A 72,089-nucleotide genomic window follows, 5' to 3' on the forward strand; every position below is an offset into this window, starting at 1 on the left:
AAATATGAGACCCCATTAAAAAAATGCTACATTTGCAGTTTATTTTTCGCAGATCTGAGACAGTGATTTAAGCTAATTGACACATTTGGATGAGTCATCAAGGGAAATCCTTCTTTATAACTGCGCTCACAAAACCTGACCTGAATAATAATGTATTGCCCAATAAACTTACGATATTTTTGGTACATCCCCGTGGATTCTAGTTGCACATAAGATAGCTAATAGGAAACTCTTAGCTTCTGAGAAAATCCACAGTGATCTTTATCTCGGTTTTCGCATAATTCTCGTCGATAGTTCTCTCACGTTGATCGAAAATTATTACCGATTGGAAATGGAGGGCAAACGAGGAAACTCCGAATGTGCAGGTTAAGCATTGTTCCTGTAAGGCATTAGTCGAGCCTACTAAACATGCTTCGAGCAAACAATTCTTCCGAATGCTTGCGTTTCAACGCACGCGGACTGGCTCCTCGCGTGTTGTTCGACGGCATCATTGCTGACGGCTGATGACGAGATGACGCCGCTTCGCCGGTTGTCGGCGCGAGATGCGGGAGGATGCTGGACGTTGACGATGATCATTGCGGGTGCGGGTGACGAATGGCCGGAGCTTGTATAGGGTGCGGGAATTCCTAACCGAAACGTTAGTCTGTCGGTGATCGTCGCGCGAGTCGGATGCAAAAAAATCGGAAAGCTATCGGATGCTTAAGTGCTGCAGGTTCTGAGATTGTCTGGAAACTGGAAACATCTCAGCGTGAAACGGTTCCTTTGGATCATAAAGATTAAGCAGTTAAGATTCGGAACCGAATTATAACAGTGCGCCACGTGTGATTGCATTCCGAAGCAAGTGCTGGGCATCGTGCGAAAAAAATAGCCGAAGTGATTAATTTGCGAATAAGGAAAACATCAAGTTGTGCAAACATCAGTTACCTAATTTGAAATACGCAGAATCATGTGAAGATAGTGTTTTTTTTCGTTGAAGTAATCCACTAATTCACATGTTGGATGAATGCTGCAATGTGAAAAAAGTTAGTGCTATTGAACAATGCAAATGCTAGTGAAAATAAATTGTGTTTAGTTTCAATCGAACTTTTGTTATTAATTAAAGCTATCTCAAAGGTATGTAACACAGAAAAATAAAAATGTTCAAAAGACAGAAAATTTCAATTTAAAGGCAAATGATATATACCAGGATTAAAATTTACAGTTCCAAGTGTAATTGTAACTTGCAAATTTAAAAGCGCGTGAGAGAAAGTGAACAATGGGGACTTTTAATTATTATCGTGCAAGCTGGGCAGAATGGTCTCAGATTTTAATTATTATTTTTTGTATTTTTTTTCTTGGCACCTCCAATTTTGAAAAATTATAACTCAAAAAACAAAGCATAGCAGAAACATTTTTTTGAAACGCAACAAATTTTCCCAGCGATAAAAAAAAATGAAATTTTCCATTAAATTCTCTTCCATGAGGAATATTCATAAAGAAAGACTAGTAAAATTATGCCCGAAATTGTGGAAAATATTATCAAAAATGTTTTAAAGAGGAGAATTTTATAAGCTTAAATCTCTTCAATTAGCATGTTTTCTTTCTTGTTCCTAAGTTATGATCAATTTTATAAAATAGTTTTGTATAAAAACAATATCTTTGACAAATCATAATTCAAAATCGAAGCATTGTAGCTGAAGAAACAAAGACTGTTGGAGAAAATGCAAGCAAATTTCCTTTGAGTCTGATTTATTTGAACCTTTACTTGGATACAGTACTGTCGTCACATCTTAATTCACAAAGTTTTCAGTTCGAAAGGTTGGATCATCTCAGAAATTGATTAAAAATACTTTTGAATTTCTATATGAAATTGTACTTACATATTTAGGCCATACAATTACGTCCTCCTTCCAATTCATACAATTACGTTTATACAATTATGTAACAAAAGAAAAATTTTTTTTTTCAGTAGAATGAATACCAAAAAACGAAATACTTTCCTATTGAAAAAACAATAAAACTTTCGAAACTGGCTGTTTTCACCAATTATAGATTCATCTATAACGTTCTGCATATCATTGTGCGGTAAACAAAATGTGTACTATATTGAGGCATTTTTGAAGTCCACTCACATAAACTGATTGGCTTAATTGGCAATCAATCGCCTTTACTTCATTTAGTAATTTGAAACTAGAATCTAGTTTAATGAAACTAATTGTATTGCCAAAAATGTCCAGGAAAGTCCATGTGCACCACCTCACAAATGCCCTCCCCCCCAACCAATATTTTTTTTTTCTAAATTGATTATTAAATGTTATTCCATAGAAACATTTGGCAGATTATATTGAAAGCTAGACCAACTATTGTGGTAATCATTTCCAGGTTACCTAAATGTAAACAGCTAACAAAGACAGATTTAGAAGGAAAATGCTTCGGAAGAATAGTAAACCGTTCAAGAAAACATCCTTGTCGCATACCCTTATAACTGCAAATTAAACAACAAAAAACTGCATGTTAAATGCGAACTGGCTTGACCGCTTCCTTTTTTCCTCCGTTAAGCTTGAATTACATTTGGGATAAAGTTCAGTTCAGTCTCTTCTGTTAGTCATTATGAGTTTTATATTTATGTGCTTCATTACGGCAGGGATACATTGTGGCAAGCGCAATATTTTTTTTCATGCGCAGTCAAACCAACATTTAAAATTTCAGTTGTACATTTTTGTTATCGGTAATATTGATTTATTAAGCGAGCTCTTAATGCAGTAAATGTGCAGTAAATTAGCTGCAGGAGCTAACTACTTTCAAGCACGAACGCAATAAATTTGATCCAACTTTGTTCACCGATATATTAAGCTGGAATTTTGGTAGTTAACTACAAATATGTTGAAATTTATATATAAGGGGAGATCCCCCAGCGCCGGACACCGGACACCGGACAAGGTTTGAATCAACAATATTAAAATCAATCGAATGTATTCTGGTTATGTCGATATGGTCAATATTAGTCATATTTCAAATAGCGATTATGATTTGTTAGATGTATAATGTATCTATGGTGCAACATCAATTTCTGTATCCGGTAGCTATCCCCCGGGTCCGGACAGTGAGTTTTTTCATGTGATGGCTATTTATTCTTTGCACCTATTTTGTTGAACTTACTTCAATTCAATTGTTTTTTTTCTTGCTAAGGTATCAGAAAGCCACAGAAATATGCAGAAACAAAAATTGAGGATGTCATTTAATATGGAGGGAATTTTGAGTAGAATGTAAGTCAGAGAGTCAAATAAGCTTTACTAATACGTGTTAATATCTACAACTTGATGCAAGTGAAAAATATTACAGTTTTATATGATGTTTTACTCTTTAATTTGTTCCTATATTTGAACATGATGCAATAGTGTCCGGTACTCAGGGACACTTTTCTGAACCGTGGAAATTTTCACCAAAATTAATTTTCAAAATGCATCGTCCAAAAACGTGTTCAAATTATCAATTTTTTTTTTAAATGTTTGTATAAATATTTGCGATTATTTTTCGTCGGCCTAATCAGAGCTGCGAAATACATACACAGATTATTCTGTGTGCTACAGATTTTAAGCATAAATTTTGTTACTGACTTAGACTTTTGCAAACACAAACGAGGCCGGGCTTTAAGGCTACCTTACACCTCGGGAAAATTTTCCGCCGGATTTTTGCCCCCGTGTATTTTAAAGGGGGTCTTTAGGACCCAATTGTCCCTCCGCTTCATTGTATTGACATTGAGGAGTGACATGATCAGGAAATGCTTGCCTTCCAAGCTACCGGTTTCAATTATTCCATAATCCAAAAGAATTTACTACAGAAAAATCGGTCAATGGATGTTTTGAATATAACAGCTCCATGCATTTTTTAAGGGCAACATAAGTAGCATAAACCATTTTTGTTAACATTTCACACTTTTCTAAAGGTTTTGTTGTATTTTTTTAAATTTTCTGTCGAAAATTTTGAGTTCGTTTGATTAAAAGTTTAGAGTTCTCCAGAAAAATCAATGGAAAACGGGACAAATTGTGGATTTTTAAATTACGACGGGACAGTACAATAAGGCCAAAAAAACTGCATACAGAAGCCGATTGCTTTGATCAACAGTTTCATTTCTATTCACATTATTCACGATTTTTATCGAAAACTTCAATTTTAATCTCAAGACAATCTGCTTACTACCACATCCTACTTTTGCGGTTTTTTTTTTTCTGGAACAAAATAGAAGCTGCCAGCTGTAAGGACAGTACGGCTAATATTTCGACTTGTCATAAGCAGTACTGCTAGTTTTCGTGATCGTCACGTGAAAGCGAAAACAGTTGCATTTTCATTTTCAAGAGACCAAATGAAAATGTAGCGGGTTCTCGGTCACCTGTCACATCCCAAGCAATCATGATGAGAATGTGGCTTCGTTTTGAAATCCAAATTTCTAAATAGTGTTGATAGATCTGTGCAAATAACGATGACTAGTCGATAAAATGATTATATTGTTCCTTGTTTTCGAGTTAGAAGTAACATTATTGAAGAAGAAACAGCTTGTTTACAATAGTTTGATGAAATAAAAATCCATGAAAATTTAGCGGAATTCCTTTCATTGTTTATGTTTTCTATGAAAGCAGGAGAGAATAAAATGTAAATATAGCGTAAATATAGCGTGACTTCTCTCAATGAAAATCTCAGTACCGGTCATAAGACGAGTTCGTACAATTTCATTTAATTTCACCACTTGATTGTACCTTTGACAGGTACGTATTTTAACCTGAACAGCAATTCCGTTTTCTGTGTCTCGTACTTGACTCGACTCGAGTCAATCAAGTGGTGAAATTAAATGGAATTGTACGAACTCGTCTTATGACAAGTAAAGACACTCCACCAAAAGCTCTAAATTATTTTCTTATTATATTTAGAGTTAGGCGCTTCTTCTATTTTACCCGGCGATTCCGCAAGAGGACGTCCCATGTGCTTGTTAACGGATTATACCAGAGTAGGGACGAGCCAACCGGTCCTCTCGCAACTCCTTAGCTGCGGGTACTAATCAATCGAACTGACGAATCAATTCGTCAATTCTCAAAGTGTCAAACCGAAATATAGATTTCTATTAAAATACGCACTATTGTGAATTTATTTCCATTGTTTACAACAAATGTACGTACCTTATAAAACCCACAGCTCATATGCATTCTACAATGCCCATTCCTCCAAAATCAAACTTTACTCTCAAAGTGAAAAGCCGAAATACAGCTTTGTAAAGTAGAGGAACCAAATTTCTTATGAAAATACATACTTTTGTGAATTTAATTCCGTTTTTCGCAACAAATGTACGTGCTAAATAAAATCCAACAACTCATATACATTCTGCAATGCCCTTTCAATGAAATTCGAAATTTATTCTCAAAATGAAAAGTCAAAATACAACTTTGTAGAGTAGAGAAACCAAATTTCTATTAAAATACGTACTTTTCTGAATCCATTGTTATTGCCATTTCTATAAAATTAAGTACTTTTCTGAATTTAATTTCATTTTGCACAACAAATGTACGTGCCAAATAAAATCCAACAATCCAAATTCATTCTGCAAAGCCCATTCGACGAAATTAAAACTTTATTTTCAAAGTGAAAAGCCGAAATACAGCTTTGTAAAATAGAGAAACTAAATTACTATGAAAATAAGTGCTTTTGTGGATTTATTTCCGTTTTTCACAACAAATGTACGTGCCAAACGAAATCCAACAGCTCATATGCATTTCGAAAGACGCATTCTACGAAATTCAAACTTTATTCTCAAAGAAAAGCCAAAACTTAGCTTTGAATAGCAGACAAACCAAATTAGCTCTTTTTTAGTGGAATGTTTTCACTGTCATAAGACGAGTTTAGCACAGTTCTATTTAATTCCACCACCTCGTGATACTTTTACATATACGTATTTCGATCTCAACTGTGAGGTCGTCTTTAGTGAGGTGGTTTGTACCTGTCGGTAGATTTCTAAGCTCTCAGCCACATCAAGTTTCCACGGTGAAGAGACGTTTCTTAAAATTCTAATATTTGATGTCGTAATTGGGTGATTTTCCTTAAATATATTTGAATGAAAATGAATGACGGCTTCGGCAGGTTTTGTTCTATTATTGTCAGGGTTTTTTTTAATGACTGATTATGCTCAAATTTGGCCTTAACATTCTTTGTATATCAAAGAATATTGTGGCCAAATTCCATAAAATTTGGTCGACAAAAACCCCCCTGACAATAATGGAACAAAATTTGCCAAAGCCGTCTTTTCCCTTATGTTCTGCTACTTCTTCTTCTTCTTCTTAGCATTACATCCCCACACTGGGACAGAGCCGCCTCACAGCTTAGTGTTCATTAAGCACTTCCACAATTATTAACTGCGAGGTTTCTAAGCCAGGTTACCATTTTTGCACTCGTATATCATGAGGCTAGCACGATGATACTTTAATGCCTTTTAATGGGAAGTCGAGACAATTTCCAATTCGAAAAAAGTCCTAGACTGGCACCGGGAATCGAACCCAGCCACCCTCAGCATGGTCTTGCTTTGTAGCCGCGCGTCTTACCGCACGGCTAAGGAGGGCCCCTGTTCTGCTACCTTAGATCTAAATTCGCAATGCAATCTCTTATCATTTTCCCTTTTCGTAGGGATGAATGACCGCCTGAGTTAATATCCCTCAAAAACAAACCATCATCATCATTCCCTTTTCGCCTTGCTTACTTCCGCCATATGCTCCTTAAACCTCACATCTAATGATCTGGCCTACATAGATTTTTTCGCATTGAGAGCAACGTAACGTCACGCAGGAAAACAAATGGCGTATAGTTATTGTTCACTCGTGCACTCGTCTGCAACGGGGCACCAGGACACCTGGTCAATCTTTCTTTCTTCCCTTTCTACAACCCTTCCTCTTCCCTTTCTACAACATAATGCTTACTTCTGTCACGTACCCTCCCCCCACTATTATGGTGTTGATCAATTAGTGTTGAAACCAATCTTCAAAATTCACTAAAACAAATTTAGCAGGTTGGAACTTTGAATGTAAAAACGGATATGACATCGCTTATCTATCACGTTTTGATTGGCAGTGTTTCATGCATAAAATTTCATTAAAATATAGCCAAAATCTAAATATTTGAACATTGGCCAAACACCATATTATTAATCATTTTTGGAAGCGGTCACAATTGAATCATTTGTTTGAGGAACTGCATAAGTCCATTTTACAAAATTTCGAGAAAACGACAAAAAACTGTTTTTGAACCAATTGGCACCAATTCTTCCAATTTCTTCAATACAGATCAATAGTTTTTGGCAAAACTCAACACTGTGGGACATTTTCAGTGTGAAAACTGTAAGCAGTACTCCATAATTGCTCTTCAAAGTGCGTGCACATATGTAGTTTCTTAAACAAACGAGAAAAAAATCATACACTCCTGAACAAAATTTTTTTTCGTATTTTTTGCCAGAATACGTATTTTTGGACAAGGATTCAGAATATATAAAAATCTCATTTAGGCCAAAAATGTTACATATGCAGTTTCTCAAACAAACGGTTCAATTGTGGATCAATTTGGTACATATTATAGATCAGTATACTGATATTCTCATTTTCATCTTCATATGGTTATCCAGGCGTTTGCAAAATTTATTATTTTTGTATTGAATAGCTTTTTTTCAAAAGGGGTCGTACACTAATTACGTTCTAAGCTTACATGGGAGAAGTGGGGATTGAAAACCCCAGAAAAATTGCTTACGTAATTAGTGTACATGTCATTTAGTTGGTCATCCAAAAAAACACGTAAAGCAACATCCACGCTTTTAAGGGTGAGGGGGGGGGGGTTCTGAAAGTGTGACAACTGGTACAATTTTTATTGAAGACTAGTCGGCCCGGCAGACGTTGTCCTGCGTAGTAGGCGAAAATAAGCGTTGTGAACTGCCCATGCGAAATTCCCATACGAATCTGTGTTTTAGTTTTTTTCTATTTACTCAACTTTACTATTGATTTTTGACTGAGAAAATATCATATAAACCCGTCGGAAACTATAACTAATGTTTCTGCTGAAGAAATGAAAAAAATCCATCCAGCCGTTTTCGAGTTATGCGGATACGAACACAGACCATTTCATTTTTATATATAAGACTACCCAAGTAAAATTTTTAGTTTTATAACGCTCTTGAAGACCATTATTTACTCTACAAGAGTACCATAAAACCATTATAAAACCAAAATGTTACTGGGGTAGTCGACCCGGCAGACGTTGTCCTGCATAGTAGGCGAGAATGTGCGTTCCGAACTGCCCATGCAAAGTTCGCATAGGAATCACAATTTTAGTTTTTCACGATTTGCTCAACTTTACTCGTAATTTTCGCATTAGGAAATATCATATAAACCCGTCGGAAACTATAACGAATGTTTCTGCTGAAGAAATGAAAAAAATCCATCCAGCCGTTTTCGAGTTATGCGGATACGAACACAGACCATTTCATTTTTATATATAAGAAGATTTCATACAAAAAGCGTTACGAAGGCGGGGGAGGGGAGTGTGTTGCAAATGGTCTTTGTTCATAAAAACAGCTTGTTTTAAAGGCAAAAAAATACACAAACTGAAAGATGGATGATGGTGGATCATGCATAATATTAATTCCCGTTTGAAAGGATGTGGAAGGTAGGAGTGGTGACAGATTTTTCGCGTCGTCCACTTTCACAGTGATTTTAAAAAGCTTCTCTATCTATTCTCTAACTTCTCTAACTACATGTATTGCATCCGTTTTTTGATGTTTCCTGCAAGTTAAAGAAGATACGTTATGATGAGAGGCTAAAGCCACATAAACAGTGATAGCTGGTTTTAACTGATTCTTATTGAAATTCAATTTCGACGGATTTCCACAGATTTTCGGTCTATATTAGATCTCGGTGGTTTTAGCGGACCTGCAAATTCCCAAGAACGACACGGCAGTGTGGGAGAATTCAGTAGATCCATAATTGTGGGAATCTACTCGTTTCCGGTCACAATTATGGATCACTTTAATATCCTTCAATTTTCAACAGAATGAACCGATTTAAAAGCTTATGAATGAAGGAACCAATTATTGTGAAGCCACCAAAAAATATTGATATTTTGACAGATGCTCAACAGCAAGTTTGTACTTGCGCAAAACTATCATCGTTTTTGGGTTGAAAAGCACGATAAACGCAATAAATGTTAGAAAATAATGTTTTTATGTAACAAACACATATCCGGTGTTATATTATTGATATTAAACTAGAAATTCAATATCAAACACAAAAGTGATCCATAATTGTGGGTGATCCATAATTGTGAGAGGAGTGTAACTAAAATATACGACCTTCTAGTTGAACGAAGTTTTCGGAAAATGTCTGCCCAACTGTGATTACAAACCTTAACTCCTCTCTTTATTTTTGTCCGTATTACTCCTTCCTCACTTCTATCGCTACCCCCACTTTAATCCCACTCACTCTAAAACCTTTCAAAATCAACCTTGCCAATGTTGTAGAGTGTAAATCTTTTTTGGTAGCATTGTAAGACGAGGAGTACATTTCTCGCTTAACTTTTCAAAAGGACCTAAGTAGCATTTTTTTCATGAATTAATTTGAATAGCGCAATCAACAGAACAGCATGAAAGCTTTTGATTGCAGTACTCAAATTAATTCTCGCTTAACTTTTCAACAGGCCCTAAGTGACATTTTTTTCATGAATTAATTTGAATAGCGCAATCAACAGAACAACATGAAAGCTTTTGATTGCAGTACTCAAATTAATTCATGAAAAAAATGTTACTTAGGTCCTTTTGAAAAGTTAAGCGAGATTTGATTGAATATAAGTCGTTTTATTTTTGTTTTAATTTGATATGATCGAGAATTGAATTTGCCATCTCCGGATTGGCAACCCTTCACTTTTGCACGCAAGCCTAACTGAAGACTCTCGCGTAGGCGATTTCAATTTGTTTTTAACGTCTGAAGTTAAAGCTATTTAAATATTACATTATTTGTAAAAATTACAACAACTTTTTCAACTAAATATTAGGATGAAAAAGACAATGTTTAACCAGAGTCTACGTAGACTTTTTTTTTATTTTTATTATTTTGGAAAATAATTTATACAGAAGCTATGTGCAAAGTTCACTTGTTCGATTTTTTAAGGATCTTTCCGAAAATTTTTGCAAGACTTTATCGAAATAATCTAATGAATTTCACTGAAGTAATAGTCTGAACTACGGCTTAAAACTATATGGATATTCTCAGGAAAAGGAAAATTCTACGGAGTATTCTATAAAAACTTTCGAGAAAATTTCAAAATTTCCACATGGATTTTATTGCTATTTTTTTTTTAATTTTCTCCTTGATTCTTTATAATTTTCAAAATTTCCGCGAGAAACCCTTCACTGTAGATTTTCTGGGAGGTCCCCAGAGAGAGTCCCTTAATTGCGGAAATTCTTCGGATATATAAGCGAAATTCTTCGTATATTTTAGGGCAATTTCTTCGGGAGTACTAATGCAAATTCTTTGGAATGATCGATGGAAAATCCTAGGAATTTCCAAAGAAACTGTTGAAAATTTCCACGAGAAATTATTTGAATATCCCACCAAAAATTCTTTGAGTTTCCGTAAAAAAACGTTTGCCATTTTTGTAAGAAAGCTTTTGTAATTTTCTTGAAAAAATATTCGAATTTTTTACGAAAATTTCAACTGAAAATTCTCTATAATTTCCACCGCAAATTATTCGGAAAAGTCTTTGAAATGTCTACAGGATATAAAAAAATCATCAGGAAATTGTTCCAAATTTGCAAGCAAGAACGTAGGAAACCATTCCAAAATTCCACGGGAAATATTTCGGAATGTTCATTTAAACTTAAAATTACCTCGGAAAATAATTCTAACTTTTCACGGAAATTCTGAAAATTCTTCGGTTTTATACAAATTTGAACCGGTGTGAATAATTGTAGGTCAGATGTGTGAAAATGTGAAATTTCAGTCTACGTGGTTTGTGGACAGCCCCAAAGTCAATAGTTTCACAGTATTGTTCATAGATAACCATCATCTTGTTGGTATCTCTAGATATATTTGTTTCTTGTACAGCAAAACAAAAGATGCGTGATCGTTTCTGTTTTTCAGGACAGATATCACAGAAAGGTAAGATTCTCCTATTCCTTTTAAATTGTATCTCGTTAGTTACTATTTTTCCATGATTACTTTAAACCAGAGCATTAGTGATTAATCATAGATTTAATCATGATTAATGAATAATGGGTTATTTAATCATTATTCATTAATCATAATCATACAAAAAATACGATTCAATCATTAATCACTAATCGTTAATCATAGATTTTCACATTTAATCATTAATCACTAATCTTATTCATGATTGTTTTGAGTTTATTCATTAATCATTAATTTTAATCATTGCATACATCGCTTTTGTTCATTAATCTTTAATCATAATCATAACATTTTTATACCTTTTAATAACACAGTTTGGTAGAAAGGTTACTTGATTATTGATCACAATGCAAATCATTTAATTTGATTATTCATTATCATTAATCATTAATCATATCTATCGTTAATCATTAATCATACGCATATTGTGTCGACATTTAATCACGATCGGTAATCGTTAATCATACTCCAAACGTTTTATTCATTAATCATAATCGTTAATCATTGTCAAAAATTAATTTAATCGGTAATCATAATCATTAATCACTGTCAAAGATGAATAAATCATTAATCATAATCTTTAATCATAGAGTTGAATGATTTAATCATAACAAATTTAATCATTCATTGGAAGCTTTATTCATTAACGCTCTGTTAAACTGAGTACCGTAATCCGGGGGATCTTTGATCTCCTTACTCAGTTGAACTATTTTCAAGAAATCTATAAATTATAATTTTATGTTATAATGGCGACACATATACTATACATAATATGTATAGATATTTTGCAGAGTAAATATAACATACAAGGATTGCAATATTTTACTATAAAATATATCTAGTCAGGTGTTTTACACAGGGCAAAGTAGCGATTATTGGACGTTAACCCATGGAATGCACATTTTACCCCTATATTATTGCGTTGCGTTGTACAAAAGCTCTGTACAACGAGAAAGAGGCCACGAACGGAAATTCCTGCCGTAACACCAATTCCTGGAACATAAATGTAAGATCAAGTGAGAAATGCTCTTAAACTAAACTACCGCTAACATTCATTAACGGATGCGTCATACATTGTTTCTAATGCCTGTGTTGTCACCACATGAGGGATATTCCAGATATAATCGATACTGTTTCAAAGGTTATTATTTTCCACAAATGACGATAATTCCACCTTTTCTATCCCTACGGTCATCGGACGTATGTAATTTGAATTGCAAAATTACTATTTTTTCCTCATTTCCAATAAATTCATCAACTACCTCCCAAACCAGTTGCAAGCGATATTTTCCAAGCAACAAGTAGCTGCCCTACGGTGCTTGATTATAACGAATAGCAACGAATTAACCGCAAATAAACACCAACCCAACCACATACAACAGACCGAAAGAGGCTGTGACAAGGGTCGCAAAGTGCTATTGATTTATTCACTGGTTCTTTCGTCGATTTGCATTTTTTCAGCACTGAGTATTCATGAGCGAGATACAGGAAGATGACATATACAAACAATGCATAGCGTATCCCTCTGGAACTGATCAACTCAATTAGAATGCCCGCATCAAATCGTGGGTCATAATTTTTCTTGTCCCATGTTTGCAATTACCGGGAAAATAATTGGTTTATCGATAGAATGTATTAAATCATTCGCTAACATTCCTGAATGGTTATTGTTTTAATTGACTTAAGTATGGGTTGCTTGTCATCATTAATCAAGAATCAAGATCTATTTGTCATACTGGATGTTCGATATCTAATAAACATCTGCTTCCATCGAGTATAAATTTTAATTTTAATATTTAACACTTACCTATTATAATAATTATAATATTATGATAATTTGGTATTTATTACAATTTGAATACCCATAACTTTTACATGAATGAAATTCTATCAAATATACAAAGGATATTCAACAATTCGTCAAGTATTCATATTTCAAATATTTATTTTTTTAGACTTGACGTGCAAAGGCAATCACATTGACAAGATTTCTCTCTTTCTGAATTTCAGATTAGTTCCCTAGTTACGTTAATAGAAACAACCAATAAAACACCAAAAAATGACGAACAAAGACTATCCTCAATGCAACGGATCGCAGATATCGTTGAATCTCAAAAATGGCATCAACAACGACGCAATGTCTGTGTCCAGTTACAAGGGCTCGAAGGACGTACTGAACGCGAAATTCGACAAACCACCGGAAAAAGCTAGCCCCGGAATCACTAACACTAAACCCGTCTCGTACTTCAAATTGGTAAGTTAACCAAGATTGCAACCCAGCGATAAACAAGTGGTTTCACCATTACTGAATATGGTTCGCTCTTTTATTTCGTTTGATTTTACAGTTTCGATTCGCCACATGGGGAGAAATAAGTGCCACGATTCTGGGAGTGATATTGGCCTCGTTCGCGTCGCTGGGGCTTCCCTACGGCGTTATCCTATATGGCGAATACACGACGCTGTTGGTGGATCGTACCATCCGGATAGGAAAATCAACTGACACATCTATTCTGTCGATGTTCGGAGGAGGGCATGTGCTGTAAGTACAATTGTTGCTTCTGGGCAAGCTCTAGATTTTCTGTCATGAGAAGAAGTAATGGTGATTTCAATCGTTTCCATAAAAGTTTGTGAAGTAAAACAAATAGTTAAAGCCAGCGTTGTAATGCGCGGTTCGCTCAGCCTTTAGGTGGCGCCGAAATCAAGAATCACTCCAAGTTAAATAGAAGATAAATAGAGTTATGTTAACTAATTATTATCAATCCGACCTACGCCTTCTTTAATCGTAAAGCACTTTTCAAGGTTTTACAAGAATATGAGTTACTACCAGGGCAGTGGTAACAGTCCCATTTGAGTTTACGTCACTTTTGGGTCAACTCCGTGAATATCATTCAATTTTATCAAAGCCGCACAATGTTTGAAGTTATTTTTTGTTTTCAAAATTTGCATGGGAAATGCGAATTGAAACTTCCTCGGATATTATCTCAGTAATGCGTAAAACTAATATGGGACTGATAAGAAAGTATTAGCAGTTAGCAAAGCAAAAGAAGTCTGTTCGAAGTTTTAAATGACAGTGATTAGTTTCAATGTGGCTTTGTAAAATTCTAAAGATTTGTATCGGTCAAATGTTCTTGGCGTAAAAATTTAGATTTAGATGCTAACATTTTTCCCATGTGTATTTTTTTTTCTAATGTTACTTGGGCTTTCGGTTTTAGTATCCAGCATAGCCGTCTCAAGCAAAGCCTGACCTTTTTGATTGGTATAGTGGCTACCCCACCCCGCTACCCAAGCGTTCGAGTTACTCGCGATGATAGCCGGCTTCCGGCTCACCAGCTCGGACGATAGCCTATCGACCATCTGGGTGAACTGGATTGATCACCGCGATGGAAGAAAACTCCGTTAATGTTAGATATGGAACCACCAATATCCACCATCATTAACGACCTGAAGATTATTGGGAACATGAAAGTTACAATTAGTACGCGAAAATTTCCGTTGTGATTTGTGGTGAAGAGATTAATTCTAAGCTAATCTGAACTGCTTCTTAATTCTCAGATAAGCCACCGAATCAACCGAAATCACGAAGGTTATTTTCGCAGTACCAACCGACGGTTACTCTCATTTCCTCAGCAATCACTTCGCGCATGTTCGCGTCTTTTCACACTATCAGCTAAGGTTGGCCACCTTTCTGTTACATGTGAGAGAGAATTCAGAAAAGGTCAATAAACGTACGAAAGCATCTCAGGTGCCTTATCACAGACCTGCGCCTTGTGTCCTTTTTCACCGCAGCGACGGCAAAGGTTGCTACGGCCCAGCCCTAACACTCCCAGGACTTGTGGCTAGATTCGAACTACCTAATGCGCATTTCCAGTATCGTAATGAACTTTTCGTCAATGGAAAATTACACTAAAAAGTAATAGAAAATTAAAAAAAAAACCTTTCGTCTGAGAGGGCTGAAATATGCTTACTGGTCCAGACTTCTTAGTCCTAGATTTTTTTCCACCACTTCCAAAATTAGATTTAGCGTATGGATTGTGAGATTTTAAACACAAATACAGTATTGACCCGATTTTGTCACTCCCAGATTTTGTCTACTCCCGATTTTGTCTACCACCGATTTTATCACGTTTTCGACCCGATTTTGTCACGTCCCGATTTTATCACGTTTTCGACCCGATTTTGTCACTCCATAAAATTTTGAAAATTCAAGTCATTCTTTTTATTTTCTTAAGGCTCTATAAACCGTAATCAATTTGATGATGAGGATGATTTTATTCTCATTCGCACTAATACTAATGCAGTTTTAACTAAAATTGAATATTTTACTGCTATTTACCAACTTACCTCCGTCAACGCATAGTCATTGCATTTTCATATGGGTTTTTCTCTATCCTAGCTAATTAATTTTTCATTATTTGCTTGAAAAATACTTAAAACTGCTGTTTTCCTGGGCCAACATTAGTATGCTAATTGAACACATACTCATTCCGAACGATCGAATCAAACACATACACTTATTGTTAACATGAACTCAATTTTTCACTTGCTCTTTTCTTCCTGTTTTTTCGATTTTATCATACTTAAAAATAATTCATCAACTAACTTCCACTTTTTTGTCTAATATTGAACACTAATTTCTTTCCTTCGCGGCGAAAAACTAACGAAAACTGCCTTTGAAAATTCGAAGTGACAGACGGACTTGACGACCGTATTGTGAATGTTGCAAAATTCGCCCAAATTCACTAGCGCATTAGATGAAATAGTGCGCTCAAAACCTTGGTAATGCAACTTAGTTATATCCTAACAATATATCGAATACACTAGTCGACACGCAAACAACTTTATGTACGTACAAGAAAAGAATCATCACTTCATCGTTGCCAGATGCATTTACTCAAATAATTGTTGCGGTTTGTCGACTTGACCAAATTAACCAGACAAAATAATGGAAAATGCAAGCTTCTGTTGACAGGGCGAGGAATGGTTTACATTTTTTTCACCATTCAGCCTACCATGTAGTCAAAGAAAAACAAAACCACGGAAGCCGCAGAAGCAGCCACGGCCTGATAGATTAGTCAGCACATGCTTTAGAATATTTTCTATCCGCCCACAATTAATGTTTTTGTACAAGGATTTCACAGACTATAATTATTTTCAATGGCAAATATTCATGTCATTACTACTTGCTCATTGTAGGGAATCAATAAATCAGCATCTTTTTCAAAGTTGTACGCCACAAGTAATCAAACTCGATTCTGTTCTGTTTGCGCTGCGCAAGAGCCAAAACAAGAAAGTGTGGACGGACGGCATGAGACATAAGACTCATGCAGCAGCAAGGGGCTATTAAAAATACGTATCGCAAAGTTGTCCAATTTTAGACTGCATTTCCCTCGACACGCTTTTTGTGTGGATGGTTTATTTTATTTGTATGAACCGTAATTTTATGGCAAACTGTATCGGTGTGTTCGGTGCCGGGAATTTTTCGGATAATCAGAGTGTTTACTGTATTTTCCCATACTGTCTATGTGATGTACAGTAGTATATAAAGAATTTTCAATTAAGTTTCCATATATTGAATATATCATAAACACTCATTTTAAAACAAACATTTTGCCACATCTGGCAACATTATGTAGGTGCTGACAAATTTTTACCACCCCATTTCCACCCACCTCAAATTTTCGTCACTTTTTCATACCAATTACAATACTAATACTAACCAACGATAACGTCATTAATTTTCAAAACAGTGTGATGGAGTCTTGAGCCTTAAATAATACCGCAAACAACGTTGATTTCCATGAAATAACTTTCACCGCCTGAAGTTTATTATGAATGACTTCTGAGTACCTGGAAAGGATTCTGTAAGCATTTTCTTCAAGAAATAACGGATACTGTTCACGCATTTTGCATTTCCAAGGCATAAAATAATTCATATTTGTGAAATGAATTAAAAAATTTAAAATATTTTTTTTTTGATTTTGTCACCTACCCTGTTTTGTCACCCCAAAATTCACCAGGGGTGTGATAAAATCGGGATATTACTGTAGCTCCTTCATTTCAATATGGATTTTCGATATTTTAATATCATTCGAAACAGAAACGCTAATATGCGATGGATGAATGGTAAGCTAGGCTGCCTCTCACGACAGTGGGCCTGGGTTCAATTCACTACAGCGCGTTAAACATTTTCGAAATCAAAGATTAAATTCACTCGCGTTTCAATTCAAGGACACTTCACTTAAGCAACGCAAAGATTCTGTTCACAAATTACGTAACGTGATTGGGGGGAGGGGGGAGGTCATCTTGCGGTATACTTTGTTACACTAAAAGGTGGGGGAGGGGGTGGGTACTACCAAATGTTACGCGTAACACGAAAGAAGATTTATTTATTCAGATTTTTGAGTGACATGTGGTCGGGGTTCAACCAAATCACACCAAGCGCCAAGGAAAAATTTCCAATTTTTTTGCCAAAGGTTTCGTGTTATAGATTCATATACAGGTATACCTCGATTATATGGACTTTTTCGATGCAAAAAAGTCCATATAATCGAATTTTCCATATAATCGAAGCAAAATTATTTTTTCTCAAAATTGGTGTTCAACGATTAAATTAGTCTGAAAACAATACAAATATATCTTATTTTTGTATTACAGTCTAATCCGCATGTTTTGGCCCATTTTGTGATGATTCAGTAGATGTTGAGTTTATATAAGAACCGTTTTCAGTCGCTGGCTTGCACGTCGTTCTAAAACTACGTCAGTAATGAAGATTTCGCCAAGCTTAATGTAGACACAATAATATACTTGGTCACTTGGACACAATAATATACTAGTCCATACCTGTATTTAGTTCCAAAGCGTAGGAGAAAGTTATATGTTTTCTTTTCAAAAATAAACTTAACCTTATTCGATACGATTGCATCAAATTGAATTCGACGGAGAATTGAGAACTATGTACTGTCTACTATTGAAAATTTGCCAGATCGGACTATGGGCTCAGACGTTATGGCCAAAATACAAAAACGCGTAGAAATAATCTATCTTTTCCGACACTTACCTTTAGCCGATCTGTTTTTAACAAGTAGCGTTCTTACTATGGATTGAAATGCACCTACACCTTTTTGCACATACACCTGTTAGGACCTGTTGTAAATATTTTGGACTATGTTCGTATGTTAAGGACAAGCCCCCCTTAATCCAAATTTAAATTTACTCGCGTTTTCGCTACTAAGAGTTCATTCTTCTACAATACACACTACAACTATGTTCGGGAGCTTCCTTTTGCGTCTTTAATTATATTTATATTGCCCTAATTCAATCAATTAAAATTCATCATAAAATTTAAATACTTCAAAGTCTTGCTGCCTGCAGAGCTGGCATTTCCTCACACACTGTGCACAATGAGGAGATTTTAATACACACCACAGAGAGTGACGCTGATCCTCATCGTGTAACAAAGCCAATACGATGAGTGAGGACGTAGACGAAGAGTGAGAGAATTATTCTGGTGAGAGTTGGGCCAACACAAAGTTGTACCACTTGGTGCAATATTCTTGAAAATGATATTGTTTTCAGGGTTACCACATATACAGATTTTTCTGTATTTTACAGATTTCTGAGGTAAGGTTTTGACCAAGAATCTGTATATACAGATATACAGATTTTTGTCAAATTTGCAGATTTTACAGATTTCTTGAGGATTTCAGTACCAAAAATTATTGCAAATCACTTTTAATGATCTGTAAAATGATCTTATTAAAAGCCATTTTGAGATAAACTTAATTTTAATTCAAAATTACAGAACATATGGTCTCTGATAGATTTTGTTCTTAATTGGCAATTAAATGATTTTGAAATTCGATCAGATTATGATTCGGAAAATGTTCAGATTATGTTTTAATACATGTGGTTTCGGAAAACGCTCTAAAAATAATACTAAAGAATCTGGTCTAACTATCATTGATCATATCTGAAATACTTTGAAACAGTTTAACAGTGCTTCTTTTCAGTGTGTCTGAAGATTAGTCCAATAAAGTTGTTGTGCATGTGGCTATAATGGATCCTTGACATATATTATTAATAAATGGTCAATGATTAAACCTTGAGAAAGCAAACATTGTTGCTTGTATTCCTTTATTTGTAATCCTTGGAAAGAAATGTGCAAAAAAATGGCTAAATATTGACATGTCTGACATGTCTTTCAAAACTAACTTTATTAAAGACGACTTTAATTTGGTTCAGATGGATACAGATTTTCAATACAGATTTTTTGACTTGAGATATTGCCGATTTCACCAATTTGAAGAGTTCTGTGTAGATTGTGATTTGCCGCTTCTTTTTCTCACACTCACTCTCATTTCGGGTTGATCGATTTTTGTTACTGAAATTTACCCAATTATAACCCATTACTCGTTAGTCACATGAAAGCGTGTACACTAAATCGATTCCCGCCATGATTTGACGTCTATTTGTTTTCAGATTGAGCACTCACACACAAATATTATACACGGAAAATCAAACTTTTTTGAGTGTATTGAGTGTGAGAAAAAGATGACTGTGAGAAAAAAAATCTCGCAAAACTCTTATAAAGTGCAAAACGCGCAATACAGATATAAAGATTTTCTGGGGCAAAAATACAGATTTAAATGTGGCAACCCTGATTGTTTTCCATGATGCTCGTAGAAATACTTTGGGGCACAAACATATTTTGGTGGGGTTACAATGAAGTTTGGCGCTCCATGCTTAAAAAGTATTACATTGGCAAATAAGAGTGGCATAAAGAAGAAGAAGATAAAATATGATACTTGAAAGGAATGGCACGGGAAAGCATACGGTGAAATTTTGAAAACACTTTTCAATAATTCTAGGAGCAATTTAGATAAAAGCGGTTAGGGGTCGTTCACCTAAGGTGACATTCAAATAATAAGGGTGAATCAATATTTCGACGGCAAACACACAAAAACCCGTTAGCAGAGCAGAAGTATTTCCATATCATTGTAAAAAGCGTTTAACTTCACGCAGAAGTAATACACTCATCTCATTAATTATAGCAAAAACATTTTATCCATATCTTATTACGCATAAATAGTATCAACAGCTACGTTTAACTTTAGAAATCTCGCTAAAAAAATGTTACTTAGGTCCTTTTGAAAAGTGAAGCGAAGAAATGTTTACTTTCATTCTGTTTGATTCACCGTTCTATTAAAACTCATTGAGGAACACGGTGTGTTTATTTCATCATTTATCTTAAACTCTTCGTGTCTGACAAATGCATACGCTGCAGAGTAAAAACACAAAGAGGTCTCACTGCGTTGCGGAAGAGAAAAAATGAGCGATAATCGAAACACACTCTCTCCGGTATTTTTGAGGAGTGCGAATGACTCGCACATTTCGACTGCACTGAGGAGTATGCCAGCCCTGGCTGCCTGCATCATTGGTAACCTTCTTTAAGCAGCAAATCATTTGAGAACTGCCAACTTACATTCAGATACTTAACGAACATACGAACGAATATAAATACCGGGATATTTAATAACATGTATTTGAAAGTTAAGACTTCTTGTTGATTTTTCAATTTTTTACAGTTCTGGGAGGACTGATAAACAAAATCAGTCTTGGTTAAAATTTGCTGGATGTTAATGCGCCATCCGCCCTTTGCACAATTCCATTCCCTACATTTAATTTACGCACCAAGGGTAGAAAATGGTTTGTTAGCGAAGATCTAACAGCTAAATATGAACATCTCATCCCTCGCTTCCCAGTCTGGCAATTCACATCAAGTTTTAATTTAACAGAGATCACCTCAAATACACGTTATCGTTCCACACCTATTTGTAAGGACGTGGCCGTGGTATTTGTTGATTAAAAATACAAAAATGCAATGGAATTTGCAACGTGAAATTGGTAAATCAATCTAGTCAGCCGATCCTGTGATTCAGTGTGCGGTTTCATCATATATAACTTCGAATGCATCCCTTTCTGGCTTTTTTGTCCCAATGTACCTTAATAAATATAGAATTAATGTAAAATATGACGAAGAATATTCAAAAGATTTTTAAAACCTCTAGACACGAAAAAAATTGAGCGAAAAAAGTCCATATAATCGAGGTAAAAAGTCCATATTATCGAGGGTCCATATAATCGAGGTATACCTGTAATCACAAATCGCATCGGACAACGTTCGTACGCATGAATTGACATGAAATACTTTTCATTTTCCTTTTGCGAACAAAACATCACAAGTCAGTCGAAAAGCCGCTTGGTTCGGTTTGGCTGAACCCCGACCATGTGTTGATCAAGACGATGAATCCAAATCCACCTCTTTACTACCATATTATGCATAATTGTCTATTTCATATAATTTTTTCGAAAATTGACAAAGACACATTATTAAAATCAATCGCATAGTAGAACTGATTTGCGTAAAAAACACCAAAGGAATATTGTATTTTCAAACAGATCTGTTCAATTAAACTATTTGAATAATCCAAATGAAACATAAGAATCTCTGTGTAATTACAGCTGACCTAGCACTAACGGAGTGGCAACCGAGGGCGGTCAATCATGCTCATGCTCAATCCAAATGAAACATTAGAATGACTTTAATGAAAAAAAAAGTTTGTAAGGCAATCTTCCCAAATAGTCTACCTGTTGAATGCCAGCAATGGGAAATTCTGGACCACACAATAAACGTTTATCCCCAGAACTAATACCCTCATCTGATAGAAGAAAGCTAGTTTTTCGACTACACTCTGGGATTTCCCAGAAAATGCTTGGTTTAGCAGGTATTCGCTTTCCAATATTTGTTTTCAAAAACATGTACCCTCAAACCGCAAAGTCCTTATTAGTCAGATTTTGAACTTGGTATTTGGTTGGTGAGCATGGCTAAAACGACAGTACACGAACTACTCGCAAATCGCAAGTGGCGTCACAGCTTTGAAATCTTAACGACGGATTTTTTGCTATGTGTTTTTAAAATTTTAAAATTCACCGCGGATTTCGGAACGGGAAAATGGATATTCGGCTTTTGAAATATTTACATGGGAGCTGAAAATCGGCGAAAAAATCTCTGATGTAGCTTTCAGGATTTGTAAGCAACATTGGATACCATGACCCATAACCGGCTTCCGTACATCACTCTGAAACGAAATTTTACCTATTATGATTTAACAAGCTACATTGTAATCTGTTTGTTTGGAATGGAATAGAATAATATTTCTATCAGTTTGGGTTTTGATCATGTGCTGAGAATATCTGTTGCTATACCTAGAAGTGTTCATACAAAACTTTACATGCGACACAAAAGATAAAAAATCTGCCTTTAAAATTTTCATAGCTACGTGTTAAGGGGGTTTCAAAAAAATATTAGTTCCTGTTACAAGGAGGAGGGAGGGGGTAAAAAACTCCGATTTTTGCGTTACGCAATTTGTGAACGATTTTTTGCTATTTTTATTATTTCACGCACGCTGCGACGCAGCAAAGCTAGAATGAAAACCCAGCTTAATTCACTGAATGGCGATACTGCATTTCTTGAATTTAGCCAAGAGACCATCGTTATATGTCGCTAATGTGGTTCGATGTTCCATTTTCTTCATAACTGTTAAACGCAACGGTCGATTGTTATAAAATTCAATAATAATCAACAAGGCTTTGCGCCCTGTCGAATTACTAGTACCCTGGGACGGGACTTGCAAAGAGGAAAAAAAAGGAACTTCAGCTGCTGCCAGTCAACTGCTGTCACGAACTATCAGGTGCAACCAGCAGCTTTTTGTGTGGAAGTATTGGTATCCCAAATAAAATATTCCGCATGATTTTTGTTTTACGAAGACTTTTTCACTTTAACGAGTATTCCAAATCATCCGTTTAGCTTATTAATAATCAGTTATAAACGTGTGTTTTGTTCCCGGTATAAAAATCCTTATGAAAATGAATTTACTAATTCGTGAATTGGATACACTTTTATTGTGCTCAGAAGAGTCCACCCGGGGCTTAGGTGAAACAGTCAAGGAAACAGTTGAAACTCGATGGTCAACTGTGATGAAAAGAAGAACAAGTGTCAAAAAAGAACAAGGAAAAGAAGCTGTCTTTGCCGGTCTCGTCTCAGCTAGTACCTATCGGAACTAGTTGCGAGAATATCGGTTATGGATTAAAATTGTTGTTTAATGTTTTTCTCAACTTTTGTGTTCATACATACACACACATACACACGGTCAGACAAGTATTTAACACTATGGGTATCCTAGGCTTTTCAAAAAAGTTTTTAAAAATGATAGCCTTTCTGTAAAACTTTGTTGAACGAAAAAGATCAAAAATTGGAAATAAGCCGGGAGGCTTTTCCTTAACGAAATTGTTAAACCGGATTTTATTGGATATTATCCAATGATTCATTGTGACTCAGGTTTTAGTAAATTTCATTGAACATGAAGGCTGTTATGTTAAGGCTGTTAACTATATAGCCATAATCCAAATCCAATGGCGAGTTCCACTTCTTACAGTTGTTCAGCGTTTTGCTAAGCCAATGTTCGGAAACATTATTAAAATACAGTTTACCATTTAAAAACAGCACAATTGGGTTGTACGCATAGGTGTCATAGAACTACGTAGCTATACTTCGAATGGTATTTGTCATCACAATTTGTGCTTTTTTATTAACATTGAACAAACTACTCGGAGGTCAACCGAATCAAGAAGCCGAATAGCAGTTCCCAGTTGGATAAACTTTGAGTCTCCAACAGTGGAAAAAGGATTAACATGACTCATCATCGCCGAAACCACTCGTCTAGATTTCAATGAGGGACAACAGAATCCCAGGGCACACCATCCTCAAGAATGTCTGAAAAAAGCAAAATAAGCATTATTTGAAGCGGCGCAATACCTTTTCCGGACTAAAACTATTTAACAAGACGAGAAATTAACCGTTGAGAAAAACCTTCACCCAGACAAACAAAAGATATTTTAGATAAAGATTGTCGCTTCGGTTCCCTTTGTTCTGCTGTCCGATACATGTGTGGTACCTAACTGTCAAATCGTATGTATTTTTCCTTCATTGACATTTAGATCCCCTATCCTCGCCAGCAAAAGATGTTCCGGACAGCGACGACAGCGGCAATGTTCATCTGGTAACTAAAATATCATTTAGACAAACAGACTATTCGGCTTAAGTTTTCGAATTTATTCAATTAAACGACAATGACGATCCTAAAAAGATCCTTTATTTTCAATAATGCGCCTTTTCAAATAATACTAAAAGGCTAAACGAAATTTTCCATTAAGGTGGCGTCATCGATTCGGCAGTCGTCGAAGGAAAGTGAAATTTTCTGGCAAAGTTTTTTGGTTTTGTTTCTGTAAGTCATTTGAAATGAAATCTATTCTTTGTGGGCCCCAATTTTATTTAAAAGAAGGTTGATCGGAAATGAAATTTATCGCAAAACCTAATTGTTTGGCGACGACAGAAAGATGCTCTTCGGTAGCACGCGCGCGCGTCAAAGGGAGATAATGCAATAAGTTTGTTCGAATGAATGGCGTCAGTAGCAGCCAAATGGAATTTCCTCACAGGATTGTGATTATGTTTTGTTGCTGTTAGAGATTGACAAGGCACATTATCGGAAATAAATCGGTTATTTACAGAAAAAGTTGATCCGAGATGATTTTTTTTTAAAGTGCAAAATCGTTAGACACGACAGAAAGTTGCCCTTAGGTAGCAGAATCAGAAACGCGCGTCGGAGGGAGAAGGTGCAATAAATTTGTTCAAATGGATGGCGACCTCCACCGATGCCGACACGAAAGCCGAATTCGGGACCGCTCTCTGTGGAATACCGATGCGCCGGAAAGCAGGTTTTTTTTGTTTTCGATAGAATAAGCCCATTAGCCCCGCCCCTTTGTGATCTGTTATGGGTGTGAATATGATGTGTACTCAAAACGATTAACAAGGGGGCGGGGCTAATGGGAATACTTCATTAGATACAAGAAAGCTGCTTTCCGAAACATCGAAGATACTGACAAATTCAAAGCATCCTGTAAAACTTTTTCGCTAAATTCTGAATTCTGATTCAAAATACGTTTTCTTGAAAAGAGTAAGAAAATTAATTTGACGCAAGATTTCTTCATAGGACAAAACATAATCGCTTGGCATCTGTCGATCTGAGTACCGGTAAATGGTTGCTGCAGAAATTTTCCTTTTTCTTTGCTTTTTTTCGTCAATATGGCTGTCGTTGACAGAAAGTGAACTTCACTGGCAAGATTCTTTGGTTTTGTTTCTGGTAGTCATTGAAAATGAAATCAATTTTTTACGGTCCACCATTTTATACAAAAGAAGATTGAAGTGTAAAACTTAATCAATCAGTTAACTCTCTAATATCTCAGTAAACAATTGATTCAATGCATTCAACTATTGACAATTTCAATTTGCCCAGGCAGTTTTGTAATTTCACTTTTACAGCTAATTGCCTACATTTCGGCTATTAGCCATCCGGCATGAACATGCACAAAAAGTTCATTGCTAGCTATCACAGCCAGTGTAGCTAACTCTGTGTCCTTCGCGCAAACGTACGATTTTCCTCGCTGAATTACCGTCAAGCATTTAGAACAGATTTTCAAAATGTTTGGTGTTTACGGCGAAGTCCTCTTGCTGTTTGGTCTTCCTGTTCAATTTGGGTTGCCCAACTGATTCATTCGAGCTACAGCACAAATATTACAAAGGCGCTGTTGAATTGCAGATTGTTTTCTCGTGATTACAGTAGTATCTTCACTGTAATCATGTTAATTTACAGTACGATGTTCCAAACATGATAAGTTTTTTTTTATTTTTATGCGTAGGAACATCTATTACCTTTAGATTTTCTGTAAACGGCCAAGTAACCGGCCAAGAAATTTTGCATCTTTTTCATTGTATGTTTGCAAAAACTTTCAATAATTGTTAGATTCCACCAAATATACTATATTAACAATATGATTCACTCTCACGAAATTTTGGCGACACCACATGTGGCGCCAACTCGCGTCCAAAAGGATCGATACACACGTAAATCGAACTACCCAAAATATGACGATCGTTTTACACACTTCAAAATGTCATCATGAAAAAATAGGGATGCTTGATGTTTTTGCAAACTTAATCGATTATGTTTAATCGAATGCAAACGGAAAATCAAATGTTGTAGCAGAAGTGTGGTAGGCATATTTTTGTGGAAATGTATAATAAATTTGATATAGCTCGTTGAACTGTATCCGTCGGGACCATGCCGGTGCGCCATATCGAAATTGACGCACGCTGAAGCAGTTGGAGAGCTATACGAGGAAGTTTATATTCTTCTCGCATTGTACCTACTCGTCTCTGTTTCGCACACCATGTTGCTGTTTGCTCATATGACCGCAACACTTTTATCAAGTATACTATTTATATTAACAATATGATTCACTCTCGCAAAATTCTGGCGACCCACATGTGGCGCCAACTCGCGTCCAAAAAAGTTCGATACACGTTATAATTAAACTACCCAACATATGATGATCGTTATACACACACACTTACGGAGCGGAATTTATTGAATTCAACATTTGGCTAGCAAACATTACCATTTAACATTGCCTAGTTAAAATCACTGGTATTTTTTAACAGCAAGGAAGGGACGCTGATCAATTTACTTATGTTTTGTTACACTTTTTGAATTTAAATGTAAATTAACAATTTATAGATTTATAGATTTATGAAGCGGGCTTGGTAGTCATATGGCTACTGCTTCTGCCTCATACGCAGGAGATCATGGGTTCAATCCCAGGTCCGTTCCATTCTCCTACTTTGTATCTTTCTCTATATTTCTCATATTCTAGCAATCGCTAGAACTGGAAATGGACTTCCATACCGTTTCCATTACTATTCCTATACCTTAAACTTGAGTATTCTAACAGTAATCTGCTAGAATTGGAAATGAACTATAGAGCTCGTTTCCTACATCCAATTAGAAATTCCATCAGTTACCTTCTCCTATCTATCACATTGGCAGCTCGTTAACCAAGACGGACCTCTGCCTCTCCAACCTAACCCATAAATTCCAACAAATTCCGCATGAACTCGTGGCAAGTGCAGAGGTATATTCGGCTTGCAGTGGGCGAGTGATTGCATCATCATTTCCTCCCCCTTCCCTACATTGACTTGCATTCTGACGTGGCAGGCGCCAGTATGACCTAACAAATGAGATCACCAGTACTTGTACATTGAAGATGTGTGCTAGTCCCAAGCAAACATCTGTTGGTTCCTGTGTAAGAACAGCTGATCTGGTCATAATGGAGTAGCAACTACGAGCAGTCAATCAAGCTCAAGCTCAAGCTCAAGCTCAATTTATAGATTTATAGATTTATGATTTATAGATATATACACTACTAAAAATCCACACATATTTATTGGCAAAAATACATAGATTTAACTTATGATGTATATCAGCGCACACATAACCATTCTCCACGCGAACTTCTAATAAAATATATATCCAAATAAACTTTATGTGTGGTCTCGTATTAGCAATTATTTAATTTATGTGTGGTTCTATATCGATTATATTAGGGTGGAGCTATTGCAAAAATTTATAACGGCGACACATATATCTTATATAGATATTTTTGGCAGTGTAGATGCATAAGATTTTACAAAATGATTGTTTGAGCTCGAAAAACGATGGAATTCCGACATTCATGACTTAAGGATTTTTGAAAACCTGACACATTTTTAAGGATGATATGATCAAAATATTTCACCTACTTGTGAGATGAGCATGTTCGGGTTGGTGTAGGAAATTTTTAGGTTATATTATTTTCTTGGAATACTTTGTTTTTGGTTTTGAAAGTAAGGAACACATTTGTTTTATTGAGTTTTACCAATATTAGCGGAGCTCAGTGGCGTAGCCACGGGGATGGTTGTGGACATAAACCCCTCCCCAGAGACAACATTTTTAGAAGAAATTTGTTTTTCGAATAAAAAAAAATGTTCAGAAAACCCCCACCAGACCAATTTTCTGGCTAAGCCACTGCGGAGCTTAACCATTGGTAAAGCTTTTTGAAATTACGGTTCTGATCATTGTTGTTCATCTAGATTCTTTCCTTGGGATACATGAATGAAAGCGAAGCTCAATGATCACTTCAAAGTCTGCTGGATGTACCAAGAATCATGCAAATAAGAGTCGTTTAGAAGAAAAAGCATTTGGAGTATAATTTTCGTTTATTGGTTCACTATTCTGAAGTGTGGGACAATTTTTTTTTCATATCATTCATCCGTTTTCTAACTAAAAATCCAAACTTTTGATAACCTTTCACAAAACTACCCTGGTTCCAATCATCCAGATTTTGTAATTGCATTTTCTGTTGGTGGTATTTGGCTTAGCCTCGGGCGTGACCTAATAATTAAATGTTATTGAAAGTGATTGCAATAATGCGACTATAAAATGAAAAGTGAACTAAATTTTGAATGTATCAATCAAGGTAACTCATTTAGCACTCACCGCATCAAAACAACGGCGGCACTGTATATGCATATTTCTATTTGTGTGCTTTTCACAGAACATGTCTACGGTGGCGCTATCTGTTCATTTCAATGCGGCGGTTTTTGCTCATTGATTGCTCCATCGGTAATGAATTCTGGTGAAAATAAGAGTTTCTAATGGTTATTTCTCCAAATTTCTCTCTTACTATCATAGAAAACGGCGTTCTAATATTGGTTATAAAAATATGGTGAAAACTAAGCTGCTGTTTTAAAGAGCTACATAATTTGTAGTAAAATGAATTTGCTTTTGATTGAATCTGCGAAACAATTGATCTAATCTTTAAGTACGCATCGGAGCGATATGATTTCTAAGCAAACATTTTTCTAGATTTTCATACGCTAACTGGAAGTAAATCCATTTTTAGCCACCTTCAACATGATGTTGCTTTGTAGACGCATATTCCAAGTAACAATTTCCATACTTCTTGGATTTATTTAATTCTTATAGCGGATTTATAATAGCAACCACCATAGCTAGTTGCTCAGTTTTATTGTCGATCTTGTTGCTATCATTAAGTCTCTCATAAATATGCTGAAAAAGCTTCAAACGTCAACCGCATATTGACCTTATAAGCGGCTCTACAGTTGTTGTGGAGATCCAACTCCAACTTTCATAGCTCGATCAAAACCAAAATGTTTGGTCGTAATGTGGTCAAATTAGTTACCCCAATAAGAATATTTACATTGCAAAGAGTTCATAAAGGTGTTTAATAAGAGCAAAATTTTTGAGAGAGAAACGAACTTTTGTGAACAAACTGCCCGATATGAGAGTCTGATATAAATACAATTCAAACATAATTACGTTTGTGGTACAATCTCTCTATATAAAAATGAGTTTGCATCTCCTTTGAGGCAATATAACTCACAAACGGGTTGACCGATTTGTACGGGTTTCTCATTAATCGATTCGTCTTGAGGACAGCTGTGTTATAAAATATCACTAAATTTTGAGGAGAAAATTGAGAAATTGTGAAAATACAATTTTGATGCGAGTTGTAAGGAAACCTAATACGATCGCGCTAAAAATGATCTAGAGTGCGGCGCTGAATGAACTCAACACTTGACAGTAAGAATGCAAAATATAGTCGACTTTGTAAATCTCGATGTTCTATATGTCGATATCTCTCCCTATGTCGATGGTTTCCTCGGTCCCTTCAATCTACATACATTTTGGCTTTCTACATCTCGATAACTTCCCTATTTCTAAATCTTTCTATCCCGATGTGTTGTAATCGTATCTTGTTCTGGATTCACTCTCCTTATGTCGATATGTTCAAATTTTTAGGCTACTAGACCATATTTGGACGATAACAATACAGATCAACAATAAGTAATGATATTTGTTTTGTAGCCGTTTTTCATAGCAACAAGCTGTTTTGGATCTAGTACCAATTTAAATTTTCCTTCCATTCCTCGATCTCTCCCTATCTCGATGGTCCCTTCAGTATCGAGATGTGGAGAGCGATTGTAGTTTAATCCCGAGCAAGGTCGGGTACGTTCAACTAGCTTTTCTTGCGAAAGTATCGAAAAATAATCTATTAAATCCCAAAAAATATCTGATATTGGATGCGAAATCGAGAAAGCACAAAAAATGGGCATAATTAAGTTTAGCCGAAATATCTCACCGTAATGCTACGTTTTGAGAGGGCAAGTGAATTGAACAACTTAGTTGAATGCAATTTACTTGCCAAGAGTTGAACATGTTCAACTTACTGTCCGTTCAAGTGATTTGAGCGAAGGTGTTTGGACGCGTTTAATCCAAGCGACTTGTTCAATTCACTTTCCATGTCTAAATGTAACAAAATAATCATACTCATTATGATAAGAGCAACATAACAAAACGCAATCGGATGAGTGTCATCTTCATGGCTTTCCACTCAAGATACATGTTCATTCAATCAATGGTGGACAGCGAAAAGTTTTCAAAAAAAAACGCAGGTGTTAAGTTCCAGTAGGAATGTAGGACACCGAAGATCAAGAAGAATGATGCATTGGAATAATATCGATAATATTCAGAAAGAATTAACCAAATTTCTTGCTGAAGAAAATGATAGAAATGTTTACAGTGGAACAATCATTTTAATGTTTGCGGAACGGCTTTCACAGTTTGAACGTTTGAAGCAAAGGTGTAGTTTGTCTGCTTTGCCTTGCTTGATCGAAATATTTACAGTAGTGTTTGCATTTAACAAAGTCGATATTCCGGTAATCGATTTATTGAAAAATGTATGGACATCCCCACACTGTAAAATGTCATCGAACAACTGTATGACTACTCACCGGAAGATGGCAGGAGGGTTTTCCAGCACAAGCTAAAAAAACATGTTTAGATTCCTCTTTGCCCGCTAGATGATGTTGTCATCACCGGCAAATTGTTCGCCATTTCGTTGTATGGGAAAACTCGAAGTGAACCATATTGTTAATATAATATATTTGATTCCACTTTTGTTATATTTTCTTAGCCGAGTTTGCCTTTTTGAAACAATGGGCACACAGTTTTAATGGTCTAGCTTCATGGTTCGACAAAAGGACACTGATTTGGATTTTTAATGACACTACGACAGCATAGAAACGTTCTGAACAGTAAATGATGAATTGGAGCACTGTAAGAGTTTGATACTCCATTTGAATCAACATAGTTGCCCGATATTTACATAGATGTTGTCGTCATGGTAACTAAGGTGATCTGCAAAAGAAATTCACATTATCAAAATAAAAGTACCTACCTACTTTTAGGGAAGTTTATGTTATGGCTTTGGTCATACATCTATATGGCGTGCTTGGATGTTGGCAGCGGTCGGTAAGAAACCAGACACTGCTTTTGATTCATTGTCGTGATGAGACAATTCTTATGAAAATGTTACCATCATCTTAACTTCAAAGCAACATTTAAACCACTAAAGACCATCGAACTGATTTCAAAATCTGTTTCATTAAGCGCTTACTAAGGTGTCGGATTGGAATTCTACCCAAATTATCTCATTTCCTATTCGTGGCATATCCAGATCCCTTTAAATATTATTTTCAGTTTTGACGTAGAATTACGTCTATCGGTAAGAGGTCAGGAAGTACGAGCCATTAACTCAGCCGTTTTTCAACGGATTCTGGAGATTTTGGTATGAATCGATCAGTAAACTCTCGAAGATTCTATACAATTATTGTAAACAATTGATTTAATGCATTTTACTATTGAAAAATTTAACTTCGCCAGTTGCTGTTGAAATACAATTCGGCTATTAGCCATCCGGCATGAACATGTATAAAATGTTGATGATCAAATTTCGTATCCTCTATTGCACTATACGTAATTCTACGTTCAATTTGCGGTCGTACACTTTGATACAACCCTCTACTTTTTCTTTCTGTTTAACTTTCTGAAACTTCGTCGTCTTTTAGAAGAATAGTTATGTTATTTGTTTTTAAATTTAAGATGTTTTTTCGGTAATATTCTTTAATGACAAAATATCTGATAAAAAATCATAAATTTTGTAAACTATTTCAACAAATCCGATGAGTTTAATGCCTATTTTACCCTAATCAGCACTCGACATTGTGCTCAATAAGTTTGATTTAATGTTCGTAACGGTCCAATCGTCATGCTGCTTATAGAAATGAAAATGCCATGAACTGGTATAGCGGAAACGTTCTGATATAACTTTGTGCGAATCACCGTTTTGTGCTGTCTTCTACAAAATTAGATGGAGTAAATTACCATAACTGAATCCGTTATGCTTGCTTGTTTTGTTGATTGTAAATATCGCGAATTTCAGCATGTTGATCGATTAGTTATGCTTTCGCCCATGTCATCATTTTATCATTACAAAGATGGGCAAAAAATGACAATAAACACAATTTTCAATGAAGAATGACTAAGCAAGTCTAATAAATACAATTTTCAATGAATGACTCAGCAAGTCTATTGGTTTCATTGCAAAAAAAAACGAAATTGAATAGCAATAAAAAAGTAATTTCATCGAATTCTGATATTGACACCGTTGTTCACATGTGCTGTGTCGAGATCACGGTTTGTCAAGTGAGCAAATCAATTAATTTCAATTGAAAGTTATCACACTTTTCAGCGTGGCTGTTTATCGTTTGGGCCAGGCGCTCAATGAATGCGCGCGTCAGAGTGACGCCAAACACTAACCGGTTATTATTAGTTTACGAAAATACAAATATTCAATCGTACCCATTTTAATAGTTCGAACTAATGAATATTCCTGTTTGGGTATAAAAAATCTATTTCAGGGTCAATGCCAGTGTGGAAGAAAACCGTCTAGCCATCATGCAGGATGCCAAAGCGTTTGGGTTGGGTGTTCTTTTCGTGTCGCTTATACAGTTTCTGGCAGCCGCACTTAGCGTAGATATGATCAACCGATCGGCAAATCGGCAGATCAGCAGGATACGAAAGCTATTCCTACGAGCGGTCCTGCGGCAGGATATGACCTGGTACGATTTGAACAGTGATGATAATTTTGCTGTGAGAATTACCGAGTGAGTAACGAGCTTCTGATTGTAAAACGAATTGTTGAATAACTGTTGTTTTTTCTTCAGTGATCTTGATAAGCTGAAGGAAGGTATTGGCGAGAAACTCTCCATATTTACGTACTTAGTAATGTCCTTTACCATATCTGTGATATTTTCGTTCTTTTACGGATGGAAGCTAACACTAGTTATTCTAAGTTGTGCACCGATTATTATTTTAGCCACCGCAATAGTTGCAAAGGTATGTTAAACATAGAGGATCATTTTTTGGAAATAAGAAATCTCTCCTTTTTTGGTAGATGCAAAGTACATTAACTGAGAAGGAGTTGAAGGCGTATTCTTCGGCAGGAACCGTCGCAGAAGAAGTTTTAGGTAGCATTCGTACTGTAGTTGCGTTTGGAGGGGAACGCAAAGAACTGGACCGATACCGTAATCGACTAAGCTCTGCAGAGAGCAATGGTCGCAAAAAAGGTCTGTTTTCTGGTATTGGAGGAGGTATTATGTGGTTTATTATATACTGCTGCTATGCACTTGCATTCTGGTATGGAATCAGTTTGATCCTGGAAGATCGAGGAAAAGACGTGAAGGACTACACACCGGCCGTGTTGATTATAGTATTGTTCGGAGTCCTGGCAGGAGCTCAAAATTTAGGACTATCGTCTCCTCATTTGGAAGCCTTCTCCACCGCGAAGGGTTCGGCATCATCGATTTATTCAGTCATCGATAGGATACCTACCATCGATTCTATGGGTGAAGGTGGCCTAAGACCTCAATCTATAGTTGGAAATATAACGTTTAAAAGTGTTCACTTCCGATATCCGGCCAGAAGTGATGTACAGGTTTTACAAGGATTAAATCTGACGATTGAAGCTGGGAAAACTGTTGCGTTGGTAGGACCATCGGGATGTGGAAAATCCACGTGTCTCCAGTTGATTCAGAGGCTGTATGATCCGTTGAATGTAAGTTAATTTGAGAATTATGTTTTATGCCTTTGAATCAAACAAATACATTTTATTTCATAGGGTACCGTCACTATTGATGGTACAAAAATCAATGATCTTAACATCACATGGCTTCGGTCATTTATCGGAGTGGTCGGTCAAGAACCTGTCCTATTCGCCACCAGTATCGCCGAAAATATACGCTACGGCAACCCGGAAGCAACTCAAAGTGAGGTTGAAAATGCTGCTCGAATAGCAAACTGTCATAGTTTTATTACCAAGCTTCCAAACGGTTATCACACTCTTATCGGAGAGCGCGGTGCCCAACTTTCTGGAGGTCAAAAGCAACGCATTGCCATAGCTCGAGCATTGGTTCGCAATCCTAAAATTCTCCTATTGGATGAAGCCACTTCAGCTCTCGATCCGAACTCAGAACGACGTGTTCAGGATGCTCTTGAGAAGGCCAGCCTTGGACGAACCACATTGGTTGTGTCCCATCGATTGTCAACCATAACCAATGCAGATAAGATCGTTTACATCGACAAAGGGGTGGTAGCCGAACAGGGGACCCACGAGGAACTCATGGCTAAGAAGGGCCATTATTATAATTTGGTGATTGCAAGTGGAACACAGAAAAAGCAAGAAGACGAGTTGGAAGCCATCAAAGGAACAAATTCAGTAGGTCCGAAGAGTGAAACAACGGATGATGATGCATTTTCAGATGATGAATCTGAATCGAATAAATCAGCGGAAGCAGTTATGGACAATAAGGAGGATGTCTATCCGGTATCTGTTTTTCGGTTATTGAAGCTAAACTCTCCGGAATGGCCTTACATTTTGTTCGGTTGTGGTGCAGCCATGGTTGTAGGAGCATCGTTTCCACTATTTGCTGTATTGTTCGGTGAGATGTATGGTGTAAGTAAAATATTCTTTTTTAAAGTTTCTGTTCACTTATAAGTAGATCTTTGTAGTGTAACTATAAAACACTAAATTACATTTAAATCCTAAAATGTTTATTAAAGGTTTATTAACTTCTGAAATGTCTATTTCCATTTCAGATTTTATCGGTAGCAGAACCAGAATATGTCAAAGAAGAATCCAACTTCTACTCAATACTGTTCCTGGTGCTTGGATTGGTCACCGGACTGGGGACCTTCTTCCAAACATTCTTGTTCAATATAGCAGGAGTGAGACTGACCTCTCGTCTACGGCAGAAAACTTTTAGGGCAATCATCAGTCAGGAAATGGCATGGTTCGACGACGCGAATAACGCAGTTGGTGCACTTTGTGCCCGTCTTTCCGGTGACTGTGCCAGCGTTCAAGGGGCCACGGGCACTCGCATTGGATCCTTACTGCAGGCTGCTTCTACGATATGCATTGGCGTGGGAATTTCCTTCTACTATTCATGGAACTTGACGCTGGTATCGGTGGTGGCCATTCCTATAGTCTTGGGCTCAATTATGTTAGAATCATGGTACACGGAGTCCAGTGGTCTAAAAGAAAAGCAGTCTTTGGAGAGCGCAATTAAACTAGCTGTAGAGGCTATTTCGAACATTCGAACGGTTGCTAGTTTAGGTCAAGAACCTTATGTTTTAGAACGATATTACAAAGAAATCGCCAAGGTGGATGAAGCTTGCAAGAAAAAAACACGACTGAGAGGAGTTGTGTTTGCTCTGGGACAGATAATGCCTTTCATGGGATACGGTTTGGCACTTTTCTATGGTGGAAAACTGGTTTCGGAAGCTGAACTGGAATACAAAGATGTCATTAAGTAAGATGGTTTATATTTATTTGAAGATTGTTTTACAATCAGATTTTTTTCAGAGTGTCGGAAGCATTGATTTTTGGGGCATGGATGCTTGGACAGGCTTTGGCGTATGCTCCGAACGTTAATTCTGCAATGCTGTCTGCAGGACGTCTCATGAAATTACTTGATCGCACACCAAAAATGCACAATCCCTCAAGTTCCTACTTATCAACTGTTGATGTAAAACAATGCTACTGCAATGAAACAACATTTATCTAATCTATTTATCACAATTTATTACAGAATCACGAAGGTAATATCAAATATACAGATGTAGAATTCCGTTATCCAACACGACCAACAATTCCTATTCTGCAAGGACTTAATCTTGAAATCAAGAAAGGAAATACGGTTGCTCTAGTTGGACCATCAGGTTGTGGTAAATCAACTTGCATCCAGTTACTGCTTCGTTACTACGACCCTGACAGTGGCAAAGTTGTAAGTATTGACGACAACCATTTCGTTTTTACACAAAAGAATGATTATTCCTTCTACAGGACATTGATGGTGTTACAACGACGGATTTCCAACTTGGTCGTATTCGCTCCCAAATGGGCCTTGTATCGCAAGAGCCTGTTCTGTTTGACCGTACAATAGCAGAAAACATTGCATATGGAGATAACACCCGTGAAATCAGCATGCCGGAGATTATCGAAGCATCCAAAATGGCCAACATTCACGAGTTCATCGTAAACCTCCCGAAAGGCTACGACACTAGTTTGGGAAGTAAAGGAGCACAGCTGTCTGGCGGTCAGAAGCAACGCATCGCTATTGCTCGTGCTTTGGTGAGAAACCCGCGAATCCTTCTGCTAGACGAGGCAACGTCAGCTCTGGATAATCAAAGCGAAAAAATAGTCCAGAATGCATTAGACCACGCTCGAAAAGGTCGAACTTGCATCATCATTGCCCATCGATTGACTACCATCCAGAATGCGGATCTGATCTGTGTCATCCAGAGTGGAGTGGTCGTTGAGTCCGGCACTCACGAGGAACTTATGGCACAGAATAAGATTTACGCAAAGCTTTACGCCATGCAGCAAGTGGCCTAGAAGTGCACTTAAGCCAAACGTTCGTTCAGTATTTATTGCTATTGTTAATCCAATATCTCGTTTAGAAGATGAAATCAGAAGACTTAACGTGCCGTACGGGTGTATGTTTTATGTACATCCGATCAACTAAAACTAGCAACAAGCTGATGAAATCTCGGAACTAGCTTCAAGCAAAGATGTAGTTTGTGCGTTAGATTTAGATTAGTTGTGATATTTTCCAAACGCCTCTTTAGTAATTAACACTTAACATATGTATGTGAAGAAAGCTTCCATAACCAGGTCGAAACTTTTCATATCAGAATAATCAATAGTTTTTCAATACAGATCATTATAAACGCAACCACATATGAGCCATAGATGCGTATTTCTCTAAGACATGTTTTAAATACATAATAAGCAGTAAAAACTATGAACCTGAAAATGTAAAAACGAAAAACTTCAAAATTGGCGCTCAAATAGGTAATTACACTTTACAGATTAAGATCTTTCCAACATATGGTGTCTATTATTGCATGGTCTATAATTGGCTACCTTCAAATAGAACACCTTCTCGTCACAAATAACGTCGATGAACAATATCAAACACTAGCTTTCCAATCATAGCACATACAGCTCTACTCAAGAATCAGCAAAGTGATGAATTTATTAATCTTGATTGTCTGTCAACTCGCTATCGTTATGATATATTTATATGTAGATAAAGAATAAATTTTTTATTATTTAATTATTAATCCTGTACATATTCAAGACAAAAGATAATATCAAGCCTGCTGCAAATCCGAACTAACCTTCGTTATTCTTTTCTTTGTATTTAGTTCTCCAAATGAATAGAAGTGTGCAGGATTCCGCTGTATTCCTCTTTGTGTTTATGCAACGTAATTACCTCACGCTTTTATTTTATACATCCCACGCAGATTTTTTTCATGGTACTTTAAAAATACAGGGCAGGAGGCCTAAGGGGAACCCTCAATTTCTCAAAACAAAAGCATTTTAATTTAACATTTCAACATGGATCCATAAAAATAGCTCACAATCTGTAAGCTAAGAAAATGAGTCTCAAAGTAAAAGTCTATTTTTTGTCGATCGAATAATGCCGGGGTAAGATGGGTTAAACAGCAGTGCAAAATGGTTCACCTTTAAATTCTGCAATTAATATTTTTGTTATTCATTACCGCTACTTTTTACGGAGATTTGTCCTGTTTGGTTTTATGGAAATGGCCTCTGGCCTCATTGACAAAACATAAAGATCACTTTAAAATCTTGTTGTCACACTATACTGCTGGGTGTTTTACAGCCGGGCGATGGACGATTCGATGTATCGCCATCCTTCGGGGTATACCCCGTTAGGCATAATGGACGTTAGGCATAAAATGACCTATGACCCTGAAGAAGGTCCCATATCCGGATCGAAACGTCGGCAATGGGGTAAGACTGTCAACGCCATTACCCGTGACTGAAAGCCAATCCGAAAATTTAGTTACAACTTCACAGTCAAAATCCACTACGTAGACAAAGATTATCTTACCACCAAATGCGTAATTACTTTGCTTGGTGTACTGTGAAAACAGATGTGAAACTACAAAGTAAAACAATTATTCGAAGAATGATTATTTCAAACAGTTGGCTTCAATCAGGTCGCTTTAATACTGGGGAAGGCCTACCCGGCTAGCATAAACAAATGTCAGTCTATCCGACAATAAAAAAATCGTATTCGGATACGATAAAACAAGACAAAGCTGCTTTTCATTATCTTACCGAAAATGCCCGCATAAACAAATCGTTGTCATAGATGCATGAATGCTTACATTTATGACAACATAAGGCCTTTGTAAGAAGTTTTACCTGTGGCCTCAAGTGCATAGAGCTGCAAGGTGAAAGTATAAGCCAATTAATTCGTACGAAGGACTCATCCAAATAGTCGTCAGAATTCAGCATAGCATACAATTCGAATGGTCGGTAATGGACTATGACTGGAGGTACCAACCAACTGTTCTGAGCGTAGTTTAATTTGATAGACTGGGGAGACTTGAACCCCATTTTTTCATTTTCATTGCAACAAAATGCCTTGCAACAAAATTGTGTGCCATGAATTTATAGTTAATTGAATTCTCGTTTGGCAGTGTGTAATATGTATAATATCCACTGCCGACATGTATATTTTCAATCTTACGTCTCACGTGACCGCCATACGCAACCGCGTCAACGCGGCGTAATTTGAATGGATCGTCAGTAGGCCATGACTTACTTCCTCTGAATAGTTACGGATGACACGTAAGTACTATTTTGTCCCCGACAATTACTTAGCGTATTCGGCTGGTCCTTTTCCGATGGTACGAGGCCACACATTTAGCGTTCCTTGCCGGGAATAATTTAGACCTTACGTTAATTTATTTATTCACCAGATAACCTGACTGTTTTTTTTTTAAATTAATAACTCCGCATCGGAAAAGGAAAAAGTGCGTGTGAAAAATCGTAAAACATTTGAGCGCGAGTGGTGCTTGCAAAAGTGCTCAGTGCGCTTGTCAGTGCGTGTGAAAAATCGCTAAAACATTTTGAGCCCGAGTGGTTCTAACAAAAGTGGTCAGTGCGTGTTAAAAAGCGCTAAAACATTTTGAGCGCGAGTGGTGCTCGCATAAGTGCTCAGTGCGTATCCAAAACGCTAAAACATTTTGAGCGCAAGAAGTGCTCTGTACGTATTAGAATCGATAAAAAAAAGTATCAACTTAAACAAAATGGAAACTCCTGGAAAATGTTTATGCTTCATTGAATCTACTTTCTGAGACTAGTGATGATTATAGATAGTGGAATATATAGATGAGCGAAGATAAATCCTCTGTCTCCAAACGAGCTGTCAAACGTGTCTCCAAACGAGCATGACGTCACGATTTCAATGGAAACGTTAAGGGCTGTGACGTCATATGCGCGTGTGCACGGGCAAAAAAATCGACTCAGCCATGCTTTCGCTCATCTATAGATTCTACTATCTATAGTGATGATGGATGCGAGCACAGTCAACAGGAGGAAGACACCTCGTGGAAAATCATTTCAGTTGATAATAACACGAACAAAATTCAAAATACACAGAAATGAAAGTTTACTCAAAATTGAGTTTTTCGCACATACTTAGCACTAGGTAGTTTGGCTTAAGCCACGGGACAAGCGAGCGTGAGCGGACTGTTTTGCCGATGAAGGAGAGAGAGCCGTTGCAACCAGGGACATTCGCCCCCTGTACGATATCTCACGACGCTTGTACGGGGCGAAGACGAATGAAACGATGCCTGTGAAAAACTCGAATGCTCAGCTACTGACCAACCCAACTGACCAGCGAGGACTTGGAACAGGTCTTTGCCGATTATATCGAGTCGCATTATCTCTTATATTGTTCATAATTATTGGTTTTCCAGGCGGCTTAATGACCCTGCGCAAACCTCCTGTCTCGTCGGAGGCCGTCGTGTCAGGGCTGTTTAGCGTTCCACCTAACACCAGGACTTGAGCTTTTGCGCTTTGAGCGGCACACGGTCGCTTTGGTGGGGCCTACTTGCGGATACATGCAGCTTTTTATAGGAATTTAACAGGGCCCACTGTCAAAACCCCACCACATCAAAGGCAAGCTCCACAACTCTCAGATGGCCTAGGGAGGGATCGTCAAGCCCTTGGACATAGTCCCTGCTGCCCGTGATACGTATACCACGTATCAATACTGAATCTCCATCATTGCTGAAGATTCAAACGGCCATCCAAAGCATGAAACCGAACAAACCCCCTGGGGTCGATCGCATAATAGCCGAGATGCTCATAGCTGACCCAACGACATCCACTCACACTCTAACTTTCACCAACTCTAACTTTCACCAACGGAAATTTTACTCATTTTCCGTCAAAAGCAGGATTACTCATTGTTTTGAGTTGTCCTGCTTTTGACGGAAATTGAGTAAAATTTCAGTGGGATAGAAAAAGAGAGCAATAAAATTTTACTCAGTTACTGAGTAGGTGAAAGTTAGTGTGCAACTACTGCATCGTTTATTTCGTAATATCTGGGATGCAGGGTATCTTAGTAAAAGTGCCAACAAAAAAGGGTGGCCTACAGGGATTGAATCCTAAAGAGAAAGAAGTCTCTCATTTATCATCTCTGTATACATATACGATACGTAGCATACCGCGAGAGACTTTTTTCGCAAGCTGTCATGATAGAAAACTGATTCGGGATGCTATACCCCATAATAAATTTCTTTTAGAAAGCTCCAAATCCGGGGAGCACTGGCTCTGATGATGCATTTCAACTTGTTCTACACTGTGTGCAGTAACCAACACGATCACACACTACTGTGCAGTAACCAACACGATCGGAGCGAAAACAAAGCGAGAATCATCATTTTTCTGTGGGGGCTGCCTATCCGATTCTGTTTTTTCGCACTTGTATACAAGTTTGATAAATTTGTTACTATTGAGAGCGATTTCTGCAAACCCTGGTGGCTTAACTTAGAGTCCTATAAGAAGAGTACCGCCATATTCCACGTTTGACAGGTCTCCTGCTCGTTTGGAACGCACATTAGTATGGAACTAACAGCTGATTCTGTTCCAATTTTGACACTTGATGGCACTGTTATTATAGTCACTGTAGCCTAACTATATGCGATAAACGGAGAGGCATATCGTTCTCAAAGTTCAATGCAAAGTTATTCTATAGCCTAGATGTCAAAGAAGATCGATGTCACTCTCCGGCGCCAGCAGGCCTGATTACATGCCGGAAGATTCTGTGTGGACCATTCCAAACAACTCTCAGTTCAGCTCATGTCGTCGTCCAGCTCGAAATTGCTGTGGCATTCGGATCAGTCGCCACGGATTCTAGCGAACCGTCTGAGCTTGACGACCGTCGGGTCTGAGCTTGACGACCGACTGGCAAATAGCTTACACAACCTCACTTCGGGCAGCAGGGACTATGTCCAAGGGCTTGACGATTCCTCCCCAGGCCAACTGCGAGTTGCGGGGCTTGCCTAGGATGTGGTGGGGTTTGACAGTGGGCCCTGTTAAACCTCTATAAAAAGCTGCATGCATCCGCAAGTAGGCCCCACCAAAGCCGCTCAAAGCGCACAAGCCTGGTGTTAGGTGGGACGCTAAACATCCCTGACACGACGGCCCTCCGACGAGACAGGAGGTTTGCGCAGGCCCAATAAGCCGCCTGGAAAACCAATCATTACGATTACGAATAATCACCCTTATTCTTGTTTACGTACGAACGTGCTTTCGAACGAAAGCTGATGCGCATTCTTGTTTACGCCAGCAAAATCAAATGGGGAAACGATTCGAACGAACTGCATTCGTTCGAAAGATTCGTTCGTCCGTAAACAAGAATAGGGGTGAATATAAGAGATAATGCGACTCGATATAATCGGCAAAGACCTAGGCGACGAATACAGGATTGGAAGCTTGGAACATGGAATTGCAAGTCGCTAGGTTTCGCAGGTTGCGACAGGCTGATCTACGATGAACTACATCCCCGCAACTTCGACGTCGTGGCGCTGCAGGAGATTTGCTGGACAGGACAGAAAGTGTGGAAAAGCGGACATCGAGCGGCTACCTTCTACCAAAGCTGTGGCACCACCAACGAGCTGGGAACCGGCTTCATAGTGCTGGGAAAGATGCGCCAACGCGTGATTGGGTGGCAGCCAATCAACGCAAGGATGTGCAAGCTGAGGATTAAAGGCCGTTTCTTCAACTATAGCATCATCAACGTGCACTGCCCACACGAAGGGAGACCCGACGACGAGAAAGAAGCGTCACGGTGCCCCGGTAGACCGTTATTATAAAATAAAAATGTCCATCAGAAGAAATTTCAAAAGAATCTATAAGGGGCAGCAGGGACTATGTCCAAGGGCTTAACGACCCCTCCCCACTGCGAGTTAGGGCTCTGTTAAACCTCTACAAAAAGCTGCATGTGTCCATAAGCAGGCCCCATCAAACCCAGTCAACACATGAACGTATATGGTGTCGTGTAGGATGCTGAAGTGCAGACGATAGAGGTATATCGTCTCCAATTTAGCATCTTGTATTGCACCATGTGCGATTTTTTGTAGACTGGGAAGCGACCGTGTGCCGCTCAAAGCGCACAAGCCCAACACGAGTGCCAACCGGCACATCAGGATTAATACCAGTGAGATCCTGATTACGGTATACTGGTCAAGGCAAGTGACACACACACGCGCGCGAAAGTAATGCAAATAAATGACATGTAAATTGAACGTAAATTTACATTCTTACTTAACGTCAAATAGAGATAAAATAAGGGTTGCTGAATAACATTAGCTTTCCGATTACTATCAATTATTTTCAATTTTAATCCCGTTTCTTTTTTACTTTTCTTACGTTAATGAAATGATAACGCGGGCGCCTAATCCGAAATTCAAATGAACAATCGCTCACTTTGAGCGATTGATTGTTTATTCTCGCGAAGAATGAACAATTGAACAAATGAAGGAAATGCTAATACTGCTGTGTAGAAGTTTCATAGGTCACATCACTTTCCATGGTGAATCCCGATCTATGTTACTGATAACCCCACCCAACTAACACTACTTCCTTCCCGTGGTAAATGTGGAGATGCAGAGGTATTCTCGGTCTCTAGTAGCAACAATTACCACACACTCGCATTCCCTCCCTTCCCCAACTGACTGTAAGGACTTGGCCGGCGCCGTTATTGATCAACATTTGCGAGCTGCTGAAACGTGCACTTCGAGAATAGTTGGTAAATCCCAACCACTATTCACTTGGATCGTAGTGCAATTTGCACCAGTTCTGATCAATCACGGAGTAGCAACCATTGATATGTACAGTCAGTCTAAGCTAAGCTAAGCTAAGCTAAGAAATTTCAAAAGAATCTATATTTAAATTCAATAATATCCCCAAAATACCTTCAAAGCCTTCCAAAAAGTGTTCCAAGTTGTTTTCAATCAGTGTGCATTTGTTGCCTTCATTACAATTATAAATATGTATTTACAACTGATTAAGCTCACCAAACTGACTTAGGTATGTTTTTTGTATGGCTTGAAACCGTCTATCTTCAAGAATACTACCTCTCGTTTAGAACCATTCATGAATACACGTGCAGGCTGCATATTCTTTGTTGAATGCCATTCAGATTAAAGTTTGTATTTTTTATTGTATTCACAAATGTATTCGAGCATCAGAAGTAAAGATTGGAGTACGGAAAAATTTATTTAAAAAACCAACAGCTTAAAGATTAGTTTAAAGTAGTGTAGTTGTTTAGCATTATATAACAGGTTAGATCTTCATCAGATGCTGTAACAATTGAATTGACGGAGCCTTACCATATTCTTAAATTTCCCCGCAAAAAGATCATCGGACTGATAATGACTCCAAAGATGGCGGTAAGGAAAAGCTACGATTTTCAAAAGTGTGCTCGGCATATAGAATAAGATCTCGTGAACCAAGGAAAACATCAGGAAAAATACACATTGGAAAGAAACAATTTTACAAGCTTTGTGCATATTCTTTTGGGTTTTCGGTTACGACGAAGATAAAATATTCAATTTTAGAACTTTTAAAAACATTTTAATAAAGAAACAAAATAAACCTTTGCTCATCTCCGTCACTACACATCTAGTTCGGAAATGTTAATACGATTTTAAAGTTGCTCGAAAAGCGCCATGTTGAGTAAATTTATAGGTGAATCAAGTACAGATGAGGCATCAACAAATTGCATAGAGTTCACTAGAATCCCGATTTTTCGGATTACGTCATTACTCTGCTTAAACATTAATAATTTTCTAATTAATATTTCAATCAGCAGGTTCTGAATGATTTCAAAAAAGTGTACGCAAGATACAGCTCTTTGAAACTCGAGCATGGTTTTGAGGAAGCAATTGATGGCTTTGCTAGCAGCTGGAAAAAGCCGCAGCTTCAATTCACGTCAAAGTACCATATCTTGAATTATAATGTTCCAGAGTTCTGTAGAGGTACCGGAATATGTTTTGGCTTACAAACATGCTTTTTCTAGTCCGTTGATTAGAACTTTGACGAGATTTGGCCGCAAAGATCGGTTAATAAGTGCTGTGTTCGAGTATAACAGCTTGTAACTACTATTATTCTACACGAACTCTGGTCTTACTTCTCTCCTTTATGAACATAAACACTAAATTAAAATTAATTTTTACCTTTCATTCTGTTAAACATTAACACGTACGTCCCCAACCCCCATTTTACGACAAAACTCAAAATTCAAAACCACGCTGCTCAGCCAATTTCTAACGGATTTTCAAGCAATCTTTTGGAATCGATCACGAAATTCCTATAGTTTTAGGAACCGAGGTAATATTTTGCTATGGCCATGGTTCCGGAGATATTCCGGGGAGTACTGGGGTTACCTCCCTCCCGGAAAAAATGGTCACTGGCAGATCGACTTCGAAATCCATCGTGCGACATGTCAAACTTCATGATTTTGCAAAACAAGCACACTGGAGTACATTTCGGCGACTTTCGATCGAATTGGCCACCCTCCGGGTGCTTCCAGGGCCTGGTTCCCTTGGGGAAGTGGCCAATATCCGTCCAATCTTGGAACCCATCTTGCGACATATCAAACTTCATGATTTTGCAAAATAAGTACACTGGAGTAAATTTCGGCGACTTTCGATCGAATTGGCCACCCTCCGGATGCTTCCAGGGCCTGGTTCCCTTGGGGAAGTGGCCAATATCCGTTCAATCTTGGAACCCATCTTGCGACATATCAAACTTCATGATTTTGCAAAACAATAACACTGGAGTACATTTCGGCGACATTCTATCGAATTAGCCACCCTCCGGCTACTTCCAGGGCCTGGTTCCCTTGGGGAAGTGGCCAATATCAGTTCAATCTTGGAACCCATCTTGCGGTATGTCAAACTTCATGATTTTACAAAACAAGTATACTGAAGTACATTTCGGCGATTTTCGATCGAATTGGCCACCCTCCGGGTACTGCCAGGGCCTTGTTCCCTTGGGAAAGTGGTCAATATTCGTCCAATCTTGGAACCCATCTTGCGACATGTCAAACTTCATGATTTTGCAAAACAAGTACACTGGAGTACATTTCGGCGACTTTCGATCGAATTGGCCACCCTCCGGGTGCTTCCAGGGCCTGGTTCCCTTGGGGAAGTGGCCAATATCCGTCCAATCTTGGAACCCATTTTGCGACATGTCAATCTTCATGATTTTGCAAAACAAGTATACTGAAGTCCATTTCGGTGATTTTCGATCGAATTGGCCACCTTCCGGGTACTTCCAGGTAGACCTGTGCGCTAATTGATATTTTACCGGTGGCGGCGTGATAGATCATTTTCAGGCAGCGGCGGCGGCGTCACGCCGTTAGTGATCAGCGGTGGAGTGGATCGGCGTAAACCAGTTAAAGCGCCAAAATTTCTTCAGAAATTCATCAAGGAATTCTTCCTGAAGTTCCTCCACTAGTTTTTTTTTAAAAAGATCGTCAAGAAATTCCTTTGGACATTCCTCCGTAAGTGCCTCTGGTAGTTCCTTCAGGAATTCCTCCGGAAGCTCTTCTAGGAATTCATCTGGATGTTCCTCCAGGAGTTCCTCCGAGAATTCCTCCGGTAGTTTCTCCAGGAATTCCTCCGAAGGTTTCTCCATGAATTCTTCCAGAAGTTCCTTCAGGAATTGCTCCGGAAGTTCCTCCAGGAATTCCTCTGGAAACTGGAATTGACCACCTAGAATTCCAGGAATTTCTGGAGGATTTTCCGGATGAATTCCTGGAGGAATTTCCGGGGGAATTCCTGGTGGAGCATATTGGATAAATCCTGAAGGAACGTCCGGAAGAATTCCCGGAGGAACTTCGGCAGGAATTCCTGAAGGAACTTCCGGAAGAATTCCGGTACGAATTTCCGGAGGAATTACTGAAGGAACTTCCGGAGGAATTACTAGAAAAACTTCCGGAGGAAGTACTGGGGGAACTTCCGGAGAAATAAATGTAGGAACTTCTAGAGGAATTACTGGAGGAACTTCCGGAAAAATAACTGGACGCACTTCTTGGAGGAACTTCCGGAGGAACTCCTGGAGGAACTTCCGGAGGAATTCCTGGAGGAACTTCCGAAGGAGTTCCTTGAAGAACTTCTGGAGGAATTTCTGAAAGAACTTCCTGGAGGAACTTCTGGAGGAATTCCTGGAGGAAATTCCGGAGGAATGCCTGGAGTAAATTCCGGAGGAATTCTAGGAGGAAATTCCGAAGGAATCCCTGCAGCAAATTCCAAAGGAATTCCTGGAAGAAATTCCGGAGGAATTCCTGGTGAAACTTCCGGAGTAATTCCTGGAGGAACTTCCGGAGGAACTCATGGACGAACTTCCGGGTGAATTCCTGGAGGAACTTCCGGAGGAATTCCTGGAGGAACTTCCGGAGGAACTTAGGAAAGAATTCCTGGAAGAACTTCCGGAGGAATTTCTGGAGGAACTTGCGGAGGAACTTCCGGAGGAACTTCCGGAGAAATTTCTGGAGGAACTTCCGGATGAATCCCTGGAGGAACTTCCAGTGGAATTCCTGGAGGAACTTCCGAGGGAATTTATGGAGGAACTTCCGAGGGAATTCCTGGAGAAACTTCCGGGGCAATTCCTGGAGGAACTTCCACGGGAATTCTTGGAGGAACTTCCACGGGAATTCCTGGAGGAACTTCTGGGGGAATTCCTGGAGGAACTTCCGGGGGAATTCCTGCAGGAACTTACGGGGAATTCCTGGAAGAACTTCCGGGGAAATCCTGGAGGAACTTCCGGGGAAATCCTGGAGGAACTTCCGGGAAATTCCTGGGGGAACTTCCGGAGTAATTCCTGGAGAAACTTACGGAGGAGTTCCTGGAGAAACTTCCGGAGGAATTCCTGGAGGAACTTCCGGATGAATTCCTGGAGGAACTTACGGAGGAATTCCTGGAGGAACCTCCGTAGGAATTCCTGGAGGAACCTCCGTAGGAATTCCTGGAGGAACCTAGGATAAATATTGGATAAATCCTGAAGGAACGTCCGGAAGAATTCCCGGAGGAACTTCGGAAGGAATTCCTGAAGGAACTTCCGGAAGAATTCTGGTACGAATTTCCGGAGGAATTACTGAAGGAACTTCCGGAGGAATTACTAGAAAAACTTCCGGAGGAAGTACTGGGGGAACTTCCGGAGAAATAAATGTAGGAACTTCTAGAGGAATTACTGGAGGAACTTCCGGAGGAATTCCTGGAGGAATTCCTGGAGAAACTCCCGGAGGAATAACTGGACGCACTTCCTGGAGGAACTTCCGGAGGAACTTCTGGAGGAACTTCCGGAGGAATTCCTGGAGGAACTTCCGAAAGAGTTCCTTGAAGAACTTCTGGAGGAATTTCTGAAAGAACTTCCTAGAGGAACTTCGGGAGGAATTCCTGGAGGAAATTCCGGAGGAATTCTAGAAGGAAATTCCGAAGGAATTCCTGCAGGAAATTCCAGAGGAATTCCTGGAAGAAATTCCGGAGGAATTCCTGGTGAAACTTCCGGAGTAATTCCTGGAGGAACTTCCGGAGGAACTCATGGACGAACTTCCGGATGAATTCCTGGAGGAACTTCCGGAGGAACTTAGGAAAGAATTTCTGGAGGAACTTCCGGAGGAACTTAGGAAAGAATTCCTGGAGGAATTTCCGGAGGAATTCCTGGAAGAACTTCCGGAGGAACTCCTGGAGGAACTTCCGGAGGAATTCCTGGAGGAACTTCCGGAGGAATTCCTGGAGGAACTTCCGGAGGAATTCCTAGAGGAACTTCCGGAGGAATTCCTGGAGGAACTTCCGGAGGAATTCCTGGAGGAACTTCCGGGGGAATTCCTGAAGGAACTTCCGGAAGAATTCCTGGAGGAACTTCCGGAGGAATTCCTGGAGGAACTTACGGAGGAATTCCTGGAGGAACTTAGGCTAAGGACTGTATAGAAAATAAGTTATCAACTTTATTTTTTTCGAATCAAATCAGATAAATTTCAAGAGTTTTTAAAAATTTGTCCAGCAATATGTGTTAATTCTGTTTGTTAAGTTTTATGAAAAATATAATACTGAATAAATATTGCATTATTCCAACATTTATTCAAGCATTTTCCACCCTGGTCACAAATCGTCATAAAATTGACCAGTTTTTTAACATGACTTTTTTCTGATCCAAATTCCGGTCACTTGGGATTTTCTCCATTTTCCGACAAGTTAGCAAACATGCAGTATTACCCAAGCTTGTTAACAATGAATTTTCCCTTTGCGGGGTAAATAGCGGAACGCTTGGCCGAATTATCCATCTCGATACCTTCTTACGGAGCCATGTGTCAAAAACTCGAATTTCAAAATCACTTTCAATTTGAGATACATCGAAACAACAAATTTTCAACAAACAAAAAATTCTGATTTGTAACTTAACATATGAATACATCGAATGCAGAATACAACAAACGTTCATGAGCTTCTGAGTAGTAATACTTTGAAAGTGGATAACTTATTTTCGATACTTAAATATTGGATAAATCGTGAAGGAACGTCCGGAAGAATTCCCGGAGGAACTTCGGCAGGAATTCCTGAAGGAACTTCCGGAAGAATTCCGGAACCGTAGGAAAATCGCCGAAATGTAGGAATTCCTGGAGGAACTTCCGTAGGAATTCCTGGAGGAACTTCCGTAGGAATTCCTGGAGGAACTTCCGTAGGAATTCCTGGAGGAACTTCCGTAGGAATTCCTGGAGGAACTTCCGTAGGAATTCCTGGAGGAACTTCCGTAGGAATTCCTGGAGGAGCTTCCGTAGGAATTCCTGGAGGAACTTCCGTAGGAATTCCTGGAGGAACTTCCGTAGGAATTCCTGGAGGAACTTCCGTAGGAATTCCTGGAGGAACTTCCGTAGGAATTCTTGGAGGAACTTCCGTAGGAATTCCTGGAGGAACTTCCGTAGGAATTCCTGGAGGAACTTCCGTAGGAATTCCTGGAGGAACTTCCGTAGGAATTCCTGGAGGAACTTCCGTAGGGATTCCTGGAGGAACTTCCGTAGGAATTCCTGGAGGAACTTCCGTAGGAATTCCTGGAGGAACTTCCGTAGGAATTCCTGGAGGAACTTCCGTAGGAATTCCTGGAGGAACTTCCGTAGGAATTCCTGGAGGAACTTCCGTAGGAATTCCTGGAGGAACTTCTGGTGGAATTCCTGGAGAAACTTATGGAGGAGTTCTTGGAGAAACTTCCGGAGGAATTCCTGGAGGAACTTACTGAGGAATTCCTGGAGGAACTTCCGTAGGAATTCCTGGAGGAACTTCCGTAGGAATTCCTGGAGGAACTTCCGTAGGAATTCCTGGAGGAACTTCCGTAGGAATTCCTGGAGGAACTTCCGTAGGAATTCCTGGAGGAACTTCCGTAGGAATTCCTGGAGGAACTTCCGTAGGAATTCCTGGAGGAACTTCCGTAGGAATTCCTGGAGGAACTTCCGTAGGAATTCCTGGAGGAACTTCCGTAGGAATTCCTGGAGGAACTTCCAGACGAAATCCGGGAGGAGTATCTGGAAGAATTTCCCAGAGGCACTTATGGAGAAATATCTGGAGGAATGTCCAAAGGAATTTCTTGACGATCTTTTGAAAAATCTCGTAGAGGAACTTCTGGAAGAATTCCTGGAGATACTTCTGAAAAAATTTTGGCGCTTGAAACTGGTTCACGCCGAACTACGCCGCCGCCAATCACCAAAGGCGTGATACCACCACGCCGCCGCCACTGGCTGCAATTGATCTATCAGGCCACCGCCGGTAGAATATCAATCAGCACATGGAAGTACCCGGAAGGTGGCCAATCCGATCGAAAACTACCGAAATGGATTCCAGTTTACTTGTTTTGCAAAATCATGAAGTTTGACATGTCGCAAGATGGGTTCCAAGCTTGGATAAATATTGGCCACTTCCCCAAGAGAACCAGGCCCTGGAAGTACCCAAAGAGTGGCCAATTCATTCGAAAATCGCCGAAATGTACTCCAGTGTACTTGTTTTGCAAAATCATGAAGTTTGACATGCCGCAAGATGGGTTCCAAGATTGAACGGATATTGGCCACTTCCTCAAGGGAACCAGGCCCTGGAAGTACTCGGAGGCTGGCCAATTCGATCGAAAATCGCCGAAATGTACTCCAGTGTGCTTGTTTTGCAAAATCATGAAGTTTGATATGCCGCAAGATGGGTTCCAAGATTGAACGGATATTGGCCACTTCCTCGAGGGAACCAGACCCTGGAAGTACCCGAAGGTGGCCAATTCGATCGAAAATCGCCGAAATTTACTCCATTGTACTTGTTTTGCAAAATCATGAAGTTTGATTTGTCGCAAGATGGATTCCAAGATTGAACGAAAATTGGCCACTTCCCCAAGGAACCAGGCCCTGGAAGCACCCGGAGGGTAGCTAATTCGATCGAAAATCGCCGAAATGTACTCCAGTGTACTTGTTTTGCAAAATCATGAAGTTTGACATGCCGCAAGATGGGTTCCAAGATTGAACGGATATTGGCCACTTCCCCAAGGGAACCAGGCCCTGGAAGCACCCAGAGGGTGGCCAATTCGATCGGAAGTCGCCGAAGTGTACTCCAGTGTACTTGTTTTGCAAAATCACGAAGTTTGACATGTCGCTAGATGGGTTCCAAGATTGGACGGATATTGGTCACTTCCCCAAGGGAACCAGGCCCTGGAAGTACCCGGAAGGTGGCCAATTCGATCGAAAATCGCAGAAATTTACTCCATTGTACTTGTTTTGCAAAATCATGAAGTTTGACATGTCGCAAGATGGATTCCAAGATTCAACGAAAATTGGCCACTTCCCCAAGGGAACCAGGCCCTGGAAGCACCCGGAGGGTGGCCAATTCGATCGAAAATCGCCAAAATGTACTCCAGTGTACTTGTTTTGCAAAATCATGAAGTTTGACATGCCGCAAGATGGGTTCCAAGATTGAACGGATATTGGCCACTTCCCCAAGGGAACCAGGCCCTGGAAGCACCCGGAGGGTGGCTAATGCGGTCGGAAATCGCCGGAATGTACTCCAGTGTACTCCAGTGTACTTGTTTTGCAAAATCACGAAGTTTGACATGTCGCAAGATGGGTTCCAAGATTGAACGGATATTAGCCACTTCCTCAAGGGAACCAGGCCCTGGAAGTACCCGGAGGGTGGCCAATTCGATCTAAAATCGCCGAAATTTACTCCATTGTACTTGTTTTGCAAAATCATGAAGTTTGACATGTCGCAAGATGGATTCCAAGATTCAACGAAAATTGGCCACTTCCCCAAGGGAACCAGGCCCTGGAAGCACCCGGAGGGTGGCCAATTCGATCGAAAATCGCCAAAATGTACTCCAGTGTACTTGTTTTGCAAAATCATGAAGTTTGACATGCCGCAAGATGGGTTCCAAGATTGAACGGATATTGGCCACTTCCCCAAGGGAACCAGGCCCTGGAAGCATCCGGAGGGTGGCCAATTCGATCGAAAGTCGCCGAAGTGTACTCCAGTGTACTCCAGTGTACTTGTTTTGCAAAATCACGAAGTTTGACATGTCGCTAGATGGGTTCCAAGATTGGACGAATATTGGCCACTTCCCCAAGGAAACCAGGCCCTGGAAGTACCCGGAGGGTGGCCAATTCGATCGAAAATCGCCGAAATTTACTCCATTGTACTTGTTTTGCAAAATCATGAAGTTTGACATGTCGCAAGATGGATTCCAAGATTCAACGAAAATTGGCCACTTCCCGAAGGGAACCAGGCCCTGGAAGCACCCGGAGGGTGGCCAATTCGATCGAAAATCGCCAAAATGTACTCCAGTGTACTTGTTTTGCAAAATCATGAAGTTTGACATGTCGCAAGATGGGTTCCAAGATTGAACGGATATTGGCCACTTCCCCAAGGGAACCAGGCCCTGGAAGCATCCGGAGGGTGGCCAATTCGATCGAAAGTCGCCGAAGTGTACTCCAGTGTACTTGTTTTGCAAAATCATGAAGTTTGACATGTCGCACGATGGATTTCGAAGCCGATCTGCCAGTGACATTTTTTTCCGGGAGGGAGGTAACCCCAGTACTCCCCGGAATATCTCCGGAACCATGGCCATTGCACAAAAATTGACCTTGGTTCCTAAAACTATAGGAATTTTGTGATCGATCCCAGAAGATTGCTTGAAAATCCGTTAGAAATTGGCTGAGCTGCATGGTTTTGAATTTTGAGTTTTGTCGTGAAATGGGGGTTGGGGACGTACGTGTTAAAAGCAACACTTATACTAAACTCGAGCAAGTTAGCCATACAAAAACAAGTCAGTTTGGTAAGATAAGTCGAGTCAAGTACGAGACACTGAAGACGGCCTTACTGTTGAGGTCGAAATACGTATCTGTCAAGATACAATTAAGTGGTGGAATTCAATGGGATTGTACAAACTCGTCTTATGACAAGTGAAGACATTCCACTAAAAAGCTCAAGATAATTTTCTTAACAAGATAAGTCAGTTGTAAATATTTATAGTTCTAATAACGGCAACGTGTGCTTAGAACCATATTTGGCGTTGTGCAAGAGAATGATGTGTGGCGGCGAAGGATGAAACAAGAGCTCGCCCAGCTCTACGCTGAACCCAGTACCCAGGAGGTAGCTAAAGCAGGAAGGGTACGATGGGCAGGGCATATTTCAAGAATGCCGGACAGCAACCCTGCAAAGCTGGTGGTTACTTCCGACCGGCAGGTACAAGAAGAATTGAAGGACATCTATCTAGGTGGATTAATCAGGGTTTTTGGTGATATTTTTGGATTCTTATATGGATTCTTTTGAAATTTCTTAACTTTAAACTTCAAATCAAGATTTCTCGAGATTCCTCCTAGGGATTTTTTTTAAAAATTGGTCCTGAGGTGCAGAATTACCACAGGAATCGAGCCCTGTACTTGGTTTTGATGGACATTTTTATTTTATAATAACGGTCTACCGGGGCACCGTGAGCGTTCTATGCACAGCTGGAGCAGACATACGATGGATGCCCACTGCGGGACGTCAAAATCGTCATCGGTGACATGAATGCACAGGTAGAAAGGGAGGAAATGTATAGACCGCTCATCGGACCGGATAGTCTGCATACCGTATCGAATGACAACGGCCAACGATGCATAAATTTCGCAGTCTCCCGTGGAATGGTAGTCCGAAGCACCTTCTTTCCCCGCAAAAATATCCACAAGGCCACATGGAGATCACCTAACCAAGAAACGGAAAACCAAATCGACCACTTTCTAATCGACGGTAAATTCTTCTCCGACATCACGAACGTTCGCACTTACCGCAGTGCGAATATTGAATCCGACCACTACCTCGTTGCAGTATGCCTGCGCTCAAAACTCTCGACGGTGTACAACACGCGTCGAAGTCGGAATCCGCGGCTTAACATTGGGCGGCTACAAGACGGTAGACTAGCCCAAGAATACGCACAGCAGCTGGAAGTGTCACTTCCAACGGAAGAGCAGCTAGGCGCAGCGTCTCTTGAAAATGCTGGAGAGATATTCGATCCGCCATTGGTAGCACCGCAACCGCTGCACTTGGCACGGTGCCCCCGGATCAGAGAAACGACTGGTATGACGGCGAATGTGAGCAGTTAGTGGAAGAGAAGAATGCAGCATGGGCAAGATTGCTGCAACACCGCACGAGGGCGAACGAGGCACGATATAAACAGGCGCGGAACAGACAAAACTCGATTTTCCGGAGGAAAAAGCGCCAGCAGGAAGATCGAGACCGTGAAGAGACGGAGCAACTGTACCGCGCTAATAACACACGAAAGTTCTATGAGAAGGTAAACCGTTCACGTACGTGAAGTTAAACCGTGAACGCCGCCTACAAGGTACTCTCCCAAATTTTATGCCGTCGACTGCAAGGGAGTTCGTGGGGCAGTACTAGGCGGGTTTTATGGGCGAACGCTCCATCACGGACCAGGTGTTCGCCATTCGCCAAGTACTGCAGAAATGCCGCGAATACAACGTGCCCACACATCATCTATTTATCGACTTCAAAGCCGCATATGATACAATCGTTCGGGACCAGCTATGGCAGCTAATGCACGAACACGGATTTCCGGATAAACTGACACGGTTGATCAAAGCGACGATGGATCGGGTGATGTGCGTAGTTCGAGTTTCAGCGGCATTCTCGAGTCCCTTCGAAACCCGCAGAGGTTTACGGCAAGGTGATGGACTTTCGTGTCTGCTATTCAACATCGCTTTGGAAGGGGTAATACGAAGAGCAGGGATTAACACGAGTGGTACAATTTTCAATAAGTCCGTCCAGCTTTTTGGCTTCACCGACGACATAGATATTATGGCACGTAACTTTGAGAAGATGGAGGAAGCCTACATCAGACTGAAGAGGGAAGCTAAGCGGATCGGACTAGTCATCAACACGTCGAAGACAACGTACATGATAGGAAGAGGTTCAAGAGAAGACAATGTGAGCCACCCACCGCGAGTTTGCATCGGTGGTGACGAAATCGAGGTGGTAGAAGAATTTGTGTACTTGGGCTCACTGGTGACTGCCGAAAATGACACCAACAGAGAAATTCGGAGACGCATAATGGCTGGAAATCGTACGTACTTTGGACTCTGTAGGCCTCCGCTCCGATCGAATAGAGTTCGCCGCCGTACCAAACTGACAATCTACAAAACGCTCATTAGACCGGTAGTCCTCTACGGACACGAGACCTGGACGATACTCGTGGAGGACCAACGCGCACTTGGAGTTTTCGAAAGGAAAGTGCTGCGTACCATCTATGGTGGGGTGCAGATGGCGGACGGTACGTGGAGGAGGCGAATGAACCACGAGTTGCATCAGCTGTTGGGAGAACCATCCATCGTTCACACCGCGAAAATCGGACGACTGCGGTGGGCCGGGCACGTAGCCAGAATGTCGGACAGTAACCCGGTGAAAATGGTTCTCGACAACGATCCGACGGGCACAAGAAGGTGAGGTGCGCAGCGGGCGAGGTTGATCGATCAGGTGGAAGATGACTTGCGGACCCTCCGTAGACTGCGTGGTTGGCGACATGTAGCCATGGACCGAGCCGAATGGAGAAGACTTTTATATTCCGCACAGGCCACTTCGGCTTTAGTCTGAATAAATAAATAATAACCTCACTTGATCAGTACAGTTGCTGATGAAGAATGTGTATAGCCGCCAGACATTCTAAATACTCACGCTCCTCTAATGTGGACGTGTACTATACACATGTGGAAGTATTGGCTTGAGAAATGGATTGCGAGTGATTTGACTATGCGTCCAATTTGGGAATCTCGAGCTCGTTCAGTAGCCTCTAGGTTGCGAAGGCCGACGGAGGTCCTTCGTAGCTTAGTTGGTTAAAGCACCAGTCTAGCGTACTGTAGGGTCATGGGTTCGAGCACCATCGAAGGGAAAGTGGTTACCTCCAATACATTTTCCAAATCAATATCTTCCACATAACGTACATACTCACATATGAATTCGATAATCGTCCATTTCGGTTTTCTACTGAATTGATATTAACTAGTGCATTGACACCATGTGGCCAGGGTATCATAAACACAATGATCATATTGTCATGAACATTCCCCATCCGAGAATATCAAACTCATGTTTCCCGAACTGGAATGGCAATCGAATATATTTGTTACGCTAACTATGGACCTTTTGTAATTATGAGGTAAATGTTAATGAGGTTCAGTAAAATTAAATTGAACATTTGTTCGTCGAAATAAAATCCAAATAATTGACTGTCTAATCCTGACCATCTCAATGAGCACACTACTTAATGCGAAAAAACCCATCCATGCGTAAAACCTCAACACGTCGGTCTGACCGATACTTTCGAATATCAATTTAAGCCGTGCAATATTGTTCTACTCAAACCGTACAGCACTTCAGAACTAGCGCTCGAAATCAACTGTGCTATGGCGGTAAGCCTCACGATCAACGGTCAAGCATATTGCGGTGAGTGTTTGGTGTGGAATATTTGTTCGAATATAATTACGATTATATTGAATTGTTTTTCCCTATTAGCTAACCCAGGTGCGATCCCGATCGACACCACTCTGAACTCATTTATTCGAAACCATGCGCACCTGTCCGGGACTAAATTTATGTGTCTCGTGGGGAGTTGTGGTGCTTGCACGGTCCATGTGGCAGGAGTTCATCCCATCAGCAGGGAACCGACGTCATTCGCTGTGAATTCGGTATATCGCGGTATATCTTTGTGGTTTGAACTGGAACACTAATTTGATTCTTAATTGTTTTATTAGTGCTTGATGCCAGTTTACGCCTGCCATGGGATGGATATTACGACTATCGAGGGGATTGGATCTAAAGTTGATGGATACCACCCTATTCAGCGACGGTTGGCACGCTTCAATGGATCTCAGTGCGGTGGCTGTTCCCCTGGGATGGTAATGAATATGTACGGGCTGATGAGGTCTTCGAAAGGACAGCTGACGATGGACGAAATAGAAAAATCTTTCGCAGGAAATGTTTGCCGGTGTACCGGGTATCGGCCAATAATGGATGCAATGAAATCATTCGCATCCGATGCGTGCAGTGCTTTGCTTGAGAAGTGTGGAGACATAGAAGATTTGGGAGACTTGTGCAATCAAATCGATTCAAGTGGGCATAGATGCGCTGAAGTTCTGACGAGAAACCCAATTCATTTATTTTTCGACAATGGTAGAGAGTGGCATAAAGTCTTCACATTGGCTGAAGTTTTTGAAATACTAAAAGCTATTGGATTCAAATCCTACTGCTTTGTAGCTGGCAGCACAGGACAAGGCGTTTATTTAGATAGAGATAAAATCAAAGTGTTCATAGATATTAACTCGGTTGAAGAATTACATTCTCATTGGATAGGAAAAGACCTTATAGTAGGAGCGAATGTATCGTTGACTGAATTCATTAATATATTAAATGAAGCAGCCAAAAGTCAGGCTCATTATAAATATTGTGAGCAGTTGAGCAATCACGTGTCCATGATGGGAAACGTGACGGTGAGAAACGTAGGATCGATTGCTGGTAATTTGTGTTTGAACAACAAGCACAAAACATTTAATTCAGATTTACACGTAATTTTGGAAGCTGTAGGTGCTCGAGTAACAATATGTAATATAAACCCAATATTTTAGAATTTGATTACCTTTTAATCTTAATACTTATTTGCAGCGGATTGTGATGGCCAACTTGATACGATTACTCTGGAAAAGTTGTCGCGCACCAACATGGACAAAAAACTAATCCTAAACATCTCATTTCCACCGATGCATGCAGATAATTATGCTTTCCGTTCTTATCGCGTTGGGTCACGATCGCAGGGTGGGCGCGTTGCCGTCAATGGAGCCTTCCTCGTACGCTGGTGTGCCAGACAGCGAAACATTAAGTCTGCAGTTGTTTGTTTTGGTGGTATCAATCCAACCGTAAAGTAGTTCGTTTCAAACACCTTGGCTTTGGAAGGCCAATTCTAATTGTACTTTTTCTTTCGTTCTAGTTTACTCACGCAATCGAGACTGAGAAAGCACTTTGCGGTAAGAATCCATTTCACAGTGACGTACTTCAGGAGGTCCTACATGTTTTAGACTTGGAATTGAAACCAGCATGGGATCTTTTTCTGACTAATCCTGACTATCAAAAACAGGCTGCAATTGGAATCTTCTACAAATTTTGGCTCGATATTGCTCCCAGGAACCTCATTGATTCGAAATTTAAATCAGGATCAACTGTGTTAGAAAGACCACTATCAAGTGGTTCACAGAGTTATAAAACATTCCCCCAAAACTGGCCACTCACCAAGAACATATCAAAACTTGAGGCGCAGTTACAAACCTCTGGTGAGGCATCTTACATTAATGATATGCCCTCAATGGCTCATGAACTGTTTGCTGCTTTCGTCATTGCCACTAAACCTCGCACTACAATTCAACAGATCGATGTGTCAGATGCCATTGGGACTCCTGGTGTAGTTGAATTTCTGTCTGCTAGAAACATTCCAGGCAGTAACAATTTTATGCCATATGCGAACAGCTCTAAACACTACTTTCCATATGGACAAGAAACGGAAGAGATATTCTGCACTGGCAAAGTGCTATTTCACGGCCAACCAGTTGGTTTAATCTTGGCTGAGTCCTACGAGTTAGCGAATCGTGCTGCCAAACAAGTTCATATTGAATACTCCGAACCGGATGGTCGCGTTCTTCCAACTTTGAAGCATGTACTTCAATCAAATGCCACAGATCGTATCAGATCAGCGGGCGAACCTCGAACAGGTCCCGGCTACGAATCAACCAGCGGGGGCTACTACAGAATATCTGGCCAGCTCTCACTCGAAGGACAGTACCACTATACACTCGAAACTCAAACGTGTATCTGCGTACCGAAAGAAGATGGAATGGACGTGTACAGTTCAACGCAAGATACGGACCACGTACAAGTCACCATCGCCGGAGTCCTGAAATTACCACAAAGCAAGATTAACGTGATCTGTCGGCGAGTGGGAGGTTCTTTCGGTTCAAAAATTACTCGAAGTTCGCAGGTTGCTGGAGCCTGTGCTTTGGCTGCACACGTAACTCAACGCCCAGTCCGATTCACACTTTCCCTGGAATCTAACATGAGTTCCTTTGGTAAACGCAAAGGCAGTGTAAATAACTACGAAGTGTCAGTACGAGGTGATGGGAGAATAGCAAAACTTACCAATAGTTTTATTTATGACTGCGGAGCTCACATTAGTGAACCCATTGTACCATTATATACTGCGTATTTCACTAATGGTTACGATAATACCGCATGGAAACTTATTCCGAACAAAGTACGTACAGATACTCCCACTAATATTTGGTGCCGATCCCCAGGATCGGTCGAAGCAGTGGCCACAATCGAAACAATCATGGAACACATTGCGTTTAAAAGAAGACTTGATCCACTTGACGTTCGTATGGTAAACTTCGCCAAGAATAGTAAACTGCGTGAATTGTTACCACAATTCAGAAAAGATGTTGAATTTGATGATCGCAAGAAAGAAATCGAAACATATAACGACTCCAACCGCTGGAAGAAGCGAGGCATTTCCCTAGTTCCTTTGGCGTATCCAATGCAATTTATGGGTGGAATGAAGGCTTGGATTGCCATTCATCATCTAGATGGTTCGGTTTCTATTTCCCATGGTGGCATAGAAATGGGCCAAGGATTGAATACTAAGATTGCCCAGATTGCTGCTCACATCTTAGGGGTTCCTTTAGAGAAAATAAAGATCAAGCCCCACAACACTTCAATTACACCAAACAGCTTCATAACTGGTGGTAGTCTGTCCAGTGATCAAGTGGGTTACGCGGTGTTGAACGCTTGTCAGATCTTAGTCGACAGAATAAGACCCATAAGAAATGCTAATCCCACTGCTTCATGGGAAGATCTGGTGAGCACTTGCTTCACGTTGAACGTGAATCTGACCGCCTCTTATTGGTCTACTGGAAAAGAAACGAAAAAGTATACAATCTGGGCCTTGGGTTGTAGTGAAATCGAGTTGGACGTTTTAACGGGTAACACCAGAGTAGTTCGGGTGGACATCCTTGAAGATACCGGTGAAAGTTTAAGCCCGGGAATGGATATAGGACAAATCGAAGGTGCGTTTGTCATGGGACTGGGATACTATCTCAATGAATCCCTGCGATATGATTCAGAAACCGGAGCCCTGTTGAACAAAAGTGCGCTGACATACAATCCACCCGGACCGAAGGACATCCCCACAGATTTCCGGATAAAATTGTATCAAAATAGTTCGGAAAACTCAACGGGAGTGCTGCGTTCGAAAGCCACGGGAGAACCGGCCTTTTCACTTGCTATATCGGTTATATTTGCATTGCGACAGGCGATTATGTCGGCACGTAAGCACGCCAACCTACCAGCGGAATGGATACCACTGGGTTTGTCTTAGCTTCGAACGTTTGGTGAATTGATTGATTACATGGTCAAATTTTAAACTTTTTCAGGGCAACCAGCTACGCCGGATAACATCTTACATTTAGCTGGAAATTCGATTGATCAATATGTTTTCTCTGAATGTCAATCTTGATTGGAATAAAATAAATAAATGTATAGGGTATGTGGCTCAAACCTTATCCTAAAATGCTACGGTTGAGCACATTTATCGTTATAAATCTCCATATATTGCAGTTCCAACCAAAATTATTCAACTAGCCGGCTTGTTTACTTTTGGTTTTGACACCAAACGGCGAACGGCAAAAAATAACGATGAATGTCCACAATAGGGGAGATTGGGGCAAGATAGCCAATATTCATTATGACTTAAGTTAACATTATATTAAAATTATCATTACGTCTTTTCTTCATTTTTTATTGAAAAGGGAGGACATGTCCTCCTTTAGGATACCATATGGTCACCCTATACTGATGTCATCCATGCGAATTTTTTCTAGCAGCATCTCCTTTCGACGCGCGCTTTTGATTCTTCTGCGGACGGCAATTCTCTGCGGTCACCAAGCGAATAATGTTCACATTGAATCAAATTCGTACAGGCTTAACCTTAACTTGTATATAATGTTGGTCCCGAATAATTTCCAATAATGTGCCTTACGAATTACTAACAACAATTACTCAATAGTCCAACGCGCGCTTGTGATTCTGCTGACGAAGTCAAATTTTTGCTATCGCCAAACGATGATGATTTGCACTATGATGAAAACGAGCAATAGGTAATGTTTGCAACATAACCGCGAGATGACGTAGGACTTGTATAAACATAGCGTATTTACATTTAATTTCTAACTTTTGGATCTATGGAGTTTGATTCTACATTCTTCTTCTTCTTCTTATTGGCAATTCATCCCCACACTGGGACAGAGCCGCCTCACAGCTTAGTGTTCATTAAGCTCTTTCACAGATACTAACTGCGAGGATTCTAAGCAAAGTTACCATTTTTGGATTTGTATATCATGAGGCTAACACGGTGATACTTTTATGCCCAGGGAAGTCGAGACAATTTCCAATCCGAAAATTTTCTAGGCTGGCACCGGGAATCGAACCCAGCCACCCTCAGCATGGTCTTGCTTTGTAGCCGCGTTTTACCGCACGGGTAAGGAGGCCCCTAATTATACATTATAGTATTGATATTGGAAACGACAACTTCCATGCTGTGTAGAAATATTAGCAATTTGTTATTGTATTTGTTTCAATTAAATACATAATTGAAAATTGTTTCTTACTTTTAAGCCCTTATTTATTCAAGCAAATGTAGGGCATTTATAGATTTCTTATTGATGATAGTATTTGAAGTTTAAAAATTCTATTTATAAAATTTTCAAACTTGGGCAAAATGTGCTATTTTGGGGGAACTATCTCGTTTTCCAAACAAAGAAATATAGCACCAATTTCGTTGCTTCTTTTTGCTAACAAGCGTGCTTACTGCTGAAAAAAAATCACTACAATAAGAAACAAGTCAAGGAGCAGTAACCCTTATTATTTAATGTTTTAATTCCAAACTCCGAGTCTACGTCAAATTTAATAATACAATTTCTCAGAAAATGAAAAACAAAGAATAAGATAAAGTTTATTTAAATTTGCTCCTGGAAAAAATTTTAGCGGACTTTTTTAGATATTAACACTATTGCTAATTGTGCTCCCTTAATTGCTAATGCCTTCTGCGAATAAATGAAAGTAATTATTAGATTCAAAATTTTGTTTTCATCAGTGTAGTTGATTTTTTTTGCTGGGGAATCAGAACTGTTATAGTATAACAATGTTTTAATGTACGTGTCGGTTAGTACCAAGCACAACTTAACATATGGTCAGTCATATGACATGACTCGTACCCATCCCGGGATCATGTGGATTATGAAACCAATTACTTTTCGTGGATGAGCAGACCAAATCTCTCTAATTTTCTTCTTTTCCATCCACCACCGCTGCCCTTGCTGCCTCAGCCATCATCGGCCTTTAGCCGTGAATTCCGAGCGATGCGATGGGCGATTGCATCCATCGCAACCGACACCACTGCATCCGACCATCATCAAGCACAGAATGACAAACAAATGCGCCCACTTCTTTCATGCATATTCGCAGACCCACCGGTAGTTATACCGCTGGTGACTGCATGCTGTCGCTGTGTAGGTGAACAACGAACGAACGAAACGAAAAATGCGCGAGCAAAAAACACGTCAGTACGCGCTGCTGCCACTCTGCCACAAATTGAAATGACTCGCACACGGCAGGCACTGCTTCTTTTATACACAAAGAAAATCTTCCGGTAGACTCGAAGGCCCGTGACATACCGCATTTTGATGTCCGTGTTAGGAATGCACGGGATTGGTTACATATGAAATTTTGCTGGCTTTGACAAGAATTGAAATTTTCAATAGCTTATAGTTAATAATCTTAAGTTTCAATGAAATAGGCAAAATGGTGGAGAGTATCCGAGTCGATTGATATATAAATCTTAAAAATCCATCGAAAGATAAAGGCGCTAGTAGCATTCAAAATCTTCCCTTCCAGCGTAACGCTCTCGATTTCCAAAAATCTAAATGACACCCAGTAAGTATAGTAAAGAAAGACGTAAGTCCTACGTCAAAATTTGTTTCGGCTCAACCTTTTCTTCTATAAAATTGAAGCTCTGAAAAGAAGCAATTCATTTTCAATAATGCGCTTTCCCAATTAATAGCAACAAAACTAGATCCAGAACGATGCAAGAAAATTTAACTGGAGTGCCACTGACGATTCTTAAAAACCCCTAGAAAAAACACATTTTCTCAAATAACTTTTCAATGTTCTACAAAAACGTGTATCTTTGTTAGCCAAACAACTTTGTAGAAGATGATAAAATGCCTGAAACATAGAACAAAAAGTTATGCTCAAAACACTGATTTCAGGGACCTTTCGCAGAAAATGTCACAAATCTTGTACTATATAAGTCATAGGTATGGGCTCTCTTTGGCAAAGTGGCTTGAAATACCATCCGCCACAACTTTCCTGAAGACACTAGGTTCATACCTGGTTTCGATGGTTAAGCAAAATTTTTATCTCATTTTTAGGTGGATGAATCATTTTACAGATTTTCTCAAAAAAGGCCCTTTTCATATCTAACATCTTCTTCAAAAAAACTACAGCGAAAAAATCAACAGAAACGATGCTATTAAAAAAGCGCACGAAATCGGCAAAAAGCAACACTGTGCGATGAGAGCAAATCGAAAACTAATTTTGTTATTGGTTCCGACAACAAAATAAGTACAACTTTTGATGTCAGTATCCTATTTCTACCTTCTACAGATTCTAGAAAACTTTCAAACCGCATTTTATATTTCGAATGCCATCAAACTCAAACGTGGGCCCTAAAGATTGCTCAAATAGTAGAAATAATGTTCATCGATTTTTCAAGAAAAGGAGACTGAAATCATGTGCCTAAAACTGAGTGGACTGTATCGACTTGTGGCGTTGTGTTTCATGCTTTCCCAACCAGGGCTCTTCGATCAATTTACCATAGATACGACGTAGTTTTTCGCTAGTATTTGTTAGTATTTCTGGATACTGTCGAAAGTTTAGAGTTACATAGTTGCCCCTTGGATAAATATCTCTCTACAAAACGATGTATTATCGCTGAATTATTGATAAATTTGCGTGATGAGCCAATGTTACATCAAGCGGCTAACAATACCTCCCTTTACGGTTACCCTGTGAAATGGCAATATAAACAAACTATAAGAACATGAAAATACAAAAATAAGAACACATAGAAAAATAAAAGAATGAAATAGTGGAATATGAAAGTATTAAAAATATGAAAACATTAAAGATAGAATTATGAAAATATGACTACAAACAAAGATGTGATTTTTCAGTACAATAAAAGTTAATTGCCAACTTTCAGGGTTGGGGTGTAACCACCATAGGCTTAACTAGAGTCCCGGTCTAGAGGGGGTCATGGTCCCAGCTGGTGGGAGATAATATTCTTAGGCGATATAGAGCACTGCATGCACGGGCTGCCAAGGGTTTTATATGCCTTTCCCGCTCATTTTTCTTGTCGTTAACATTATTTAATATGCGAAAAATTAAATTGATTACTAGCAATGGTGTGATTTAGTCAATACGTTTTTCATATTCATTGTACTAATTGTAGATAAATGTGTGGTGAGGGTTCTGAATCGTGATGTCCTTTAATCGTTAATTATTATGCACAAGGTTCTCTTAACCAGCTTTTGGATCTCTTTATTTACGTTTGTATTATATGCGGAAAGCCCCGAAACCGTTTAAATAAAGGGGCTATACTTTCTTCCCGACTTCATGATATTCGTATGATATTCCGATTTTGAAAAGCACTTTGAAGGTAAGGGCTAATGGGGAAAGGAAGAGGTCGGTTATTTTCTCACGCTCCATATAAATTAAAAAAAAACTGTGAGACGGTGAGTTTGAAAGCCTAGGAAAATCCCTCACTTAAGAAAAGCAAAAGTCAAAATGATTTTTGATGATATTTAATAAAATTTCAATACAATCTCTATCATCCTGAGAGTTAAATAATTCTAATATTTTCATACTGAAGATTTGGGGCTCTGCAAAGCGTCATACACAGCTAAGCGCCTATCAAATAAAAAAAAGTTTTAAAAATCCTAATATTTGCACCAATTTTTGAGATGTTTGATTTTAGTTAATTTTTTTGTTTGTTCTACAATCCTGGAAATATTTTAAGGATTTTTTAAAAGATCATTGAGACCCGGAAGATGTTATTGAAGTATTGAATGAAAAACTCTTCAAACCCGTATTCAGAGATTTCGTGAATAAACTTGATAATTGGGGTCGAAAATACGACTGTCGCCCGAGTTCATTTCGGTTTTCAGCAGAAACTACAATTTATTTACTGTGAGAAATTCTTGTAAGTTCCGTCAGAGTTTTAAATTTTTGTAATTACGCATAGTTAGTGAAAATTCGAAAAGACCCTAAAATGAACAAATCTCGCGCTTAGAATCATAGGGACGTAACTGTATGCATCGATTTCAATTCATCAATTGTTTCATAAGCTACAACCGTGATTGTTGATTCTGGTGCAAGATGCAATCAACCTTTATCACACTTACTTACTTACTTATGGGTCCTGTACACCTCCGGTGGTGCAAAGGGCCGACTTGAAAGATCTCCATCCTGAGCGATGCCCGGCTATCGCTTTAACCTGTTGCCAGGTTAGATTTCGGTCGACTTCTTTTATTTCTTTATTGAGGCTTCTCCGCCATGAGCCTCTGGGTCTGCCTCTGCTGCGATGTCCCGCTGGGTTCCAGTCTAATGCTTGCTTACAGATTTCGTTTCCGCCCCTACGTAGAGTGTGGCCGACCCAGCCCCACTTCCGATCCCGAATTTCTGTTGTTATCGGCCTCTGGTGACAACGACGATGGAGCTCGTTGTTTGAGATCCAGTTGTGAGGCCACCAGGCCCGAATTATATACCGCAGGCATCTGTTAATGAACACCTGCAGCCGTTGAGTGTTCTCCACTGATACACACCATGTTTCGCTAGCGTATAACAGCACAGATTTCACGTTAGAGTTGAAAATTCGTATTTTGGTGCGTTCACTTATCTGCCTGTTTTCCAGATATTTCTTAAACTCGCAAAGGCAGCCCTTGCTTTCTTGATCCGTGCGCCTATGTCGATCTTGGTACCGCCGTCTGACGCCATTTGGCTACCAAGATATTGGAAGCTTTCAACATTCTCCACTGGTTGCCCGGCTACTGTGAAACTGGAAGGAGTCACCGTGTTTACATCCAACGATTTGGTTTTGTTGACGTTGATGACTAAACCTGCCGAGGAGGAGCGATCGGCAAGGTCGTTGAGCTTACTCTGCATGTCAGAGCGCCGTTGCGCGAGTAGTGCAACGTCATCCGCCAATTCGAAGTCGTTTAGGTGCTCCATGGTTATAGGCTGCCATAACAGCCCACGGTTTGGTTCACGGTCAATCGCATCTACCAGAATCTCATCGATTACGATGAGGAACAGTAACAGTGATAGAATACATCCTTGCCTCACACCAGCTACGACCCGGATAGGGTCGGACAGGACCATTGTGCAGCACTCTACACGAAAAGGCCTCGTACTGTGCTTCGATGAGGCCGATGATTTTCTCAGGAACCCCTTGCGTCTCAGGGCGCCCCATATTCTCGTGGTTAAGACGGTCGAAAGCTTTTCGTAGTCAATGAATACCAAGTAAAGGGACTCTTGGCATTCGTTGACCTGCTCCAAATGATACGGAGCGTGACAATATGGTCCACACAGGATCTTCCAGCACGGAATCCGGCCTGCTGCCGCCGGAGAGTCGCATCAATCTTCTCCTGAATCCGGGCTAGGAGAATTTTGCGCAGAACTTTGAGAACGGTACACAGCAACATAATGCGTCGCCAGTTATCGCATACAGTCAGGTCACCCTTTTGGGCACCTTCACTAAGATACCTTGCATCCAGTCGACCGGGAAAGTTGCGGTGTCCCAGATATTATGAAATAAACGATGCAGTAGTTGAGCGGATGTCATGGGGTCAGCTTTGAGCATCTCGGCTGATATGCGGTCGACCCCTGGGGCTTTATTCGATTTCATGCTTTGGATGGCTGTTTGAATCTCTAGCAGTGATGGAGCTTCGGTATTGACACGTGTTATACGTCGGATCCTAGGCAGATCATGCCGAGGTGGTGATGGCCTGGTTGGCACTTGAAAAAGTTGTTCGAAGTGCTCGAACCAGCGTTTCAGCTGGTCAGTTGGGTCGGTCAATAACTGATCATTCGCGTCTTTCACAGGCATCGTTGCATTCATCTTCGCCCCGCTTAAGCGTCGTGAGATATCGTAGAGGAGGCGAATGTCCCCGGTTGCGGCGGCTCTCTCTCCTTCGTCGGCCAGAGAGTCTGCCCACGCTCGCTTGTCCCGTCGACATGAGCGTTTTACTTCCTTCTCAAGAGCCGTATATCGTTGACGGGCTAAGACTTTGGCTCCTCTGGTTTTCGATCGCTCTATCGCGGCTTTGGCTTCTCTTCGCTCCTCTATCTTCCTCCAGGTCTCATCGGTGATCCATTGTTTTCTCTGGGTGCGTAGTTCGCCCATATTGTTCTCGCTGGTGGCGATTAAGGCATTCTTGATGGCGGTCCATTGGTCATCCACGCTGCTACCTTCCGGAATATCTGCATCACGCGTCTCCAGTTCTTCAACGAAGGACCGTTTCACCGTGGCATCTTCCAGTCGGCGTGTGTTGAATCGTCGTCCAACTCTCTCCTCATGCCGACGAATCCGCGCAATGCGCAGGCGTATTTCGCCGATGAGGAGGTGATTATCAGATGCGATATCGGCACGACGTTTATTCCGTACATCAAGAAGGCTCCGTTTCCATTTTCGGCTGATGCAGATGTGGTCGATTTGATTTTCTGTAAAGCCGTCACGGAAGACCCACGTGACCTTGTGAACCGGTCGATGAGGGAAGAGCGATCCCCCGTGTCACCATGTCGTTATTACCACAAAATTCTGCGAACAGCTCTCCGTTTTCGCTCATTTCTCCGAGACCATGGCGTCCCATAATGCGCTCATGGTTCGAGTTGTCGGATCCGATCTTCGCATTGAAGTCGCCCAAACAGATCTTGATATCACCCTTCGGAATTCTATCTACGACGGCATTGAGTTGACTGTAGAAGTTCTCTTTGTCTTGCAGATCGGCAGCATCGGTTGGCGCATAACATTGGATTATAGTAAGGTTTCGGACCCGTGTTCTAAATCTGGCAACGATTATCCTTTCACTTATAGGTTCCCACTTCATAAGCGCAGAGTGTGCCTGAGCGCTTAGTAGGAAGCCAACTCCGCGATACACGCTGTTCACCTCGTAAACCAGAGTATAGCAGAACTTGTTCCGACGGCGTTCTGTGTTCTCCAAAGTTTGGCCAACGGACTTCACTCAGTCCCAGGATCTCAAGCTTCATGCGGCGTGCCTCATTGGCAAGTTGTGCCAATTTACCCTGCTGGGATAGGGTTAAAACGTTCCATGTTCCTATTCGTGTCCGTTGTTTCGCGCTAAGAGTCGTCGCCGTAAAATCAGTCCGTATTTTTTTCATTATCGGATTCTCGAACAAATTGATGTTTCGGGAACAGTAGGTTGTTGGCCCAAGGTTCCCTATCCACCGGGATGGGGCTGCCATCTTAGGTATAGCTTCCGGGGAATAGCATTTCATACTCAGCCGCTGGATGCCAGAACAGACGCTGTTGGAGCCGCACCTCCTTGGTGGACAGACGCTCGATCAGTCGGGTCAAATTTGTTTAAAGTCCCACCCAACACCAGGACTAGGCTAGTGCGCTTTGAGTGGCACACGGTCGCTTTGATAGGGCCTGCTTGGGGACACATGCAGCTTTTTATAGAAGTTCAACAGAGCCCACTGTCGAACCCCACCACATCCTAGGCAGACCCCACAGTACGCACCCTCTCACTCTAGCTGATGTCAGAAGGACAACAGTGCCCAGGCTGCACTACCAGCTAAGTACGCAACCCTTAGCTGGCGGTCAATTGTCATCGGAAGACCCGTGGAAGCGTGAGTATTGGAACTTGTGAGGACCAGAGCTATGTTAGGCGCCTTCTCCCGGATGTCAGCTCACCATTTCGCAGCCCAGCCTTTATCACACCATACAGTAAAATCTTCGGAAAACTACCGCAATTCGCCACATCAATAAAAAGAAAACATCAAAGAAGAGAAATCGATTAAAGCTGTTTCTCCCCTATGACATCCAATTTCTATTTTGGAAAGGTTTACAAAAGAATTATCGCTTGGATTCTCATTGGCTGGATTCAAGAGCATACAAGTATGGGAGCAATAATATAGGTAGACACTGTAGACAGTCACATTTATTGTTTTTTTTTTAATTCCACAAGTATTCCAAAGTGCCACTATTTCTCCACAAGTATTCCAAAGTGCCACCCCTCTATTTCAATGAGTATCTTGAATGGAGTCTTCTGACCAATTTTCTGCCAAATCCATGGAGATTTAGAGGTGCATCAAAAGAGATTTGTGATTTTTCAGACTTTTTCATAGAAATGTCGTCTGAATGCATCAATACTAAACGCATTAGCTTCTTTAGACTATTATCTACCACGTTGTCACTGATACTAGGATGTTCAGAGTGCTTATTCTATGACTCTTTAATAGATTTACCTGAAAAAAATGCTCAAAAACCAGAAAAATAATTTTAGGTGCTTCTGAAGGTAGTGTAAATTTTAAATATGTGCCAATTCAATTTTTCCGTTCATTTCCTTCAAGTGTTGCGAAAGTTTCGTCCATATACCACTTTGTTCTGAAAAATAATCTTCAGCATGTAATAATGCAGTTTTCATAAAATACTTGTTCATTCTCAATGTATATCTATAGATTCGTGCCGAACCCACTTGATCTAGTACTACACTTGAGGTCGAGGTAGTAGTAATAGTGCTAGAACAGAATGCTACATGATTTGAATCTGAGCTAGTTGTAGTAGATGAACAGTTTCTTTTTAACTGAATTTATCAAATAAAATCATTCCATGTTAACCACTAGAAACCGATAGGTTGTCCAATATTGTATTCCCCCCAATAAAAGCAATAAAAGTGAGTTTCCGACAATATAAAAGTTTTTCGTGATAAGAAGAAGTGACGCCTAGTGGGACATAGCAGCAACTCTTTGAGCTTTGCATATAGTTGCATAGTTGCATTTGCCCCAACATATTGGTGCCGTGACCAGGATAAGGTTTCCATTCCGCCATCGTGTTCGTGATCCAAATCAAGCCAAGCGCCATAGTGAGAAGACGTCGCTATTGAATTTCCGCCATCGTTTTCGGGCAACAAACCGCCATTCCTCCCAAGAAGATTCCAGAGTGCAAAATTGTTCCCGTTGTTCCTGATTTTGAAAAATACAAGGCCTGTTCTAATCAGGCACACGGTACGTGTTATTCCATTGTTTGCAGGATTATCCTCGGGTACCTTGAGATTTGTTTCTGATTTTCATTCCAAGTGACTCCGTCCATCCATCGAGGATTTCCGTTGCCGAAGAGAAGTGCTATTGTCCGTTTCCCGCCATTGAGAATGCTACCGATTGTCGAGAAACCTACCCGAAAGATCCAGTAATCCATTTTGCTGAGTTGGCCAGGAATACGTACGTTCCCGTTACCGGAGGTGCATTATATAAAATACAAGGCATTATCCTAGCCTTGAAAAGGTTAGTAGTATTCCAACCTCCCTACTCCGTTTGTCCGGCTCTACCGGGTCTTTTCTGTGTTCTTTTGTCTAGAACCGCCATTTTGTTACGCCGTAACCCACGCCAGATCTCGCGCCATGGACGAGGAACGCAAGCAGCAGTTAATCAACCGTCGGACGGCCCTCATGACCTCGCTAGGAAGAGCTGAGCAGTTCGCATCGAAATACCAGGTCAATCGAGACCAGCCCAACTGCCACTTCGAATCGAGAACCTAGATAGCATGTGGATGGGACTGGAGGAAGTACAGACAAAGTTAGAGGAGTGTGAAACCACCGATGAAGGTAGGGAACAGAACAATCAAACCCGTACCAAGTTCGAATCCATTTGCTTCAGAGTAAAGGCTGCTCTACGATCCCTCTTACCCGCCAATAATATCCAAAATCTAAGCGCAATCCCCAACCCCGCTGCCAGAGTTGATGGCGATTATAATCAATGGCTGGCTTTCCATGATACCTTTGTCGCCCTCATTCACTCCAATGTTGATGTTCCCGAAGTTCAAAAGTTTCATTATCTCCGTGCCGCCTTGAAGGGAGAAGCCGCCCAGTTAATTGAATCAATTGCAATTAGCTCTGCCAACTACATCGTTGCTTGGCAAGCATTGACTTCGCGCTACGCAAACGACTACTTGCTCAAAAAACGTCATTTGCAGGCACTACTAGATTGCCCCCGCATGATGAGAGAATCTGCAGAAGCCTTGCATAGTCTGGTTCAGTACTGGAAAAGGTCGTTATCGTCATAAGACAGAGATCAAAGTGCCTTTTTCTATTTCAGGCGACCAAATGAAAGAATCGTGGGTTCTTTGATCAATTTCGCATGAAAGGCAGTCATGAAAGGATGTTGTGCTTTATTTTAAAATTAATATTTCTAAATT

At 39.9% G+C, this 72,089-nt stretch overlaps 3 protein-coding genes across 3 annotated transcripts; 2 read left to right on the forward strand and 1 right to left on the reverse strand.

The window, feature by feature from the left end:
• Positions 1 to 653: 653 nt before the first annotated feature.
• Positions 654 to 37,723, forward strand: LOC134211331 (multidrug resistance protein homolog 49). Its single transcript, XM_062688092.1, has 11 exons — positions 654 to 1,113; positions 13,194 to 13,437; positions 13,529 to 13,722; positions 32,959 to 33,204; positions 33,265 to 33,436; positions 33,495 to 34,154; positions 34,218 to 35,051; positions 35,195 to 35,907; positions 35,961 to 36,123; positions 36,187 to 36,381; positions 36,441 to 37,723. The coding sequence occupies exons 2-11, from the start codon at positions 13,243 to 13,245 to the stop codon at positions 36,990 to 36,992; spliced, it is 3,924 nt and encodes a 1,307-aa protein (XP_062544076.1). The 5' UTR covers positions 654 to 1,113; positions 13,194 to 13,242; the 3' UTR covers positions 36,993 to 37,723.
• A 12,037-nt stretch (positions 37,724 to 49,760) lies between these two features.
• Positions 49,761 to 50,345, reverse strand: LOC134217604 (uncharacterized; the record flags this gene model as incomplete). The annotated part of the gene is made up of 2 exons (XM_062696389.1): positions 49,761 to 50,137; positions 50,222 to 50,345. Coding segments are annotated over 2 exons (501 nt in total), but the record flags the coding sequence as incomplete, so codon positions are not given.
• Positions 50,346 to 56,878: 6,533 nt separating this feature from the next.
• Positions 56,879 to 61,108, forward strand: LOC134215572 (uncharacterized). Its single transcript, XM_062694729.1, has 6 exons — positions 56,879 to 56,944; positions 57,014 to 57,186; positions 57,253 to 58,099; positions 58,160 to 58,410; positions 58,482 to 60,906; positions 60,973 to 61,108. The coding sequence occupies exons 1-6, from the start codon at positions 56,905 to 56,907 to the stop codon at positions 61,053 to 61,055; spliced, it is 3,819 nt and encodes a 1,272-aa protein (XP_062550713.1). The 5' UTR covers positions 56,879 to 56,904; the 3' UTR covers positions 61,056 to 61,108.
• The last annotated feature ends 10,981 nt before the right edge of the window (positions 61,109 to 72,089 follow it).

This window comes from Armigeres subalbatus, chromosome 2 (genome assembly GCF_024139115.2).
Source record: "Armigeres subalbatus isolate Guangzhou_Male chromosome 2, GZ_Asu_2, whole genome shotgun sequence".
Classification (NCBI taxonomy): Eukaryota; Metazoa; Arthropoda; class Insecta; order Diptera; family Culicidae; genus Armigeres; species Armigeres subalbatus.

Coding starts and splice junctions, on each gene's coding strand:
- LOC134211331 (XM_062688092.1), top strand. CDS start 13,243: ATGACGAACAAAGACTATCCTCAATGCAACGGATCGCAGATATCGTTG. Junction 34,155..34,217: donor GGCTGTATGATCCGTTGAAT/GTAAGTTAATTT, acceptor TTTATTTCATAG/GGTACCGTCACTATTGATGG. Junction 35,908..35,960: donor GAATACAAAGATGTCATTAA/GTAAGATGGTTT, acceptor GATTTTTTTCAG/AGTGTCGGAAGCATTGATTT.
- LOC134215572 (XM_062694729.1), top strand. CDS start 56,905: ATGGCGGTAAGCCTCACGATCAACGGTCAAGCATATTGCG. Junction 56,945..57,013: donor CAACGGTCAAGCATATTGCG/GTGAGTGTTTGG, acceptor TTTCCCTATTAG/CTAACCCAGGTGCGATCCCG. Junction 57,187..57,252: donor CGTCATTCGCTGTGAATTCG/GTATATCGCGGT, acceptor TTGTTTTATTAG/TGCTTGATGCCAGTTTACGC.